Source organism: Sapajus apella, unplaced genomic scaffold, assembly GCF_009761245.1.
Source record: "Sapajus apella isolate SASKATOON/1434 unplaced genomic scaffold, GSC_monkey_1.0 scaffold7, whole genome shotgun sequence".
Taxonomy (NCBI): domain Eukaryota; kingdom Metazoa; phylum Chordata; class Mammalia; order Primates; family Cebidae; genus Sapajus; species Sapajus apella.
Window position 1 is genome coordinate 3479458 of NW_022436947.1, and position 72089 is coordinate 3551546.

Below are 72089 nucleotides of genomic sequence, written 5' to 3' on the forward strand. Positions count from 1 at the left end.
GAAATTTAATTTTTTGGCTGAAAAAAAAATAAATGAAATTTAATTTTTTAAAAAAATTTAAGCTTTGAGAGATTAAGTGCCTTGTTCAAGAATTGTTCATGGCTGGGCATGGTGGCTCACATCTTTAATCCCAGCACTTTGGGAGGCTTAGGCAGGTGGATTGCTTGAGCTCAGGAGTTCAAAACCAGTCTGGGCAACATGGTGAAACCCCATCTCTATAAAAAAAAATAATAATAATAGCCAGGTGTGGTGGTGGGCACCTGTGGTCCCAGCTACTTGAGAGACTGAGGTGGGAGGATTGTTTGAGCCTGGGAAGTCGAGTCGGTGAGCTATGATTACACCACTGCATTCCATTCTGGGCGACAGAGTGAGACCCTGTCTCAAAAAAAAAAGTAGAAAAAGAATTGTTTCTATAGAAATAATATAACTGTGGATAACTTTTATATTTCCATTTTATTTAAAACATTTTTAATTTACATATAATAACTGTACATATCTGTGTAGTACAATGTGATGTTTTGTTTCATATACATATATACATACACACACACACATACATTGTATAATGATCACATCACAGTAATTAAGCATATCTCTCACCTCAGATATTAGCATTTCTTTATAGTGAGAACATTCGAAATTTTTCTCTTCCAGCTATTTGGAAATATGCAATACATTATTGGTAAGTATAGTCACACTACTGTGCAGGACACCGCAACCTTTTCTTCCTAATTACAACTTCCTACTGTTGCCCATCCTCTTTGTGTTACTGAACTGAATTGGGGTCTGCTTGCTGGGTGTGCTAAGACCAAACATCCACACTGAGGTTTTGCAGTGGGAGAAAAGAGGGCGTTTATTTGCAGTGCACCAAACAAAGAGAATCAGGCAGCTCAGATTTAAGGCCTGGCCTCCCCAAAGCCTTACAAATAAGGGCTTTGTTTGAGACAGAGTCTCGCTCTGTCATCCAGGCTGGAGTGCAGTGACACCATCTTGGCTTACTGCAACCTCTGCCTCCCAGGTTCAAGTGATTCTCCTGCCTCAGCCTCCCAAGTAGTTAAGATCACAAGCACGTGGCACCATGCCCAGCTAATTTTTGTATTTTTAGTAGAGATGGGATTTCACCATATTGGTCAGGCTGGTCTGATCTGGAACTCCTGGCCTCAGGTGATCCACCTGCCTCAGCCTACCAAAGGGCTGGGATTACAGGGATGAGCCACCACGCTGGGTGTATACGCAAGGGTTTTTAATGGTGGAGTATAGTTCAGGAAAGCAGAAGTTATAGGCATAATTAGAAATCAATGCATGGGGGCCGGGCGCGGTGGCTCACGCCTGTAATCCCAGCACTTTGGGAGGCCGAGGAGGGTGGATCACGACGTCAAGAGATCGAGACCATCCTGGTCAACATGGTGAAACCCCGTCTCTACTAAAAATACAAAAAATCAGCTGGGCATGGTGGCGCGTGCCTGTAATCCCAGCTACTCAGGAGGCTGAGGCAGGAGAATTGCCTGAACCCAGGAGGCGAAAGTTGCGGTGAGCCGAGATCGTGCCATTGCACTCCAGCCTGGGTAACAAGAGCGAAACTCCGTCTAAAAAAAAAAAAAAAAAGAAAAGAAATCAATGCATGGAGGTTATACTTTGGTTTGGCCTAAAGTGGTGGGATAGCTTAAAGGCGGGCGTATTTGTCTGTTGTTGCTCTCCTGTAAAGAAGTACCTGGGTTAATTTATAAAGAAAAGAGATTTCATTGGCTCACAGTTCTGCAGGCTGCACAGGAAGTATGGCTGGGGAGGCCTCAGGAAACTTAGAATCATGGCAAAGGTAAAGCGGAAGCAGGCAGCATGTCTTCACATGGCCAGAGCTGGAGGAAGCGGGTGGAGGAGGTGCTGCATACTTTTAAACAACCAGATCTCGTGATAACTGAGTCCCTAAAACTAAGTGTTAAGACGCGCGCTTTGAAAAACCCCCCCAAACAGGTTTTGTGTGAGCAACATGGCTGTTTATTCACCTGGGTGCAGGTGGGCTAAGGCCAAAAAGAGTGTCAGTGAAGGGCGGTGGGATAGGAATTGGTTTTATAGATCGGGGCAAATTTTGGGGGAGGGGGCAGGGGTGTTACAGAGTAAGATCACTTACAGTAGTGGCCGTAGGGGCAAGGAATATACATTACTATAAGTTCAGTTACAGTTGCGGGTGGGGTGAGGAGTATTTACATTATCATAATGACAGTTAAGATGTCAGGATGGGGTGAGCCATGGTGATCTGCTGAGGCAGGCAGGACTCTAGACTTTCTGGGTCCAGGCTTGCACGTGGAGGCCTGACAATAAGAACAGCACTAAAGGGGAAATCTGCCCTCATGATCCCATCACCTCCCACCAGGTCCCATCTCCAACACTGGGATTACTTTTTTTTATTTTTTTCCGAAGGAGTCTCTCTGTCACTCAGCCTGGAGTATAATGGCATGGTCTTGGCTCACTGCAACCTCCACCTCTCGGGTTCAATTAATTTTCCTGCCTCAGCCTCCCAAGTAGCTGGGACTACAGGCGTGTGCTACTACACCCGGCTCATTTTTTATTTTTAGTAGAGACTAAATAATAAAATTTAAAAAATGTATTTTTCACTACCTTGGCCAGACTGGTCTCGAGCTCCTGACCTCGTGATCCGCCTGCCTCAGCCTCCCAAACTGCTAGGATTACGGGCGTGAGCCACTGCACCCAGTTTGGGATTACAATTTGACATGAGATTTGGTTGGGGACACAGACCTAAACCATACCGCAGGGGTGGAGGGTGTGTACTTATAGGTCTTCGGTAGATTCAACGATTGTTCAATTTGCAACTGGTTAAGGAAGGAAGGGAAGCTTTGTCTAAAGGCTTGGGGTCCACAGAAAAGAGTCTTAGATGTGGCCTGTGCGTTTGACTTCCTCCAGGTCACTCAGGAAGAAGTTCAAAACAAAGAATGGCTATTAGATTTCAGTCCTCAGTTCCCCCTTCTCTGAGGTCTGTGTGCCACCAGACATCATTTTCTATTTGGTGGGGGTCTGGGTTTCTGAAAAACAACTCACTGACAAATGTTAAGATGTTATCTTTAGATTTTACAGGGAATCAAACATTTTGTGACTTGAACTTCTTTGGCTATTGCTACCTTCTTGCTTGTCCAGTTCATTTACTTCTCAAGGCTGGCTGGGTGTCTGGAGTTTCCCTTGAAGGAACTCAAGATTTTCCTTTATTTTCATGTTTAGGGGTGTCCAACAGGCCTCTAAGAAGAGTCCCTGCTTCATTTCATTCTGCCTCTCCCCAGCGCCTCCCTTCCCTAGTCTTTGGCAAACACTGCTGTATTCTCTACTTCTATGAGAACGACTTTTTAGATTTCACATATGAGTGAGATCATATGGTATGTATCTTTCTGTGCCTGGCTTATTTCACTTAACATAAGCTCTCCAGGTTCATCCATGTCATTTATGATGACAGGATTTCATTCCTTTTTAAAGCTAAATTCTACTCCATCATGTATACATACCACATTTTCTTTATCCATTTGTCTGTTGATGGAAACAGGTTGATTACTTATCTCGGCTATTGTGAATTATGCTGCAACAAACATGAGAGTGCAGGTCTCTCTTCAACATCCTGATTTCATTTCCTTTGGATATATACCCAATAGTGGGATTGCTAGATCATATGGTAGTTTTATTTTTAATTTTTGGAAGAGTTTCCATACCGATTTCCATAATGGCTATACTAATTTACATTCCCACCAACAGTGTGTAAGGGTTCCCTTTTCTCCACATCCTCTTCAACACTTGTTATCTTTTGTCTTGTTTATGGTAGCCATTATTTCCTATCCCCCTCCATTTAAAACAATTGGCAATAATTGTATATATTCATGGAGTACCTAGTGATGTTTTGATATGTATAATGCGTAGTGACCAGCTTGGGGTAATTAGCATATACATCATCTCAAACATATATCATTTCCGTGTTAGGAACATTCAATAGCCTCCTTAGAGCTATTTGAAACTATATTATACGTAGTTAAGATTGTTCGATTTGCAACAATCTTTCTTAAGGAAGGAAGGAAGGGAAACTTTGTCTAAAGGCTTGGGGTCCACAGAAAAGAATCTTAGATGTGGCCTGTGGGTTTGACTTCCTCCAGGTCCCTCAGGATGAAGTTAGAATGAAGAATGACCGTCAGAGTTCAGTCCTCAGTTCCCCCTTATTTGAGGTCTATGTGCCAGCAGACAGCATTTTCTACTTGATGGGGGTCTGGGTTTCTGAAAAATAACTCAATGACAAATGTCAAGATGTTATCTTGGCCTGGTGTGGTGGCTCATGCCTGTAATCCCAGCACTTTGGGAGGCTGAAGTGGGCAGATCACAAGGTCAGGAGTTTGAGACTAGGGTTTCACCATGTGAAACAACTCAGTGACAAATGTTAAGATGTTATCTTTAGATTTCACAGGGAATCAAACATTTGGTGATGTGAACTTCCTTGGCTATTACTTTAAACTGCTATTACCTTCTTGCCTGTCCCGTTCATTTACTGGTAAAACCAACATGGAGAAACCCTGTCTCTACTAAAAATACAAAAATTAGCTGGGCATGGTGGCACATGCCTGTAATCCCAGCTACTCAAGAGGCTGAGGCAGGAGAATCGCTTGAACCCTGGAGGTGGAGGTTGTAGTGAGCTGAGATCACACCACTGCAGTCTAGCCTGGGTGACAGAGCAAGACTCTGTCTGAAAAAAAGAAGAAAAAAAAATTAGCCAGGGATGCTGGCACACTCCTGTAGTCCTATGCAGGGGGCTGAGGTGGGAGGATTGCTTGAGCCCGGGAGGTTGAGGCGACAGTGAGCTATGATTGCACCACTGCACTCCAGCCTGGACAGCAAAGTGAGAACCTGTCTCTAAAAAAACGAAAAAAGTGTAGATCATGTTCTAAATCACTATAGAATGACTGTAATTAACAACAATGTCGGGAGGCTGAGGCAGGGGAATCACTTGAACCTGGAAGGCAGAGGTTGCAGTGAGCTGAGATCGAGCCACTGCACTCCAGCCTGAGTGACAAAGCGAGACCCTGTCTCTAAATAAATAAATAAATAAATAAATAAATAAAAGATGTTATCTTTTTTGGAGGGGGTGGGTCAAGCTCTTCCTTATTTCAGGGGAGGGGGCTCAGTCTTTCTTGGCAGTAGCTTTCCTCATGGCAGCCAGAACATTGCACAGCTCCTCCCCACCCTTGTCTTGATGAACTTGAGAGCCCATTTGTCCTTGGAGACCTTCAGTAACTCCATGGCACGCTGCTCGCACAGGGCGAAGACTCACACTCCCGGGTCATGTCCTGCACGAACTTGCTGTGTTTGGTCAGCTGGGCTTGCTCGCATTCTTGGTTACCTTGTGGCCCTTGTTGAGGCCCACGGCCACAGGGTAGCGAAGAGCCACGGCCACTGCTTTCCAACGGCAACCGTGGTGGAAGGGCTGGCCCGCGGGGATCTCTAAAAGATGTTATCTTTAGATTTTTGAAGCTATTTGAAACTATACTTCGTTTTTGTTGCTACACAGTTAATAATAATGTATCATATAGTTTCAAATAGCTATAAGATGGCTATTGAATGTTCCCAACACAGAAATGATACATAATGTATATGATACATTATTGTTAACTATGTATCATATAGTTTCAAATAGCTCTAAGGTGGCTATTGAATGTTTCCAACACGGAAATCATACATATTGTTAACTATATGAATGTTCCCAACACAGAAATAATACACATGGTTAACATGAGGTCAGGAGTTCAAGACCAGCCTGGCCAACACAGTGAAACCCCGTTTCTACTAAAAATATAAAAATTAGCTAGGTGTAGTGGTGGGTGCCTGTAATCTCAGCTACTTGGGAGGCTGAGTGAGAATTGCTTGAACCTGGGAGGTGGAGGTTGCAGTGAGCAGAGATTGTGCCACTGCACTCCAGCCTGGGCAACAGAGCTAGACTCCATCTCAAAAAAAAAAAAATTCGTAGAAACAGGTTCTCCCTATATTGTCTGGGCTGGTCTTAATCTCAAGCAATCTCCTGCCTTGGCCTCCCAAAGTTCTGGGATTATAGGACTGAGACATAGTGCTCAGCCTGGCTAATTAAAAAAAAATTGGTGGGTAGGAGCTGGGCAGGGTGGCTGTAATCACACCTGTAATTCTACCACTCTGGGAGGCCAAGGCAGGCGGGTCACCTGCGGTCAGGAGTATGAGACCAGCATGGCCAACATGGTGAAATCCCATCTCTATTAAAAATGCAAACATTAGTCAGGCATGGAGTGTGTGCCTATAATCCCAGATGCTCGGGAGTCTGAGGCAGGAGAATCACTGGAACCCAGGCGGTGGAGGTTGTAATCAGCCAAAATCACACCACTGCACTTTAGCCTGGGAAACAGAGAGACTCCGTCTGAAAAAAAATTTTTTTTTGGCCGGGCGCGGTGGCTCACGCCTGTGATCCCAGCACTTTGGGAGGCCGAGGCGGGTGGGTCACGAGGTCAAGAGATCGAGACCATCCTGGTCAACATGGTGAAACCCCGTCTCTACTAAAACTACAAAAAATCAGCTGGGCATGTTGGCGCATGCCTGTAATCCCAGCTACTCAGGAGGCTGAGGCAGGAGAATTGCCTGAACCCAGGAGGCGGAGGTTGCGGTGAGCCGAGATCGTGCCATTGCACTCCAGCCTGGGTAACAAGAGTGAAACTCCGTCTCAAAAAAAAAAAAAAAAAAAAATTTTTTTTTTAGAGACAGGTTCTCACTTTGCTGCCCAGGCTAGAGTACAGTGGTACAATCACAGCTCACTGTTGCCTCAAACTTGTATTCTAACCAGCCCAGTGTGAGTATTAGTTCTATTCCATTCATTGACTCAATTGATTCATTTGTTTTGTTTTGGGAACTTAGTCTTGCTCTCTTGCCCAGGCTGGAGTGCAGTGGCATGATCTCAGCTCAGCAACTTGCAGCTCCTGGGTTCAAGCAATTCTCCTGCCTCAGCCTCTTGAATAGCTGGGACTATAGGCTCGGGCCACCATGCCTGGCTAATTTTTGTATTTTTAGTGGAGACGGGGTTTTACCTTGTTGGTCAGGCTGATCTTGAACTCCTGACCTCAAGTGGTCTACCCACCTTGGCCTCTCAACGTGCTTGGGGTACAGGCAAATGAGCCACTATACCTGGACTGACTTATTGATGTTAAATAACACTTTTCTGTGCCTGATTTGCCTTCCTTGCACTCTTTGTTGAGAAGGAATTCTTGACCAAATAACAGATTGATTCTATTCCCTTGCCAATCACTGCATTAATTGATTCATTTTATAAAATAGTACAAAAAACAATTTAGAATTCATGGAAGTATACATGAGTCATGAGGATTTTTCAATAGTATTTTTAAACTAAATATTAAACCATTATCCAAAGTTGACTGCATTTGTTCCTCAACCCTCTTTGAGATTCAGATTTGTTCTTTTTTTTTTTTTTTTTGAGACGGAGTTTCGCTCTTGTTTCCCAGGCTGGAGTGCAATGGCGCGATCTTGGCTCACCGCAGCCTCTGCCTCCTGGATTCAGGCAATTCTCCTGCCTCAGCCTCCTGAGTAGCTGGGATTACAGGCACGCGCCACCATGCCCAGCTAATTTTTGTATTTTTAGTAGAGACGGGGTTTCACCATGTTGACCAGGGCGGTCTCGATCTCTTGACCTCGTGATCCATCCGCCTCAGCCTCCCAAAGTGCTGGGATTACAGGTGTGAGCCACCGCGCCCGGCCCTCAGATTTGTTCTTTTTATTAAAAAATTCTAATAGCAAAGTCAATCATTACTACATTTCCTCCCTGGACCCCCACCCCCATATAAGGAGAAGCAGATAAATAAAACTATACAGATAAGACACTGAATTCTCTAACTCCCTTTTCTAGCCTAAAGGATTGGCAGTAATGCTGAAACTGCCTTTGCAAGATTATGACAGCAAGACATCTGACCTGGTTGACTCCATTTTGCATCTGACCTCCAAGCTGTCTTTGATCATTTTTGGGTATAGGCCAAGCTAACTTTGGGAGGAATTTAGTTTATAGTTTAACCTTAAAGCAAACATCTTTGCTTTAATGGCTCTTCCCAAAATCAAACTGCCTTTGTAAAACTAATGAAAGGCCAGAAGATTAGGATTATGAGAGGGGCCTGAATTCTGATAAGATAAGCATAGTTTCTATAATCTTTTACTAGCTCAGGAGTCATGGGGCTGGAAGTCACAAGATTTGTGACTTGCCCAATTGCTCCTGTAGATAACATCAGGATTGGAGAACCTAAGACTGGTTTTTTGAAATGTTTCTGAGACTTTTGCATTCTGGCCACTGACTGACCCCACTTAGACCCATGATGGATCAGCTCACAAGGACTTCCTCCACAGCTGCATAATTTCATCCTCAACCTATCAGCAGCACCCATTCCCTAACCCTCTGGCTTCCAAATTATCCATAAAAACCCTAGCCCCTGAGTTCTCCAGGAGGCTGATAAGAGTAATGATAAAACTCTCATCCTACTGTTTGGCTTGCCTTGTGTTAATTACATTTTCTTTACTGCAATACCACAGTGTATCAGTGAATTGCTTTTGTCTGTGCAGCAGGCAGGAAGAACTCATCAGACAATGATAGGTATCCTGTGGTATTTAATATTTAAACTAAATATTAAACCATTATCCAAAGTTGACTGCATTTGTTCCTCAACCCTCTTTGAGATTCAGATTTGTTCTTTTTATTAAAAAATTCTAATAGCAAAGTCAATCATTACTACCTTTCCTCCCTGGGCCCCCATTAAGTACATGCCATTAAGTACATGTTTTGTTAACCCCTCTCAGGCATGAAAAATTGTGCTTGCTGGCCCCTTGTGATTGTGTTTGGTCTAGCTATTAGTTCTGAAAAATGAGTTGTGAGCAGAAGTGATCTGTAATTGCTAATGTGAGAACCTCAAGGACTTTGTCTCATTTTTGCTTGGTGATTGGCATTATTCCAGGTTATGGCTGCCCTATCAGTGTGGGTTCTGAGTGACACAGCAGAGCCCCATAAACTCTTAGTAGAAGTGTAGCACTAGTGGCTGAGTGTGGTGGCTCATGCCTGTAATCCCAGCACTTTGGGAGGCCGAGGCAGGCAGATCCCCTGAGGTTAGGAGTTCAAGACCAGCTTGGCCAAAATGGTGAAACCCTGTCTCTACTGAAAATACAAAAATTAGCTGGGTTTGGTGGTGCACGTCTGTAGTCCCAGCTACTTGGGAGGCTGAGACAGGAGAATATCTTGAACTTGGGAGGTGGAGGTTGCAGTGAACTGAGATCTCAGCACTGCACTCCAGCCTGGATGACAGAGAGAAACCCTGTCTCAAAAAAATAAGTAAAATTGAAAAAAAAAGAAGTGTAGCATTAGTGAGAAATAAATTTTTGGTGCATTATACTCACTACAATTCTATAGTGGGTGGTGAGGTCTTCTTTCTCATTGATTTATAGATTTTATGTCTGCTTGTGCAATAGTTGGGTTGACATTTTTCTGGTGTATGGTAGTGTATTAAAACCGGTTTTGTTACAACCCATTTACATTCTGCTTGTTCAAAGCCTGTGCACTGATGCTTATTAAAATATGTTAAATATTATCCCTCTGGCTGGCCAGAAATACTAGAAAGTATACAGTGCAATATTGTAGTAAATATTTTGAATATGGAGAATGTTGTCTATTCATTTGAAAAAAAATTTAACTCATGGATGACATCATTGGTATGATATCCCAAAAGAAGGTCCATTATCTCACATTAGATAACTAAGTGATTTAGATAAAACCTGGGCTGAGGATATGTAAACTTTATCCTACTCTATAATATGAGGGATATTTAAGGCCATTTTGTTATTTTATTTTTATAATTATTTTTTCTTTTTATTTCTCCATAAAAATAAATTACAAAAACATACTCTTTTTTCAAAAAGAAAGAAGCATTTGAGGCTTTTGATGTGAGAATTGAAATCTGAGTTTTTCCCTCTTTCTTAAACAGTACTGGGAGCAGGCATATTTTCTTTGCCCCAAGTTAAACAATTCTGGTACCAAACATACTTCTTGTCTCAGAACTAAATACAGGTATTGATCGACTTACCACCTATGCAACTTACGACCCTTTGACTTTACGACCACAATCGCTAGCCTCGACTGCTCCGCGTCTGGCAGCGCAAACGTTGCCCAGCTGGGCATACGACAGTGCGGACCAGCTTCCGGCAGCACTACCATCTCCGCGTGCACCATTTCAACTGTACATATAGCCTACTCAACTTACGACCAAATCGTGTTACAACCAGTCCGTGGTCCCGACCGTGGTCGTAAGTCGAGCACTAGCTGTAATTGTAGAGTGAAGCATACACCCTTCTCCCTGCTAAATAATACTGAGAACAGGCTAGGCATGGTGGCTCACTCCTATAATCCCGGCACTTTGGGAGGCTGAGGTGGGTGGGTCACTTGAGGTCAGGAGTTCGAGACCAGCCTGGCCAACATGGTGAAACTGAAAACACAAAATTAGCTGGGTGTGGTAGCAGGTGCCTATAATCCCAGCTACCTGGGAGGCTGAGGCAGGAGAATTGCTTAAACTTGGGAGGTGGAGGTTACAGTGAGCTGAGATCATACCACTGCACTCCAGCCTGGATGACAAAGCAAAAGTCCAACTCAAAAATAAATAAATAAATAAATAAATAATAAATTGAGAACAGTAGGCCAGGTGCTGTGGCTCATACCTGTAATCCCAGGAGGATTGCTTGAGCCCAAGAGTTTGAGACCAGCCTCAGCAACATGACTTTCTCTCTCTCTCTCTCTCTCTCTCTTTGTCTTTCTGTTTTTGGACAGAGCTTTGCTCTTGTTGCCCAGCCTGGAGTGCAGTAGCATGATCTCAGCTCACTGCAATGTTTGCCTCCCAGTTCAAGTGATTCGCCTACCACAGCCTCCTGAGTAGCTGGGATTGCAGGCATGTGCCACCATGCCTGGCTAATTTTGTATTTTTAGTAGAGACAAGTTTTCACCATGTTGGCCAGGCTGGTCTTGAACTCTTGACCTCAGGTGACCTACCCGCCTCAACCTCTGTAAGGACTGGCCTTACTACACATCAACATTTCTTTTAAGGCTCCAGTAGTTTTGTTTTGTTGCCCAGCCTAGAGTACAGTGGCTATTCATAGGTGCATTTATCACACACTACAGCCTTGAACTCTTGGGCTAAGTGATCCTCCTGCCTCAGCCTCCCAAGTAGCTGAGTCTATAGGCCTGTGTCACTGTGCTAGCTTTTGTTTTGTTTTGTTTTGTTTTTGAGACAAGATCTGGCCCTGTCATCCAGGTTGCAAAGCAGTGGTATGATCTTGGCTCACTGCAACCTCTGCCTCCCAGGCTCCACCATCCCCCAGCCTCAGCCTCCCTAGAAGCTGGGACTACAGTCAAGTGCCACCATGCCCGGCTAATTTTTGTATTTTTTTTGTAGAAACAGGGCTTTGGCATGTTGCCCAGGCTCATCTCCAACTCCTGAGATCAAGCAATCCATCCCTATGGCCTTGAAAAGTACTGGGATTATAGGCATGAATCACCATGCCCAGCCACATTTTTTATTTATTTGTTTGTTTGTTTGTTTACTGTGAAAGGGTCTCACTCTGTTGCCCAAGCTGGAGTGCAGTGGTGTGATTACAGCTCACTGTGACATCAGTCTCCTGGGCTCAAATGATCCTCCCATCTTAGCCTCCTGAGTAGCTGAGACTATCAGTGCACACCACCATGTGTAGCTAATTAAAAAAAAAATTGTAGAGATGGGGTCTTTCTATGTTGCCCAGGCTAGTCTTGAACTCACTCTTGGTTTTAAGTGATCCTCCTGTCTTGGCCTCCCAAAGTGTTGGCACGATAGGTGTGAGCCACCGAACCTGGCCTAGGTGTTTTGATTTTATGTTGTCAAATTGATAAATCTTTTCCCTCCTAGTTGTTTTTGTTGCCTTTACTCTTAGAATTCTTCCCCTTTAGAAATTTGGCAAGTATTCATTTATTTTTGTATATAAATTCTGTTTTAGTTGAACAGAAATACATGCACATATATTACATGCATATGAAAAAAAGTCAAATTGCACTTCCCGACCCAGATCTCCAGACATACAAATGAGTCTGTTCTTTCAAAATTTTCAATTCATACCCACACACGTAGCCTTTAAGCAATGATAACCTGTTTCAAACTCGCTTCCCTTCTTTTTCTCTTTTACTTACTGAGGTATCTTTTTAGATTACTGTGTGTATATGTAGCCCATTTTAAAAAAAATAGCTGTATAATTTTCTACTGAATAGCTCAGGATGATAAACAGCGACGCCTCTAGTCTACTATGCTTCATATAATGCTGCAATGAACCGTTTTGTAAATATGTCAGTGTACACAGGCAGAAATATCAATGGTTAAATTTTCAGAATTGGAATTGCTGAGTCAAAGCAAATGTTTATTAAGAATCTCTGTATTTCTTTCTTTTTTTTTTTTTTTTTTGAAGACAGGGTTTCACCATGTTGGCCAGGCTGGTCTTGAACTCTTGACCTCAGGTGATCCGCCTGCCTCGGCCTCCCAAAGTGCTGACATTACAGGCATGAGCCACTACGCCCAGCCAATAATCTCTGTATTTCAAGAAAATTAGTACTCTGCCTATGTGTCTTATTATTATTATTATTATTTTGAGATGGTATCTCTCTCTGTTACCCAGCCTGGAGTATGCAATGGTGTGATCTCTGCTCACTGCAACCTCCGTCTTCTGGGCTCAAGTGATTCTCTTGTCTCAGTCTCCCAAATAGCTGGGATTACAGGTGTCCTCCACCACACCTGGCTAATTTTTGTGTTTTTAGTAGAGATAGGGTTTTGTCATGTTGGCCAGGCTGTTCTCAAACTCCTGACCTCAAGTGATCCACCTGCCTTGGCCTTCCAAAGTGCTGGGATTACAGTTGTGAACCACCATGACTGGCCGAATTTTTTTGTAAAGAAAAAAAGAGTTTCTGGGATGTGTATCTTATTTAGACAAATACCATAATTAATTTATGTTTTTGTCTACTATTTTTACATTTAAAAGTCTGAGTCATGTGATGTTTATTTTGGCAAAAGGAATGAGGAAGGGAGCCAAGCTCATTTCTTTCCAGATGGCTTCCCAGCCTCCCAACACCACTGATCACTAATCAATTTTTCCCTACTGTTTTTATATGTTGCCTTTATCTTTTACTAACTTCCCACATACATTTGGATCTCTTTCTATAATTTTAATTTTGTTCCACTGTTCTGTTTGTTTATTCACACATCAGAACTGAGCCTTTTAAATTACCGTTCTTTTTTTTTCTTTTCTCTTTTTGAGACACAGTCTCACTCTCTCGCCCAGGCTGGAGTGCAGTGGTGCGATCTTGTCTCACTGCAACCTCCACCTCCCAGGCTCAAGCCATCCTCCCATCTCAGCCTCCCAAGTAGCTGGGATTACAGGCACGTGCCACTATGCCCAGCTAATTTTTTGTATTTTTGGTAGAGATGGGGTTTTGCCATGTTGCCCAGGCTGGTCTCAAACTCCTGAGCTCAAGAGATGCCACCACCTCAGCTTCCCAGAATGTTTGTTGGGATTACAGGTGTGAGCCAACACCCCTGGCCTAAATTACTATTCTTTATAATACATTCTATACATTCATTTTTATTCCATCTGGAATTGATTTTGTTATGTGACGTCATGTGAGAATCTAAATGCCAATTACAGTCACGTTGTAGACAAAAACAAGAAAGTTAAATAAAATGGAAGTGGTGGATATTGAACTCTCACAGCTTGTTTGCATAATTAGTTCATGAAAGGTGGGAAGAGAGAAAGAATATCTTACGGTGATGGTATTTTTGTTATTACTAAAACATATTATGGTGTTCATTATTACTAAAAATATGATAAATGAATATTGGTCTCAAATACATGACCACTTTGATCACTGTTTCCCATTTCTGTAGTTTTTTTTTAAAATTATTTATTATTAACAAATTTTACTATCTGAATTAATTATGGGAAGCTGTATCTTGTTATTACACTATCCTAACCTTCTATCTTTATAGAGTAGTCTTTCTTGTTTTTATAAATTTTATTTAAAAAAAGATTAATTACAAAACATATTTGAATTTTGCCACAGTGTTCCAAAGAGGAGCAGTTCTGTGATGTGATAGGAATATGTGGCGCTGAACCCAGAATCTTTGTCCAACAGATTAAACTTGCCCATAATTGTATTAGCTTCCTTCTAGTAAAATCTATTTTAGTATTATTATTTTTTGAGACAGCCTTGCTCTGTCACCCAGGCTGGAGTGTGGTGGCTCAATCTCAGTTCACTGCAAACTTCGCCTCCTGGGTTCAAGCGATTCTCCTGCTTCACCTCCTGAGTAGCTGTGATTACAGGCATGCACCATCACACCTAGCTAATTTTTGTATTTTTAGTAGAGATAGGGTTTCACCCTGTTGGCCAGGCTGGTCTTGAACTCCTGACTTCAAGTGATCCATCTGCCTTGGCCTCCCAAAGTACTGGGATTACAGGCATGAGCCGCTGAGTCTGACCCCCTCATAAAAATGAAAATGAACTACATCTCTAAAGAAATCAGGCCAGGCAAGGTGGCTAGCACCTGTAATCCTAGCAGTTTGGGAGGCCAAGGCAGGAGGATTGCTTGAGGTCAGGAGTTTGAGACCACCCTGGGCAACATAGCGAGACTTCATCTCTCAAAAAAAAAAAAAAAAAAAAAAAATAGGCCGGGTGAAGTGACTCGTAACTGTAATCTTACCACTTTAGGAGGCTGAGGCGGGAATATCAGTAAAACTCAAGAGTTCAAGACCAGCTCCTGGTCAACATACTAAGACCTTGTCTCTACAAAAAAATAAAAATTAGCTGGGTATGGTGGTATATGCCTGCAGTCCTAGATACTTGGGAGGCTTAAGTGAGAGGGTCTCTTGAGCCCAGGAGATCAGGCTGCAATGAACTGAGATTTTGCCACTGTACTCCTGCTTGGATGACAGAATGAGACTTTATCTCAGAAACAAAAACCAAACCAAAACAAAAAGGCAAAAGTATACAAATAAAATAAAAAGTGAACAGATGCTTTAAGTAGAGTTTAAGCATAAGACTACAAAAGAAAATGATGTCAGATTGTTTCCTCCTATATGAGTGTCCCAGAATGAGCTTAATTCTCTAAGGAACACATGGTTTAGGGTTGATTTCACCTGCAATTTTGTGGTAGAGACAGTTCATGGTGGTCTTTACCACAGAGACTGGAACGTCAAAACTACTGACCTTCTTTTTTTTTTTTTTTTTTAAAGACAGGTCTCGCTGTATCTCCTAGGCTAGAGTACAGTGGTACGATCTCAGCTCATTGCAACCTCCACCTCCTGGGTTCCAGAGATTCTTCTGCCTCAGTCTCCAGAGTAGCTGGGATTACAGGCATGTGCCACCAATCCTGGCTAATTTTTGTATCTTTAGTAGTAGAGATGGGGTTTCACCATGTTGGCCAGGCTGGTCTTGAACTACTGACCTCAAGTAATCCACTGCCTCAGCCTCCCAAATACTGACATTCTTTGTTTTATTTATATTTATATATATATATATATATATATTTTTTTTTTTTTTTAAAGATGGGGCTTTACCCTGATGGCCAGGCTGGTCTTGAACTCCTGACCTCAGGTGATCCACCCACCTCGGTCTCCCAATGTGCTAGGATTACAGGCGTGAGCCACTGAGCCTGGCCTTACTGACATTCTTAATCTTATTTGTAGGCAATTCTGGCTGCTGGTACATAAACAGAAGACTGTTGGTGCATAGTGGGAAAGCCTTTCCTTTTCTCATGAAAGAGACAGATATGGCCAATACCACGTCTTCTGGGTTTTGTTTGTTTTTGTTTTTTCCTCTCTTGAAAGCAGACTTAATGTCTGGAGCTCTGGCAGCTAGTTTTAGTCATGAAGTATACGCAAAGAGCATCTCAGAACATTGGCCTGGACCTTGATGCCAGTATTCCCTATCTACAAACTCCTTATATAAAAAAAAAAAAAACACTTCATTTGTCTAAGTCACTGCTAGTTAAGTTTTCTATAATGTGCAGACAAGAGTTGTGGATAGTATAGTGATATATACACACCAATTATAAAAATACAGATCAAGTAATTAATGAGTTTCTTGCCTATATAATTTTTTTTTTTTTTTTGAGACAGAGTCTTGCTCTGACACCCAGGCTGGAGTGCAGTGGGGTGATCTCGATTCACTGCAACCTCCACCTCCCAGGTTCAAGTGATTCTTCTGCCTCAGCCTCCCAAATAACTGGGATTACAGGCATGTGACACCATGCCCAGCTAATTTTGGACTTTTAGTGTAGACAGGGTTTATCCATGTTGGCCAGGCTGGTCTTTCAACAGGTGATCCACTTGCCTCAGCCTCCCTAAATGTTAGCCTTACAGGTGTGAGCCCTTGTGATCCGCCAGAAATGGGGCTTTTAGGAGGTGATTAGGCCTTAAAGCCATTCCTGCCTCATGAATGGAATTAATGCCCTTATAAATGCAGCTTCAGGCAGCTTCTTACTCTTTAGCGCTTCTGCCTTCTGCCTTGTGAGGACACAGCACTTCCCATCTCTGGATGGAACAACACGGCACCATGTTGGAAGCAGACAGCGGCCCTCACCAGACAGTACACTTGCTGGTGCCTTGACCTTGAACTTCCCTGTCTCCAGAACTGTAAGACAATAACTTTCTATTCTTTATTTTTTATTTATTTTTTTAATTTTGAGATGGGAGTCTTGCTCTGTCACCCAGGCTGGAGTGCAGTGGTGCCATCTTGGCTAACTGCAATCTCCGCCTCCCAGCTCCAAGCAATTCTCCTGCCTCAGCCTCCTGAGTAGCTGGGACTACAGGCATGAACCACAACTGGCTAATTTTTGTATTTTCTTTTTCTTTTTTTAGTACAGATGGGGTTTCACCATATTGGCCAGGCTGGTCTCAAACTCCTGACTTCGTGATTCGCCTGCCTCAGCCTTCCAAAGTGTTGGGATTATGGACATGAGCCACTGCGCACGGCTCTATTCTTTATAAATTACCCAGTCTCAGGTATTTTGTTCTAGCAGCACAAAATGAACTAAAATTCGCAGATTAGGATTATAGGTTAGAGGCAGTAACTGGAGCAATTTTCTCTGTTGGCTTGCTCTTTGCAGATGAACCTGTGTGTAAAAGTCAGTGTGAAAAATGGGAAGGAGACCTGCATAGAGAACTTCCTAGTATATTTTCTGAGCCCACTTGAGGTTAGACACCATAAATTCAGAAAGTGAACATTCAGCAGTTTTGGTATTTAGAAGGCAGCTAGTCTGGCTGATCCAGTGGTTGGGGTTTTGCCAGATGGATGGGACAGAAGCACAAAGTTGCTGATGTCCTGCATGAGCAACTGATGCACCAAATATTAAACGTTATCTGGATTGAGAGGAAAGTGACCACAGCTGGGATGTATGAGAAAGTAGTGTTTGAAGAATGGAAGAGATTAGTAAGGTAAAAATATAGTTGGTGTGGGAATGAGTGAGCTGGCATAGTGGACTGATAAAAGATTGGGTCAGAAAATTAGATTTAAAGAGAAAATTCAACTTTACATTTTTTATACAATTTTTTTTTTTTTTTTAATTTATTTGGCGGCTTGGTGGAGGCAGCTGCTGTCGGATGCACCCAGATTTGGGACGACCGAAGAAAGTTGCACCTTGGCCTCCTCTGAGCAAAAAGCCAAAAGCCAAAACTCTACAAATATTTTAATTAAAAAATCAACTGGCAGGCCTGGTGCGGTGGCTCACACCTGTAATCCCAGCACTTTAGGAGGCTGAGGCCAGTTTCGACTCACCTGGGGTCAGGAGCTCAAAACCAGCCTGGCCAACATGGCAAAAACCTCATCCCTACTAAAATTACAAAAATTAGCAGGGCATAGTGGTGCATGCCTGTAATCTCAGCTACTCTGGAGGCTGAGGCAGGAGGATTGCTTGAACCTGGGAGGTGGAGATTGCAGTGAGTCGAGGTTATGCCATTGCATTCCAGCCTGGGCAACAGAGTGAGACTCTATCTCAAAAAAAAAAAAAAAAAAAAAAAAGATCATCTGATTAATTCAGCCACACAAAAAGAAGTAGATCATTCCCAATCTTAGCACATAGACATTACTTGTAAATGTGCTGCTGGATTTTTTCCAATTATTTATATCTTTAATAAAGCTTCTTATTATAGAAATCTTAAGTATATTTTAAAGTGGAGGGAATAACACAGCACACAACTATGTAGCCATCATCTATTTGCAAAAAGTATCAATTTTTAAAAATCTTTTTTTGATGTATAATTCTTTTTTTTTTTTTTTTGAGACGGAGTTTTGCTCTTGTTACCCAGGCTGGAGTGCAATGGCGCGATCTCGGCTCACCACAACCTCCGCCTCCTGGGTTCAGGCAATTCTCCTGCCTCAGCCTCTTGAGTAGCTGGGATTACAGGCACGTGCCACCATGCCCAGCTGATTTTTTGTATTTTTAATAGAGACGGGGTTTCACAATGTTGACCAGGATGGTCTCGATCTCTTGACCTTGTGATCCACCCGCCTCGGCCTCCCAAAGTGCTGGGATTACAGGCTTGAGCCACCGCGCCCGGCCTTGATGTATAATTCTTAATATGGTTTGAGTGTGTCCCCACCCAAATATAAACTTGTATTAATTCCCACAATTCTCATGTGTCATGGGAGGGACCCGGTAGAATGTAATTGAATTTTGGGGGCGGGTCTTTCCCATGCTGTTCTTGTGATAGTAAGTCTCACCAGATTGGATGGTTTTAAAAAACAGGATTTTCCCTGCATAAGCTCTCTTCTCATCTGCTGCTATATGAGATGTGCCTTTTACCTTCTGCCATGAGTGTGAGGCCTCTTCAGCCATGTGGAACTGTAACTCCAATAAGCCTTTCTCATTTGTAAATTACCCAGTCTCAGGTATGTCTTTATCACCAGCATGAAAATGAACCAATACACTCCTCTACTTTCTTTATTTGCTTATTTTATATTAAATTGCAGCATTTCACCTATAAATACTTCTGTATGTACTCCAGTGGATAAGGACATTAAAAAAAATCATCACACCTGACCAAAAAAAAAAGTGTTAATTCCTTAATATCCTCTGATACCCAGCCTGTATTCCAAAGTTTTTGTTTGTTTTTGAGATGAAGTTTCACTCTTCTTGCCTAGGCTGGAGTGCAATAGCATGATCTCAGCTCGCTGCAACCTCTGCCTTCTGGATTCAAACAATTCTTCTGCCTCAGCCTCCCAAGTAGCTGGAACTACAGGCATGCACCACTATACCCAGCTAATTTTGTATTTTTATTAGAGACAGAGTTTCTCTATGTTAATCAGCCGGTTACAAACCCCTGACCTCAGGTGATTCATCCACCCCAGCCTTCCAAAGTATTGGGATTACAGGCACGAGCCACTGCACCCAGCCTGTGTTCCGATGTTTGACTCACAATTCAAGCAGGTTTGTACACTGCATTTGGTTGATTTATCTCACAAATTTCTTTTAATAAAAAAACCCAGATCTTTCATCCCTTTGATAACAATTCCATTTAGTTATTGAATTTTCTACACTCTGAATTTAGATGGTATCATTTGTCATGCTCCTTTTGCCCTGAAATTTCTGGTAAAACTGGAAGTTAGATCTAAAGGTTTGATTGGGTTGAGGTTTAATTTTTTTTTGCTAGAATATTTTATATATTTAATCTTGATTGTCATATCTTTCTAGCTGTAGGACGTATATGTACATATAAAAATGCTTATTTGTATATACTGGAGTGATATATTATATCCTGCATTTTAACCTAACAATACAACATAGAGCTCTGTTCATATCACTAATACAGGTATGTATCCTTGTTTTAAAAATGGCTGGTTGGGCGCAGTGGCTCATGCCTGTAATCCCAGCACTTTGGGAGGCCAAGGTGGGTGGATCACCTGAGGTCAGGAGTTCAAGACCAGCCTGGCCATCATGGTGAAATCCCATCTTAAAAAAAAAAAAAAAAAAAAAATGGCTGGTCAAGTATTTAGTTTTAGAATGAACAATAGTTCTATTGATTTCCTATTGATGGACAATTAGGCTTTAAAAATGATCTAAAATTATAATTAGCACTATGATAAATTTTGCCCAGGCTGAAGCACGGTGGTACAGTCATGGTTTACTGAAGCCTTGACCTCCATGGCTCAAGTGATCCTCCCATCTCAGCCTCCCAATTAGCTGGAACTACAGGTGTGTGCTGCCATGCCCAGCTAGTGTTTTTATTTTTTGTAGAGTCGGGGGCTGGCTATGTTGACCAGGCTGATCTTAAACTTCTGGTTCAAGTGACTTTCATGCCCAAAGAGAGTGGAGAATTTATTAGAATATTTTAATAACAAAAAATCTGTATATACTCATTAACAGGTGAGTGAGGTAGAGACCAAATTTTGCTGTTCCAAGTGGGAAGACATTGTCTCCAAGCCATATGTTGAGTAATTTTTCTTTTCTCTACTTATGTATGCTGTTGACACCTTTTTTTTTTTTGAGATGTAGTCTTGCTCTGTTGCCCAGGCTGGAATGCGGTGGTGCAATCTTGGCTCACTGCAGCCTCTCTGCCTCCTGGGTTCAAGTAATTCTCATGTTTTAGCCTACCGAGTAGCTGGGATTACAGGTGCCTGCCACCACACTGAACTAATTTTTGTATTTTTAGTAGAAAGGGAATTTCACCATGTTGGCCAGGCTGGTCTCAAACCCCTGTCCTCAAGTGATCTGGCCACCTTGGTCTCTTAAAATGCTGGGATTACAGATGTGAGCCACCGCACCCAGCCTTGTGGCTGAACACTTCCCAAATTTAGTAAAAGACATAACCTACAGATTAAAGAAGCTGAGCAAATCCTCAGTAAAAGAAATCCAAACCAAGACATATCATATTAAACCTATGAAAACTAAAGACAAAGGTGCAGTGGCTATTACAGCATCAGAGAGACATGTAAATACGTAACTACATTGTGGCAACACACTGTTTCAGTCCCCCACTCTTTCTCTCCTAGGACTTCAATGATAATAATCTAAGAACTTTTGTTACTGTCCCAAAAGTTCTCTAGGATCTGTTCTTTTTTCTTTACTCCTAGACTTAAAAAAAAAGTCTGTGTTGTTGAGGTCAAATAAATTTTATTGGTCTGGATTCAAGTTTTTGATTCGATTCTCTATCATTTCCACTCAACTATTGAGCCCATTCATTGAGTTTTGATTTTGGTCGTTATATTTTTCAGTTTTATAATGTTAATGATCTAAACTTAGATTTCTTTGCTGCAATTTTCTATTTTTTCATTTCTTCCAAGAAAATCTGTAATTACTTGCAAGAGCATTTTTTTTTTTTTTTTTTTTTTTTTGAGACAGAGTTTCACTCATGTTACCCAGCAGGCTGGAGTGTGCAATGGCGCGATCTCGGCTCACCGCAACCTCTGCCTCCTGGGTTCAGGCAATTCTCCTGCCTCAGCCTCCTGAGTAGCTGGGATTACAGGCACGCGCCACCATGCCCAGCTAATTTTTTGTATTTTTAGTAGAGACGGGGTTTCACCATGTTGACCAGGATGGTCTCGATCTCTTGACCTCGTGATCCACCCGCCTCGGCCTCCCAAAGTGCTGGGATTACAGACTTGAGCCACCGTGCCCGGCCTTTTGCAAGAGCATTTTTTAAATGATGGTTTAAAACCCTTTTCAGATAGTTCCTATGTCTGATTCATCTCATTACTGGTTGTTGATAGTCTTTTCTGATTTCAATTTGTGATGTTCCTGGTTCTTGATAAAATAAATGATTCTCTGTTGTATCCTAGACATTTCTGATTTTATGCTAGGAGACTGAATCCTATTTAAATCCTCTGTTTTAGCAGGTAATTACCTGTATAGGTTTAATGTGTGAGTCTTAGCTTATGTTTTTGGGCTGTGGGCCCCAGAACAATTTAGTTTTCAGAGCTTTCATAGTGCTATTCTGGTCTGCTTCATTCCCCTGGGGCTTCTGGGGCACCTGCTTAGGCAGAATATACTTCTCAGGTCCTGGTGTTGCTAGGTGGGCATGAGAGACGTCAGTACTACAGGGAGGATAGCACAATTATAAGCTTGCCCAGTGCTGCCAGGGCTCTCCTCAATCTTTGCTGGTGCCATCTGTGGTGGTGAAAACACCTGGTGGGGCTACTGGGGCTGCTAGGTGGGAATGGGAGATGCTGGGGACCAAAGGAACAAGAATGTTTCTTAGTTCTTCCAAGTGTCAGTGGGCTTCCCATCTGATCTCTGTTGGGAGCCTCTGTGGTGTGGGAGGAAAGGAGGTTGGGAAATATTAGGCCTGGGCTGGCTTCTGCTGCTGTGTGGAGGGCAATGCCCGTATATTTAGGGGTGACCTGTCATAATGTCTGTAACCAACTTTCGAGCAAACAAACTCCATAGGCCAATATCTTTCATGAATATAAATCTTTAATATATTAGTACATTGGATTCAGCAGGAAGCTAATTAAAAATGTGGAGTTTATATAAGGAATGCAGGATTGATTCAGTATTTGAAAGTCAAACAACATAATCCATGGTATTGACAGACTAAAGAGAAATTACATGAGACTAAGCATAGTAAAGGCATGAGCCTTTAATCCCAGCACTTTGGGAGGCCAAGGTGGGTGGATTGCTTGAGCCCAGGAGTTCGAGACCAGGTTAGGCAACATAGCAAAACCCCATCTGCACAAAAAATACAAAAATCAGCCAAACATGGTGATGAATGCCAGTGGTTCCAGCTATTCAGGAGGATGAAGTGGGAGGATCACCTGAGCTGGGGAGGTCGAGGCTGCAGTGAGCTGTGTTTATGCCATGGCACTCTAGCCTGGGCAACAGAGTGAGTGAGACCCTGTCTCAAAAAAGAAAAAGAAGGTTGGGTGCGGTGGCTCACACCTGTAATCCTAGCACTTTGGGAGGCCAAGGCAGGTGGATCACCTGAGGTCAAGAGTTCAAGACCAGCCTGGTCAACATAGTGAAACCTCATCTCTACAAAAATCCAAAAATCAGCAGGGCATGGTGGTGGGTGCCTGTAATTTCAGCTACTCAGGAGGCTGAAGTGGGAGAATCACTTGAACCTGAGAAGCAGAGGTCGTAGTGAGCTGAGATCACACCATTGACCAAAGCCGTGGTTAAAAAAAAAAGCCTTTAACTAAAAAAAAAAAAAAAAAAAAAAAGAAAAGAAAAACTATATGACCATTACAATAGACACAGAAAGAGCATTTGATAAAATTGAATATCCGTTCCCAGCAAACTAAGAATAGTGGAGAATTTCCCCAACTTTATAAAGGACATCTGTGAAACACCTCAGAAAATATCAGACTTAAAAAATGAAAGAGTAAGTATTTTCCTGTTAAGATCAGGGAAAATGTAGCTGGGCATGGTAGCCTGCACCTGTAATCCCAGATACTTGGGAGGCTGAGGCAGGAGAATTGCTTGAACCCGGGAGGTGGAGGTTGCAGTGAGCTGAGAACACACCATTGCACCCTAGTCTGGGTGACAGAGTGAGATTCTGTCTCAAAAAAAAAAAAAAATCAGGGAAAATGATGTTAGCTCTCATCACTTCTATTCAACATTGTACTGAAGATCTTAGCCAGTGCAATCACCTGATAGAAGCATATATTTGCAAAAGAAAGAAAACTGTCATTATTTGTATGTGACATAATTGTCTATGTAGAAAAACTTAGAGTCTATTAAAAAAGCTATGAGAGGCTTGGCACAGTGGCTCACACCTGTTATCCCAGCACTTTAAGAGGCCAAGGCGGGCAGATTGCTTGAGATCTGGAGTTTGAGAACAGCCTGGCCAACATGGCAAAACTCTGTCTCTGCTAAAAATACAAAAATTAGCCAGGCATCAAGGTACATGCCTGTAATCTCAGCTACTCAGAAGGCCAAGGCATGAGAATTGCTTGAACCCAGGAAGAGGAGGTTGCAGTGAGCCAAGATTGTGCCACTGCACTCTAAGCCTGGATGACAGAGTGAGATTCCATCTCAAAAAAAAAAAAAAAAGATGTCAATTTCTCCCAAATTTATCCATGGAGACAAATCTTTATCGAAATCTCAGCAGACGTTTTTGATAAAACCTCACAAATTGATTCTAAAATGTATATGAAAGCATAACTACCTCATGAGTTCTCCTTTTCTGCTGCCCAGATAAAGCCAATTTATAGAGACAGGGGGATTGCAATAGAGAAAGAGTTTAATACATTCAGAGCTGGTTAAAAGGGAGACCAGAGTTTTATTATTAAAATTAGCCTTTCTGGAAATTTGGAGACTGGGGATTAAAAAAATAATAATTTAGTGGGCAGGTGGCCAGGGAATGGGGAATGCTGATTGGTTGGATTTGAGATGAAATCATACGGGGTGGAAGTGGGTTCTTCTTGTTCTCTTCTGTTCCTGGGTGGGATGGCAGAACTGGTTACACCAGATTACTGGTCTGGATGGCATCAGCTGGTCCATCATAAGACAGGGTCTAAAAATATTTCAGGCCGGGTGTAGTGGCTCATTCCTGTAATCCCAGCTCTTTGGGAGGCTGAGGCAGGAGGATCACTTAAGGTCAGTAGTTCAAGGTTGCAGTGAGCCATGATTGTACCATTGTACTTCAGCCTGGGTGACAATGTAAGACCCTATCTCCAAAAAAAAAAAAAAAAAAAAAAAAAATATCTTGAACACCAATCTGATCTTTTATAATAGTGATGTTATCCATAGGAGCAATTGAAAAGGTTAGGTATCTTGTGACCTCTGCATGCATGACTTGTAAACCATAATTTCTGATCATGTGGCTAATTTGTCGTTCAAAGGTGGTCTGGTCCCCAGGCAAGAAAGGAGTTTGTTTTGTGAAAGAGCTGTTATCATCTACATTGCAAGGTTAAACGCTAAACAAATTTCTCATGTGGTTAGCTTGGCTTATGCCCAGAAATGAACAAGAACAGCTTGGAGGTTAATGGCAAGATGGCAATCAGATCTCTTTCACTGTAATAATTTAGATGATTTCAAAAAAGCAAATGGACTAGAATAGCCAAAAAGATTTTGCAAAGAAAGACAGTTGGTAGACTCATACTACTTGATTTTAAGACTTACTGTAAATGTCCTGTAATCAAGACAATGTGGTATCAGCAAAAGAGATCAATGGAACAGAATGAAGAATCCATTAAGTAAGGCAATTTAATGGAGTCTTTTCAACAAATAATAATAGTCTTTTCAACAAATAGTGTTACAACAATATGCAAAAGCAAGAACTCAACCCATAATTTCTTTCTTTTTTTGTTTTGAGACGAATCTCACTTTGTTGTACAGGTTGGAGTACAGTGGTGCCATCTCAGCTCACTACAACCTCTGTCTTGGGCTTCAAGTGATTCTCCTGCCTCAGCCTCCCACGTAGCTGGGATTACAGGCACATGCCACTACACCTGGCTAATTTTTGTATTTTTAGTAGAGATGGAATTTTACCATGTTGGCCAGGCTGGTCTTGAACTCCTGACCTCAAGTGATCCACCAGCCTCAGCCTCCAAAAGTGCTGCGGTTATAGGTGTGAACCACCATACCCAGCCTCAACCCATAATTTCTAAGAAAAAAACAGGAGAAAAACCTTATGACCTTGGGTTAGGCAAAGATTTCTTAGAACCCAAAAGCACAACCTTAAAAGAAAAAAATAATAAATTGAACTCCTCTAAAAACAAACTCCTTTTAGCTCTTTGAAAGTCGTTGTTAAAAAAGATGAAAAAATAAGTCACTGGCTGGCATAAGCCACATTTCTGATAAAATTTATATGTAGACTGTATAAACAATGCTCAATGTTTATTATTAGTCTTGTCTTGAACTCCTGACCTCAAGTGATCCACCAGCTAATAAACTAATAACAAAACTAATAATAAATGAATAATAAAATAATCCAACTACAAAGTGAGCAGCCTGGAGCTGTGGCTCACACCTATAATGCCAGCACTTTGAGAGGCTGAGGCAGGAGAATGGCTTAAGTCTAGGAGTTCAAGACCAGCCAAAGCAACATAGTGAGACTCCATCTCTACAAAACCAGAAAAATTAGCTGAGCATGGTGGCACATGCCTTAGCCTCAGCTACTTGGGATGCTGAGCCAGGAGAGTTGATTGAGCCTGGGAGGTGGAAGCTGGAGTGAGTTGTGATCATGCCACTGCACTCCAGCTGGGAGACAGAGCGAGACTCTGTCTCAAAAAACAGCAACAAAAAAGTGAGTGAAAGATTTAAATACTTCACCAAAGAAGAAATACAAATGGCAAAAAAGTACATCAAAATACTCAGCATCAGGCTGGGACATTGGCTTATACCTGTAAACCCTTGGCCTCTTTGGGAGGCCAAGGCAGGCAGATCACTTGAGATCAGGAATTTGAGACCAGCTTGGCCAACATGGCAAAACCCAGCCTCTACTAAAAATACAAAAATTAGCTGGGCATGGTGGTATGCACCTCTAATTCCAGCTAGTTGGGAGGCTGAGGCACAAGAATTACTCAAATCCAGGAGGCAGAAGCTACAGTGAGCTGAGATCACACCACTGCACCCCAGCTTGGGTTACAGAACAAGATTCGAATTCTGTCTCAAAAAAATAAAATAAAATAAAACCAAAAAAAACTTGACATTATTAGTCATTAGGGAGATACAAATTAAAACTGCGATGAGATATCCTTATATACCTATTAGAGTGAATAAAAGTCCCAAACTCTGGGCTGGGCGCGGTGGCTCAAGCCTGTAATCCCAGCACTTTGGGAGGCAGAGGCGGGTGGATCACGAGGTCAAGAGATTGAGACCATCCTGGTCAACATGGTGAAACCCCGTCTCTACTAAAACTACAAAAAATTAGCTGGGCATGGTGGCACATGCTTGTAATCCCAGCTACTCAGGAGGCTGAGGCAGGAGAATTGCCTGAACCCAGGAGGCGGAAGTTGCGGTGAGCCGAGATCGCGCCATTGCACTCCAGCCTGGGTAACAAGAGCGAAACTCCGTCTCAAAAAAAAAAAAAAGTCCCAAACTCTGATAATACAAAGTACTGCCAAAGACGGGATGCAACTGTGATTCCTTTACATTGCTACTAATGTCGACTGAAAGATTAAATAGTAGGCCCTATAGCTTCAAGTGTTTATTATTATTATTTTTATTATTTATTTCTTTTCTTTTTTTTTATGAGGAATGTGTCATCGCCAATATTTATTTATTTTGAGAGCATCTTGCTCTGTTGCCCAGGCTGGAGAGCAGTGTCGTGATCTCAGTTCACTTTAGCCTCTGCCTCCAGGGTTCAAGCAATTCTTGTGCCTCAGCCTCCTGAGTAGCTAGGACTACAGGCATATACCAGCACACCTGGCTAATTTTCGTATTTTTAGTAAGGGGTTTAGATGGGGTATTTTAGATGGGGTTTTGCCACGTTGGCCAGGCTGGTTTCAAACTCCTGGGCTTGAATGATCTACCTGCCTCAGCTTCCCAAAGTGCTGAGATTACAGACGTGAGCCACCACGCCTGGCCACTTCAAGAAAATTTAAAGTAATTTTATCCTGAGCCAAATTTGAGGACCAATAGCCCAGGAAACACAGACTCAGCACAAACTGAGAATGTGGCCTAGAGTGAGCTGCACAGGGACAGTCTTTATATGTACATAGAAATGGGAGAAAGGGTCAGTGAAACAAAGATGATATTCTCAAGCTGGACGCAGTGGCTCATGCCTGTAACCCCAACACTCTAGGAGGCTGAGGCGGGTGGATCACGTGAGGTCAGGAGTTCAAGAACAGACTGGCCAACATGATGAAACCCCATCTCTATTAAAAATACAAAAATTAGCTGGCCACATGGTGGTAGGAGCCTGTAATTCCAGCTACTCAGGAGCCTCAGGCAGGAGAATTGCTTGAACCTGGGAGGTGGAGGTTGCCGTGAGCTGAGATTGCACCATTGCACTCCAGCCTGGGCAACATGAGTGAAACTCATCTTAAAAAAAAAAAAAAAAAAAAAGATGACATTCTTACAATCCTGATGAGTGCTCAGAGCTACTTTGTATGCGATAAAGCAAATATGTGGCTAATATATATAGGGTAAAAGGTGAACAGGTATGTATGTGTCCTAGGGTCTGGAGAGGCATGATGGATGTTATCCTGCCTTTGTGCTTCATCTCATAGCCAAGGTTGTAATCAGTACACATCACTGAAATATTTGACAGAATCCAACCTTGTGTGCCACAATTCAGTACTAAGTTCATAGGTCGATCTTTAAAACTTTTCTCTTCGGGTTTTCCTTTTCCTGAAAGTGGGAAAACAAAATGATACAAGCACTTTGCAGAATTTGGCAGTTGCTTATAAAGTTGAACATACTCTTACTAAATGTATCCAGTAACCTCTTTCCTAAGTATTAACCTGAGAAAATTGAAATTATGTCTATATAGAAGGCTTTATGTGAATATATAAACTGCTTTATTCATTTTCACAAAAACTGGAAATAACTCAAATGTCTATCGACTGGCCAAGAGATAAACACATTTTGGTGAACCTTCGCAATGGAAATGACCCAGTGGTGAAAAGAGTGTTCCGCTAATCCTGGCAATGATTTGTATGGATCTCAAAAGGCTAGGTACTGCACGATTCTGTATTAACGTCATTCAGGAAAAGGCAAACCTACCGAGATACGTAACAGCTGCCAAGCGTGGAGGGAGGAAAGTTAATTCCAAACGGGATGAACTAACTTTTTGACGAGAGGGATAATATATCTCTGTTGCAGTGGTGTTTGTGGTTGTGGGGGCCATGGCTTTTGATTCCCTAAAGATTCACTGAAAAATCACTGGCGTGAGGCAGTGATTTCTCCTTCACAGGAGAAAAGGCATATGGATGTATTTAATGTTAAAATTGTTTGTTGTTGTTGTTATTGTTGTTATTTTTGAGATGGAGTCTCGCTCCATCACCCAGACTGGAATTCAGTGGTGTGATCTCGGCTCACTGCAACCTCTGCCTCCCAGGTTCAAGTTAGCCGAGATTACACCACTGCACTCCAGTCTGGGCGACAGAGAGAGGCTCTGTCTCAAAATAATAATAATAAGAAGAATAGAATTGGTACAGGTATTGATCGACTTACGACCTATGCAACTTACGACCATTCGACTTTACGACCACAGTCGCTAGCCACGACTGCTCCGCATCTGGCAGCGCAAACGTTGCCCAGCTGGGCGTACGACAGTGCGGACCAGCTTCCGGCAGCACTACCATCTCTGCGTGCATATAGCCTACTCAACTTACGACCAAATCGTGTTACGACCGGTCTGTCGGAACCAATCGTGGTCGTAAGTCGAGCACTAGCTGTAAACAGAACAGTATCTGTGCAGCTGCTGGCACTTACGGCCTATGAAGAAAACATCGGGTATTAACAGATTCAGCTGTAGGGGATTCATGAAAAGACTGCTAAGGGAGTCAACTCTTCGTCTACCTCATTCTGTGATCTATTTGATTTTAGGTAGTTTGGTTTATGGGAACACTGTAAGGCGTGCATACTCCAAAGTCTTGGTATTATTCTCCTGATAGTCATAATAATAGTTTCCCTGGTGTGCTGTATTCTCTCAAAGGCTTTAAGTGTTTGCATGCAGCCAGCTCTAGAATGTCAAATGGTCTCTCTTCAACTGGAATGACAAGAGCCGAAAGAAATGTGTGACTGTGAGGACACCTTAACCTATGGATGGCATGCTGAGATCAGAAACCCAGAATGGTGGTAACTGAGAGTGGCGCTTAGGCCCTAAGTTTTGGACACATTTTCACCTAAGTGAGAACCTGATCAAAACTTTTAAACAAAATTATGGGAGGACATTGTTTTGGACTGAGCTCACGTACTAGGCCCCAACAGACCAAACCAAACCAAAATGGAGTCGGTTGTGCTAAATGTGACATAGCCAAACTAAGACTTTAAGGAAACGCATAGATCCTATGTGTTAAATGTAATTCAGCTCAAGTTTTTCTGATCCTAGAACACACCAGGTTTTGCTTTCTCCTGTAAACAGGACATTTCGGCAGAAGGAGTTACCTCTATTCTAGTCCTTGTTCTTACCTTTGCAAAACTCATGTTCTACTGTTTCCCAGTGGGTTTCAAGATCAAAGAAGTGCATTTAGGATGGTGACTAAAGTTTTGGTCAATTTCCCAAAACTGAGAAATGCCCAAAAGGGGGGATTTGTTAAAGTGAATTAAACATGGCCTGAGAAGGACTCCATACTTCTATATTTGAGTCCTTGTGGATGAACTGCAACCTAACTTTTTTTTTTTTTTTTTGAGACAGAGTTTCATTCTGTCACCAGGTGCCAGTCTAGAGTACAGTGGCATGATCTCGGCTCACTGCAACCTCTGCCTCCCATGTTCAAGCAATTCTCCTGCCTCAGCCTCCCGAGTAACTGGGACTATAGGCACACACCACCATGCCCAGCTAATTTTTGTATTTTTAGTAGAGACAGGGTTTCACCATGCTGACCAGGATGGTCTCGATCTCTTGACCTCGTGATCCGCCCACCTCGGCCTCCCAAAGCGCTGGGATTACAGGCTTGAGCCACCACGCCCGGCCATTGCAACCTAACTTAATAGGTAGACAGGGCTGAAAACCTCACCTAGGAATATGTGCCTGTAACAATCCCTGAGTCTTGGCTAATCCCAGCAGCCATACTTCAACCACTCATACACTGCTGAGTGTTCAAATTGTGTTCAAATAAGGCAAATGCCAACCTGTATCCAATCTAGCTGTTTCTGTGCCTCACTTACAATTTCTGTCCATCACTTTAGCCTGGATTCTGATAAAAGAGTTTGTAGGAAGGGCGAAAAAAAGGCTTGGCTAGCAAAGGTGGCTTTGTTATATAGATGAAGCCTCCCTCAGAGAGAACGGAAGATAAATGTTTCTTTTCAGACTTTTTAAAGGTGTCAGACTCTCAATCTCTGCTGTATCTGGGAAAGAGATAGAGAGGGAGAGGTCATGGCTTCATTAGCGGAGATGTTTTTATAGATCCAAAATTTCCCCACTTAAGACAATTTAGCAAGGCCACTCTGGTTGCTAGCCAAGCAACAGCCTTTTCAAAATATGTCAGAGAAATATACTTTGGGGTAAAATATTTTAATTTTATTTACCGTCAAATAAAAAACAACTCCTGAATTCAGGTCAGGAAATACAAAAGTTCCCCACCCCCCCACCCTTATCTGCATACATCCCAGGACCCCTAGTGGATGCCTGAAACTGCAGATACACACCGTCCTATGTATAATGTTTCTGTCTGGTAACCCGGACAACTACCAAGTGATTTCTGGGTGGGCAGTGTGTACAACATGGGTCCACTGGATGAACGGCTGATTCACTTCCCAGGTGGAATGGTGCGAGATTTCATCACGCTGCTTAGAACAGTGTACAATTTAAAACTCATGAATTGTTTATTTATGGAATTTTCCATTTATTAAGATACTACTTTCAGATCGAGGTTGACCCCGGGTAACTGGAACCTCAGAAAGCAAAACAGTGTATAAGCCCGGGCGGGGCAACAGTACTTTGAAAGAATAATTGGTAGAGGAGGAAAACAGACTATTTCCAACCGGAAGAATGCTCTTGCCCTGTGATCTCCAGGTGTCCCAAAGGTTGGGCAGAAAGAGCTTTTCTATTAAAGGGAAAAGTACACGAAGCTAGAAAGGTGTGGGGAAATGGGATGAAAGGATGGAGGTGGTCTGATGGAAAGAAAATGTTTTAGACTGAGGTCATCTTATTCTTGGGCGGGTTCTCTAAGGAAGGGTTGTATACCTCAGCTCAGGCTGAGGGTGGATCAAAGTTCAGGAGCCTGGAAAGTAGGAGAGGATCTCGAAGTCTGTTTAAAAGCACTTGCTTTGGCCAGGTGTAATGGTCACACTTTGGGAGGCTGAGGCAGAAGGCTGCTTGAGCCAGGAGTTCAAGACCAGCCTGGGCAAAAAGATGAGAACCTATCTCTACAAACCGAAAAAGAAAAACAAAACAAAAAAATCTACAATTTTTAAAAGTTAGCTAGGTGTGGTGATGCATGCCTATATTCAGCTACTTGAGAAGCTGAGGTGGAATGATGGCCTAAGCCCAGGAGCTCAAGGCTGCAGTGAGCTGTGACGGTGCCACTGCACTCCAGCCTGGGTAGTACTTAGGAACCAGCAAACTTCTTATGCAAAAAGGAAGCTTAAGCAGAGGCTGAGTCCTTGAATACCCTCTTCCAAAGGAATAGCTGTTACTACCATTACCCATCAGCCAGATCCCCAGGGAAAGGTAAATGGATCTTCCAAGGGCTGCCCCCACAGAGCATTCATAAGTAAATTCTTTGCGGACTTCCCATAAACAAGGACATGCCAGTTGTAAATCAGGTCAACAATCTAAGTTTAGCTCCTAAAACTGATTGTGTCTATTAACAAGCAAGAATCATTTCCTCCACCTACACCAGGAACATCTGAATAATTGACTTCTCCTTTATTCCCTCTTCCTGTTGAAAAATTCACCTCATCTTATATAAAATGTAGATTTCCTGGGCACTAACTAACGTCTCACGGGAATGTGGCTGCTTGTCTTACTATCTACCCTATATGACTCTCCACCCCTTAAAGAAATATATAAATACGAAAACTCCTGGAAACCTCTCCAGAAAACAGCCATGAGTGTGTCTGTGGCTTATGTTTTTCCCTGGTCACACCTTAAAACTGGCTTGATAAACCTCCCTGATTGAGACTTACCCCTCAATCTTTAATTTCAGTTGTCCAGCTAATCCTTTAGGAGGCAACACGTGGGAATTTGGAGGGTGTGTGCCTGGCTTTGTTTTATTATGGGAAAGCAAGGGAGATATCTGAGTCTCTTGGGGAAGGGTCCTTCTTTGCAATAAGTTGGTTCCTGAAACACAAAAGGTTGGGAGGTTTCTTCATCATCACTGTTATCTGAGATCACAGGGCTCAGGCAAAACTCAACATTGTTATGACACAACTTTTTTGCTTGTCAAAATTCAGATCTGTACACCTTAAAAGAATGGATTTTACTCTGCTATAATGAGAAAGAAAAGAAACTTTTTATCTGAGAAATGTGAGCCCCATTTAATGATCAGGCCCAGAAAGGCTTTGACATGCAACAGCAGTCTCCTCTCACTCCCCCGTTAGGCTAAGTAATTACCTCTTGAAGCCCCTTGGTATGTGGGTTCCAGACTGACAGATGCCAAGTAGCTGTAAAATGCCACATGCTGGACACCATAACTCATACCCTGTAGCTCAACAATGTATAGCCAATCACAAACCAAAGTTATTTCTGTAAACCAGTAAGAATTCCTGTGAGACAACTTTGAACCAGCCCATTCCTGGTGCCCATTGTCTTTAAAATCCTGCTGTAACAAAGGCTGAACAGTGGACTTTTCAAGGAAACTTGGAAGTGTGTCCTGGGCTGCAGCCCACTGGTCCAAATAAACTTCCTTTATTAATTTTGCCTCAGATTCTTATTGAGGTTAATAATAATTGTACCTCAATAAATCTAATTCCTTAAAAAAAATTTTTTTTTTTTTGGTAGATAGGGTCTTGTTCTGTTGCCCAGGCTGGAGTACAGTGGCCCCATAACAGTGTTACTGGAAAGGGGTCCCGATCCAGAACCCAAGAGACGGTTCTTGGATCACATGCAAGAAAGAATTTGAGGCAAATCCATAGGGCAAAAATTAAAACAGAAACGAAATAAAACAACTCCATAGAGCAAGGTGAGAACAAGTTTATTAAGAAAGTAAAGGAATAAAGAATGTTTACTCCATAGGCAGAGCGGCAGCGTGGGCTGCTGTTTGGCTGTACAGTGGCAGGATCTTGGCTCACTGCAATCTCCTTCTCCTGGGTCCCATTGATTCTCCTGTCTCAGCCTCCTGAGTAGCTGGGATTACAGACCTGAGCCACCATACCTGACCTGGTTGGCTATTTTTATGGTTGTTGTTTGAGCATATGCTAAACAAGGAGTGGATTTTTCATGATTTTTCCAGGAAAGGGGTGGGGATTTCCCAGAACTGAGGGTTCCTCCCCTTTTTAGACTATATAGGGTAACTTCTGGACATTGCCATGGCATTTATAAACTGTCATGGCTCTGATGTGAGTGTCTTTTAGCATACTAATGCATTGTGATTAGCAGATAATGAGCAGTGAGGACTACCAGAGGTCACTTTCATTGCCACCTTGGTTTTGGTGGGTCTTGGCTGGCTTCTTTACCCCATTGTGTTTTATCAGCAGGGTCTTTATGACCTGCATCTCTTCCTGCTGACCTCCTATCTCATCCTGTGACTAAGAATGCCTGACCTCATTTTACCCAGCCACTACTCAAGATGGAGTCATTCTGGTTCGAATGCCTCTAACCGTAGCTCACTGAAGCCTTGAATTTCTAAGCTCAAGTGATCCTCCCACCTCAGCCTCCCAAGTAGTTAGAACTACTAGTGCCTGCCACCATACCAGGTTAATTAAAACTTTTTTTTGTAAAGACAAGTGTCTTGCTATGTTGCCCAGGCTGGTCTTGAACTCCTGGGCTCAAGTGACTCTCCAACCTTGGCTTCTCCAAGTGCTGGGATTACAGGCATAAGCCATCACACCAGGCCTTTTAAAATTAAATTAAATTAAAACATTTTCTTAAGGCAGGTTAGTTTAATTTTATAGAAGAAATACTTTCAAACAATACAAATGACACAATTAGAACAGTTACAAATCAAACAGATGAATACTGATTATAATTTTTTCTCACAATAGAGACTGCTTACTTCTGTGATTATTGACCTAAGCCCAACAATTCAGATATTAAATAAAGTGAAAGCCAAATTCCCTTTTACATGTAGTACTGTCTTAAAAGAACCCTGGTGGCAGAAGTCTGATCATTTGGAGACAGAACTGCACCTAAAACTTAGTAATGTTTTCTTTAACACAAGGCCCAGTAGATGAACAAATTTAAACATCAGATGAAAACACCTGGCCAGGCAGGGTGGCTTATGCCTGTAATCCCAGCACTTTGGGAGGCCAAGATGGGCAGATTCCCTGAGATCAGGTGTTTGAGACCAGCCTGGCCAGCATGGTGAAACCCTGTCTCTACTAAAAATACAAAAATTAGCCAGATGTGGTGGCACGTGCCTGTAATCCCAGCTACTTGGGAAGCTGGGGCAGGAGAATCACTTGAATTCAGGAGGCAGAGTTTGCAGTGAACCGAGATGGTGCCATTGCACTCCAGCCTAAGCAACAAAGCAAGACTCCACCTCAAAAACAAAAACAAAAACACACGAAAAACAAAAATTAGCTAGGCTTGGTGGTGAGCACCTATAGTCTCAGCTCTGAGCAAGGCTGAAGTAGGAGGGTGGCTTGAGCCTCGGAGATCGAGTTTGCAGTGATCCGTGATCGCACCACTGCCCTCACCCTGGGCAAAGGAGTGACACCCTGTCTTAAAAAAAAAAAAAAAAAAAAAAAGCCCACCCAGGACTAGGTACAGTGGCTCACACCTATGATCCCAGCACTTCAGGAGGCTGAGACTGGAGGACTGCTCAAGGCCAAGATTTCCAGACCAGTCTGGGTGACATAGAAAACCCCATCTCTCCAAAAATTAGCTGGGCGTGATGGTATGTGCCTATAGTCCCAGCTACTCAGGAGGCTGAGGTGGGAGGAGTGCTTGAGCCAAGGAGGTCAAGGCTGTAATGAGCTAGGATCCTGCCACTGTACTCCAGCCTGAGTGACAGAACCCTGTCTCTTAAAAAAAAAAAGAAAAGAAAGAAAAGAAAAAAGACAGAAGACAAAACAAAACAAATTCCTTGAGAGTGAGTGTTGGGGTAGGAGTGAAAAGGAAGCACTTCAGATGAAAATCTTTTTGAACTGAGCAGTGAAATTTATTTGAAAACACTTGTCTGGAGGCTTCCTCTACTGACACAGTGGGTTTTCCTCACATTACTGTTGAATACAGTGAGTTCCAAATTTCTCTTCAAAGAATCAGTATACCAGTATGTTCAGTTTCTGTGCTCTTTGTTCTCCATTTTGAAATTAACGTTCTCCTTCTCTTCATCTCTTTGCCCCTAGTTTCAGTAAACAATCTTCTCGCTAGTTTTAATCAATAGCTCACGCCTGTTCCCCTGGCTACATGCACCTATTCCTCTCACCAAAACTGCATGTCCCACTCACACATCACCCTCCTAATCCACAAATTTAGAGTCCTGACTCATCCTGGTTACTTGCTCTGACCTAAGTCACCTTTAGTTACCTGTTCTGGAACCGTCTTTCCCACCAAAACTACTCACCCTGTCACTCTGGCTCATACTCCTGCTCTCTTTAAAAATAGCCAATCGGAGTAGACTGTGTGGCCCAACCCTAGCCAGTAGGGGAAGGACGCAGCAGTAGGGGTGACTGCGTCAGGGATAAGAACACCTTCCCTTGTCTTGTTCAGGTGTGCTCTCGCCATTGCTCCATCCATGAGATGCACCCTTCTATAGAGGTAAAAATTGCCTTGCTGAGAAAATTTATGTTCAAGTGCTATTTCTTTTGTGGCACCAAAAATATGCTTCTAACATTACTGCTTAATAGGGATTGGCAGAAAAGTTGCTTCCACCCCTCAACCCACTTACAGCCTCATGGGACACAGGCTCAGTGTCAGGCTCTCCTGGCACCAAGTGAGCCCCGAGTATCCCAGAGTTGCCCTGTATTGGTGGATGGCTCTGTATTGACCTTGAAAGTTTCAACACCTAAGGCCTAGAGACAGGGCCTGCTCAGAAATGCTGTCTGCAGCCCGCAGCACTGCTAAGGACCCATTGTACTCTTTTAATTAATTATTTATTTATTTTTATTGGTAGACCCGTGTAGTATCCAAATCATGTTGTCTCTACCTCTGTAATGGGCACATGTAAAAAACAACTGGAGGCCAGGCATGGTGGCTCACGCCTGTAATCCCAGCATTTTGGGAGGCTAAGGTGGGCAGACCACCTGAGATCAGGAGTTCAAGACCAGCCTGCCCAATATGGCAAAACCCCATTTCTACTAAAAATACAAAAATAAACTGGGCATGGTGACACATGCCTATAATCCCAGCTACTTGGGAGGCTGAGGCAGCAGAATCACTTGAACCTGGGAGGCAGAAGTTGCAGTGAGCGGATTGCACCACTGCCCTCCAGCCTGGGTGGCAGAGTGAGACTCTGTCTCAAAAGAAAAGAAAATGTTCTAAATATGGATGGTGGATGGTTGTACAACTTTGTAGATGTACTAAAAACTCTCGTGCTCTTTAGACAGGTGAGTTTAATGATATGCATATTATAACTGAAGTTGTTAAAAATATAACAAAACCCTTCAGATTATAAAAGAAAAGAAACATGCACACACAGATGGGTTTACTTTAAACTTTATAGATCTTCGCTTGCATAGGACCTATCCACATTCTTCTGAGGAGTCCTAGTAAGGTCTTGCATTTTTGTAAAAATTGCGAAAGTAGAATTTTACAGCATCATGTTAAGATCATTTTCTCTTTTCACTGCAACTTCTTGTGGTGGTAGCACTGGAGTCGCTATAGGCATTTCTGAGATCAGGCAAGAGGGAAGATAAATTGGGGCTACATTCGGGCCAGTTTTAATGGAATATATTTACATGTTTTGTAGTCAGTTTAATAAATAATAATGATTTGTGACCCTAACGTCTCAGAATGGAGTTACTCAAATTAGGTGGCATTAATACCACAGTAAAATTGCTTTTCTTTCTTTATTTTTTGAGATGGGATCACTCTCTATTGCCATCTAGAGTGCAGTGGTGCAATCACAGCTCAGCTCTGTGTAGCCTCAATCTGATGGGTTCAAGCCATCCTCCTGTCTCAGCCTTCCCAGTAGCTGGGACTAGAGGTGCATGACTCTGCACCTAGCTATTATTTTGATTATTAATTTTTTTTTTTAAGATGGAGTTTCGCTCTTGTTGCCCAGGCTGCAGTGCAATGGTGCAATCTCAGCTCACTGCAACCTCCACTTCCTGAGTTCAAGCGATTTTCCTGTCTCAGCCTCCTGAGTAGCTGGGATTACAGGCACCTGCCACCACGCCCAGCTAATTTTTGTATTTTTAGTAGAGATGGGGTTTCACCATGTTGGCCAGGCTGGTCTCGAACTCCTAACCTCAGGTGATCCACCTGCCTTGGCCTCCCAAAGTGCTGGGATTACAGGCATGAGCCGCTGAGCCTGGCTACTTTGATTTGTTTTGTACAGATGGGGTCTTACTTTGGTGCCTAGGTTGGTCTTAAACTCCTAGTCTCAAGCAATCCTCCTGCCTCAGCCTCCCAAAATGCTGTGAGCCACTGTGTCCTTGTTTCTTTAAGGTGATAAGTATATGTGTGATAGACTATGGTGAGACATTAGCACCTGCTGTGCCCTGGTGGCACTGAGGACCCAGTGGCTGAGATCATGACTGAGCACATCTACGGAGAATCATAAAAGTGTAAGGGACTGATAATATCCAGAAGCTTCTGGAATCTTCTCCCTGGGAATTCTGAAAGCCTCCTCCTGATTTTAGGAGCTGTTATCCAGAATTACTGCTCTGAGAGGAACAGCTTTGCTCTCTATCAGCTCGCACCTGAAATAAACTTCATGTCAGAAGGCTGGTCTCCCAGGCCTCCATTATGATTTGTTATTTTTTAACTACTGCTTTTTATAGAGTATTTCTATTGTGGGCCTGGCATGGTGTCTCATGCCTATAATCCCAGCAGTTAGAGAGGCCGAGGTGGGTGGATTGCCTGAGGTCAGGAGTTCAAGACCAGCCTGGCCAACATGGTGAACCTCCATGTCTACTAAAAATACAAAAATTAGCCGGATCTGGTGGCACATGCTTGTAATCCCAGCTACCTGGGAGGCTGAGGCACAAGAATCCCTTGAACCTGGGAGGCGGAGGTTGCAGTGAGCTGAGATCGCACCATTGCACTTCAGCCTGGGCAACAGAAGTGAAACTCCATCTCAAAACAAAAAACAAAACACAAAACAAAACAAAAAACACACATAATAAGAGTATGGTGAACACGTGCTCGACTGTGTGTATGTGTGTGTGTGAGACTCCCTCAATAAACTGGGAATTTGAGAATTGCTCCTTGCCTAATGGGTCATCATGAAATCTTTCTTAAACCCCAAAGAATCTGGTTAATGTAACAATGAAAATTAACACAACATAGTTCCATAGTTACTGTTCACTACCTTATATGATAGTAGGAATTAATTCCAGTAGTTCTAGCCAGTGCGGTAACTCATGTGGCTTTCTTCCTGCACATACACAAGAGCAGAGCTTGTATCACAACAGGAATGTGTGCTATGGGGTGCAGCACTGGAAGTCAGTGGGGTAGTTGGGACGTGGCATTTGCAATGTGTGGAGCCTGATGCCAGTACTGTATGTAGAAATTGTTCCAAATGGCCGAGCGTGGTGGCTCATGCCTGTAATCCTAGCACTTTGGAAGGCTGAGGTGGGAGAATCACAAGGTCAGGAGATGGAGACCATCCTGGTCAACATGGTGAAACCCTGTCTCTACTAAAAAATAAAAAAAATTGGGCCGGGCGTGGTGGCTCACGCCTGTAATCCCAGCACTTTGGGAGGCTGAGGCAGGCAGATCAGCTGAGGTCAGGAGTTTGAGACCATCCTGGCCAACATGGTGAAACCCCATCTCTAAAAAAAAATAATAATAAAGTAAAAAGAAAAAAAATACAAAAAATTAGCTGGGCGTAGTGGCACACGTCAGTAGTCCCAGCTACTTGGGAGGCTGAGGCAGGAGAATTGCTTGAACCCAGGAGACAGAGATTGTAGTGAGCCAAGATCGTGTCACTGCCCTCCAGCCTGCGCAACAGAGTGAGACTCCATCTCAATCAATCAATCAATCAATCAAATAAAAATAAAATTCTAGCTGAGTGTGGTGGTGCACACCTGTTGTCCCAGCTACCTGGAAGGCTGCGGTGGGAGGACTGCTCAAGCCCAGGAGGTCAAGGCTGCAGTGAGCTGTGATCACACCACTGCACTCCAGTCTCGGCAACAGAGTGAGACCCTGCTTAAAAAAGAAAAGTTACATTACAAAGGTATTATTATATAAAGAAGCAATTGAGCAATGGTATATTTTGAGGATTTGCTGCTGTCTTGAAAATCTGAGAGTAAGACATTATTTTTCTGAAATCAGCGTCTTAGATCCTTTATATTTCCTTTCAGTTTCTTTAAAATCTGACAAGTGCCCTTTAAAGCTCATCTCTTTTTATCTGTATCTTACAGACAGCCAACGGAAGGCATGCAGTGTTTTCAGTATTCTGCCTGGAAATCTCCTAAACTGTATCCCTGAATAGATTAGGTAGGTTTTCTATTTTCCATGTCGTTGTAGGCAAGAGTTTGCTAAACTTGCTTCTACTACTGCATCATAATGGTCTTCTTGCCTTCATCTTTCTTTCTTTCTTTCTTTTTTTTTTTTTGAGATAGTCTTGCTCTGTCTCCAAGGCTAGAGTGCAGTGGCACAATCTCAGCTCACCCCAACCTCCTCTGGCTCCCAGATTCAAGCGATTCTCCCACCTCAGCCCTCCAGGTAGCTAGGACTACAAGTGTGCATCACCACACCCAGCTAATTTTTAAATTTTTAGTAGAGAGCGTTTTCACCATGTTGGCCAGGCTGGTCTCGAACTCCTAACTCCAAGTGGTCCTTCCGCCTCAGCCTCCCAAAGTGCTGGGATTACAGGTGTGAGCCACCGCACTGCCTGGATGCCTTTGTCTTTCAATAACTTTTTTCTCACTTGATGCCATCAATCCTCTCCAACAGGCTCTTCCAGGCTCTTTCCGGGTTCCCTAACCTTCTCCTCAAGGTCCTTCTAGCTTCTTCCTGATGCCTAGTCTTAAGGCTAAGGCTGGCCTGGGCAACATAGAGAGACCCTCATCCTTAAAAAAGTTAGCTGGGTGTGGTGGTGCCTCCCTATAGTCCCAGCTACTTGAGAAGCCAAGGTGGGAGGATCTCTTTAGCCCAGGAGTTTGAGGTTGCAGTGAGTCATGATCACACCACTGTACACCAGCCTGAGTGACAAAGCAAAACTCTGTAAAAGAAAAACGAAAAAGCTGGCTGGGTGTGGTGGCTCAGGCCTGTAATCTCAGCACTTTGGGAGCCTGAGGTGGGTGGATCATTGAGCTCAGGAGTTCAAGATCAGCCTGGGCAACATAATGAGATCCCATCTCTAAAAAAATGCAGGAAATTAGCTGGGCGTAGTGGCGAGTGCCTGTAATCCCAACTACTCGGAAGCTGAGGTGGGAGCACTGTTGGGACTGGGAGGTGGAGGCTACAGTGAGCTATGATCTTGCCACTGTACTCCAGCTAGGTCACCCAGTCTCAAAGGGAAAAAAAAACAAAAAAACGAATGCTACCTGTTTTAGGTTTTGGATACAGGAGCACTTCATTTTTAGGTAACAAAGTTTGTTCTTGGTTATTTTTTGCTGTGTAACAATAGAGAACTGCCAAACTTGGCTCACACCTACAATCTTAGGACTTTGGGAGGCCAAGGTGGGAGGATTGCTTGAGCTCAGGAGTTTCCGAGAAATACAGCAAGACCCCATCTCTACTAAAAATAAAATCAAAAACAAAAATTAGCCAGGCATAGTGGTACATGCCTGTAGTCTAGCTACTTGGGAGGCTGAGATGAGAGGATTGCTTGGGTCTAGATGGAGGCTGCAGGGAGCCATGATTATGTCACTGCAGTCCAGCCTGAGTGACAGGGCAAGATGCTGCCTCATAAACTAAAATAAAACAAAATAGAGCTGTGAAAAAGTCTCCATAAGAGAAGCACTCGATTCAACCTCCATCACTAAGAGACTTAACTAATCTCCAGTAGGCCTTCTAGTACCCAAACACCTTGCTCCTGGGATGACCTAGTCCCCCTTACATTTCTGCCTGTAAAAACCTAAGGTTGCCAAAAGAATTTACTATTTGTTGCAGCTAAAACCTGATGATAGACCCTTGACCTCCTTTGCCTTGGAGCATTTACTTTTGAAATCCTGCAATTGTAAATCCTTTCTCTGTCCTTTTAAGGTGTATATCTTTTTTTTTTTTTTTTTTTGACATAGTCTTGCTCTATTGCCCAGGACAGAGTGCAGTGGTGCGAACTCGGCTCACTGTAACCTCCGCCTCCCAGGTTCAAGTGGTTCTTCTGCCTCAGCCTCCTGAGTAGCTGGGATTATAGGCACCCGCCACCACGCCCAGCTAATTTTTGTATTTTTAGAGAGATGACGTTTCACTATCTTGGCCGGGCTGGTCTCGAACTCCTGACCTCATGATCCACCCGCCTTGGCCTCCCAAAGTTCTGGGATTACAGGCGTGAGCCACCATGCCCAGCGAGGTATATATCTATTTTCTTCAACTGTGTATGTAATGTCTTTCTCAAGGACCTGGGAGCCATTCCTTTGAAATATCATTAAGAAGGATAGGTTGGGCTAGTCTGGGCCTCAGGGTAGTTGCACTGCTCATCTGGCAGTTGTAGATTTCAAGGGCAAGTATTCTAGGGAGCAGGGTGGAAGCTACAATGCCTTGTCTGATCTAGCTTTGAAAGGCAATGAGTCACAAGTCAGCATGGACTAAAGGGGAGGACAGCAGACCCCATTTCATCATAGGAAGAGTGTGAAGGCCACATTGTAGATGAGTACAAAGGATGGGAGATAACGTTGTGACCATCTTTGGGGAATGCAGCTGGCCACAATCATCTACTTTGCCAGCATGCAGATTTAATATGTTATATATAGTCTTTTATAGCCATAAATAGAAATACTTCTTTGCCCTTCCATTTGCTATTGAAATATTAGGCTCTCTCTCTATTTATGGGAGTTTACAAAATTTTAGGCATTTGTCCAGGGCCTATAAAGCTGGGAGAAATAGAGAAATAGGACATCTATAGAGTGATAGAAATCTGTGCCTTCGAGACCATTCTTACTGAATTCATGCTTTGGGCAACTCTGACTGCCAAATTATCTTCATTATTAGATCTAGTGTTTAAGCCCAGGAACTTCATATGACTGTTAGCGGTGAATGACAAAAAAATAAAACACAAACAACAATGACAAAAAAACCCAGGGATACCAGCCACTTGGGAATTGTTTATTTGCCATTTAAATAAAAGCCATTAAAAAATAAATTGTTAATAAAATATGAAAATTAAACATTAATTTTTCTCTCTTTGAAAATAATTATATAGAGATTAAATTAAAAAAGAGAAGATGGCCAGGTGCAGTGGCTCACGCCTATAATCCTAGCGCTTTGGGAAGCTGAAGCAGGTGGATCACTTGAGGCCAGGAGTTCAAGACCAGCCTGACCATCTTGGTGAAACCCCATCTCTACTAAACATACAAAATTTAGTTGGGCGTTGTGGTGCACACCTGTAGTGCCAGCCACTCAGGAGGCTGAGACAGAAGAATCGTTTGAACCCAGGAGGCAGAGGTTGCAGTGAGCCAAGATCAGCCACTGTACTCCAGCCTGGGTGACAGAGTGAGACTGTCTCAAAAAAATAAAAATAAAAATAGTCCAGGCACGGTGGCTCATGCCTGTAATCCCAGCACTTTGGGAGGCCGAGGCAGGTGGATCACGAGGTCAAGAGATTGAGACCAACCTGGCCAACATGGTGAAACCCCGTTCTACTAAAAATACAAAAATTAGCTGGGCGTGGTGGCATGTGCCTGTAGTCCCAGCTACTTGGGAGGCTGAGGCAGGAGAATTGCTTGAACCCAGGAGGTAGAGGTTGCAGTGAGCCAAGATTGTGCCACTGCACTCCAGCCTGGCGCCTGGCGATAGAGCGAGACTCTGTCTCAAAAAAATCCCAGCACTTTGGGAGGCTGAGACGGGCAGATCACCTGAGGTTGGGAGTTCATGACCAGCCTGACCAACATGGAGAAACCCTGTCTCTGCTAAAAATGCAAAAATTAGCCGGACATGTGGTGCATGTCTGTAATCCAGCTACTCAGGGGGCTGAGGCAGGACAATCGCTTGAACCCGGGAGGCAGAGGTTGCGGTAAATTGAGATGGTGCCATTGCACTCTAGCCTGGGGGACAAGAGTGAAACTATGTCTCAAAAAAAAAAAAAAAAAAAAAAAGTTAACAGACAGTATTCATCCCATAAGTCTATTTAGAGAAACACAATCATGCAAAGATAAGGTTGTTTTCAAAAATTTTAAAATTCACACCCTCTCCCACTTTTAATTATTCAAAGAATATCAATGAGGGAGATAAAGAGACCCAACTCCACCCAGGTAAAATCCCAAAGCTGAGTCTAAGATACTTTTGGAGACTCCTAAGTCTTATAGGATTGGCAGATTTGTTTGCTTGTGTGTAGCAATAGACCAATACACTGAGACAGTGGGGTCTGCAGCAGAGAAGGAGTTTAATAATCAAGGCCACTGAATGAGGAGAAAGATGGAATCCTCAAGCCTCAAATCCATCTCTCCAAGGAGTTCTGGGGAAAGGTTTTTAAGGGGATCATGGAAGACGAGGGGCTGGAAAATTGGGGTTGTTGATTGGTCAGGGCAAGAAGGATGAGATTACTAGATAGAAACTGCAATCTTCTGTGAGTCACCTCCTTGCCGGGCCCTGCAGAACAACTGGCATCAGTGGTTTTATCAGTGAGTAGAACCTAAAAGAGAAACTCATATGGAAAGCTTACTTCACAATGTTTTAGATTTTATCTATAGAACAGAAAAGGAACAGAGTCTTGTGACAAGGTCTATATTATCCCAGAGTAGTAAGCAGCAACTAGCTATAAGGAAGTGGGCCAAAGGACAAGCTGGCTGAATGATTACTGCTGATTGTGCTGCAAGCCTAGTTGAATTTTATTTTGTTTCTCAAAATTTCCTTGTGGATGGTTTCATAGCAGATGAGTATAGCTGGAAGAGTCTCGCCTGGCTGGAGTGCAGTGGCACGATCTCAGCTCACTGCAACCTCCACCCCTCAGGTTCAAGCCATTTTCCTGCCTCTGTCTCCTGAGTAATTTGGATTACAGGTGTGAGCCACTGTGCCTAGATAATCTTTTGTATTTATAGTTGAGATGGGTTTTCGTCATGTTGGCCAGGCTGGTCTTGAACTCCTGACTTCAGGTGATCCAACTGCCTCGGCCTCCCTAAGTGCTGGGATTACAGGCCTGAGCTACCACTCCTGGACTTAGAAGAGGATCCCATAAGAATCCCCAGGGAAATCAGTCTGTGAAGCAGTTCCATTTGATCAGAATTAGAAAGTGGGATGCTTTAGGATTTTGTTTTTAATCTCCTTAATGGAGTGTGATTTATGTGTACTGCAATGAATGAAAGCCTAGACTATCCATTGCAGCTGTTGGATGTTCATGTTGATGGAGGTCCGTCCTCTTTCTCTGTCTCCAATCCATCTGAGCAATTCCCTGGACAGGGGGTACACTTGACAGAGAGATTTCACTTGGCACTATACTCATGTTCTCTTTTGGCACATTTTCAGTCCTAGACTCAGGCTTATATTTTTTGGCAAGTGTGTTTTTCTCTAATCATTTTAGTGTTGTCTGTTACAGAGCTGAATTTGTACCATATATAATCTCTGTTTTGACTGACACAGTTTTCTACTCTTTGACACATAACAATCCATATGCATAAACAGTCTCTGCACAGTACTTCTGACTCAAAGATAGAGTCACTGTTGAGTATTGAAGGTAGAAACTTGGCCGGGTGCGGTGGCTCAAGCCTGTAATTCCAGCACTTTGGGAGGCCGAGGCGGGTGGATCACGAGGTCAAGAGTCGAAACCATCCTGGTCAACATGGTGAAACCCCGTCTCTACTAAAAATACAAAACATTAGCTGGGCATGATGGGGCGTGCCTGTAATCCCAGCTACTCAGGAGGCTGAGGCAGGAGAATTGCCTGAACCCAGGAGGCGGAGGTTGTGGTGAGCCGAGATTGTGCCATTGCACTCCAGCCTGGGTAACAAGAGCGAAACTCCGTCTCAAAAAAAAAAAAAGAAACTTTGAGGCCTAAGAGAATGAATACATTTCCTCATTTTCTACTACAATACTCTAAACTCCACCTACACATAAGCTATTGTCAACACTTGGCTCTGTATTTTTCCAGTCAGTTATTTCTCAGGGAATATAGACAATTTTCTTTATAGATAATTGAGGTTATATTGAATATACTGCTTTGTAAGTATCTCTTTCCCATGTTATTATATATGCTTTTGTTTTTATTTTTTTCTCTTAAGACACTCACAGTTAAGGCCTGGCACGGTGGCTAATGCCTATAAGCCCCACACTTTGGGAGGCCAAGGCAGGCGGATCATCTGAGGTCGGGAATTTGAGACGAGCCTAATCAACATGGAAAAACTCTGTCTCTACTAAAAATACAAAATTAGCTGGACATGGTGGTGCATGCCTATAATCCCAGCTAATTGGGAGGCTTAGGCAAGAGAATCACTTGAACCCAGGAGGGGGCGGTTGCAGTGAGCTGAGATTGCACCATTGCATTCCAGCAACAAAAGCGAAATTCTGTCTCAAAACAAGCAAATAACAACAACAATAACAAAAAAAAAAACGAAAGAAACTCACAGTTCTTTTTTTGCCAATAGCTCATTTATGTCATTTGCCTCTGAAAAATTTTTAAAAATGAATTATTGTTGAGTTGCTCTTGCTGTTTTTCATCTGACATGCTGTTTTCCTAATCTTTTTAGATTGTTTGTATCCGTTAGCTTTTGCTGCATAACAAATCATCCAAAAACTTAGTGGCTTTAAATAAGGAATATTTGTTATTTGTCAGGACTCTGTGGGTTTGGCTAGGAGGTTTTCTGGTCTGCACTGGCCTGGCAGCTCTTTAAGCTCAGCTGGCAGCTCAGCTGGGGCCATGGTCTAGTGTTGGCCGCACACAAAAGTGAAGGCAGGGGCCGGGCTCAGTGGCTCACGCCTGTAATCCCAACACTTTGGGAGGCTGAGGAGGGTGGATCACCTGAGGTCAGGAGTTTGAGACCAGCCTGGCCAAAGTGGTGAAATCCTGTCTCTATTAAAATACAAACAACAACAACAACAAAAATCAGCTTCGTGTGGTGGCACGTACCTGTAATCCCAACTACTTGAGAGGCTGAGGCATTTTGCAAACAATCTGACATGCTTTTTTTCTCCCTCTGTCTTCCTTCTCCTTCCTTCCTTCTTCTTGTCTTTTTTTTTTTTTTTTTTTAATGGAGATGGTGTTTCACCATGTTGCCCAGGCTGATCGCAAACTCCTGGGTTCAAACATTCCACCCACCTTGGCTTCCCAAAGTGCTGGGATTACAGGTATGAGCCACCACGCCTGAACTCCTCTCCTTCCTTACCCTGTTCATTCATTGCTTCTGGATATTTCTTAGTAAAACTAAGAGCTGGAAGGTTGACACTGTATTTGCTTAACATAAAATCGTTAGGAGTGGCCTGGCAATACTTTGCTATGCTAGTAGGAAGAATAGGGGAAAATTCTCGTCAGAGTTTGCTGAAACAAAGATCTGAAGTTCTTTAGGGACCAAAAAGTTCTTTATAAATTTAGGGAGCCCCTTTTGCCATCTCAGTCTGTTTTGTGGCTAAAATTAAACTTAGAGTAGGGATGAAGCTTACGTAATCATTTTTTGGTGAAGACCTCAGGTATTCATCTAAATTATGAGAGTAAGAAAAGATTAGCCTTCAGGTAATCTGCACACCAACCTCTACTTAGAAAACATAAAATTTTCTGTACATTTGTTCTAAAGAAATCACTTGATAAAATTAGTAAGTTCTAGTGGGTTATGTTTATGGATAAATGTGGCCAGAGATTTTTTCTTTTTGATGGATTTTTGGAAACGGAGTCTCATTCTGTCGCCTAGGCTGGAGTGCAGTGGTACAATCTTGGCTCCCTGCAACCTCTGCCTCTCAGGTTCAAGCGATTCTCCTGCCCCAGCCTTCTGAGTAGCTGGGACTACAGGAGCGCACCACCATGTCCAACTAATTTTTTTATTTTTAGTAGAGGTGGTGTTTCACCATGTTGGCCTGGCTGGTCTCAGACTATGACCTCAGGTGATCCACCCACCTCTGCCTCCCAAAATACTGGGGTTACAGGCATGAACCACCATAGCAGATGAATTCAGCTATTTCTAACTTAGCATTTCTCAATAGGTACTCAGAACAATATTAAGTATGTAACAATTTATGCTACTTGTAATAAAAGTCCATACATTTTGGAAAAGTTGCATGAAACACTTCTCATTTGAAGATTCATGAATCTTCTTTAATATCCCATATCAAAGCTTTGAGAAGTCTTGAAGTAAATATACCTGCTTAACTCTGCTTTATTTAGTGTTTCACAAACTTGTTTTTCAAGTCACACTTAGCAGTGTTCTTCAGAATACAATTTAGCACATATGTCTCTAGAAGAATGGCGCTTGGATAAGCAGTGTTTCTCCTAAAATTATTAAGAATAGAAATTTAGACTGGGTGCGGTGGCTCTTGCCTGTAATTCCAGCACTTTGGGAGGTTGAGGCAGGTGGATCACGAGGTCAGGAGTTCAAGACCAGCCTGACCAACATGGTGACAACCCATCCCTATTAAAAATACAAAAATTAGCAGGACATGGTGGCACGTGCCTGTAATACCAGCTTCTCAGGAGGCTGAGGCAGGAGAATCACTTGAACCTGGGAGGCGGAGGTTTCAGGAAGCTGAGATTGCGCCGTTGCGCTCCAGCCTGGGACAGCGGGACTCCGTATCAAAAAAAAAAAAAAAAAAAAAAAAAAAAAGAGAAAGAATAGAGACTTGGTAACATTATTGCTCATGTAAGGCTTGAGATCTCCAGAAATATTAGTCATTAGCGTTTAGAACACTTAAAAATGAAGAAAAAATGTTTTAGAAATCAGTGCACAGCTTGACCAGAAATATTTATTTAATAAGACATACCATATCTTTTACAAACAAACCAAATAAGAATGGAGAGAATTAGGTCTTACTGATTAAGCAAGGAAACATTTTTTAACATTTTCCCTGAATTAAGAGAGTTAAACATGTCTGATTCTTGCTTTCTTCTAACATTGTTTTTTCTCCACGCAGTTGGAAAATAAAAGAATAAAGTTTTAGAAATGAGCCAGGCGTGGTGGCTCATGCCTGTAATCCCAGCACTATGGGAGACTGAGATGGTAGGATTGCTTGAGTCCAGAAATTTGAGACCAGCCTGGGCAATATAGAAAGATCCTGTCTCTACAAAAATTAAAAATAATTAGCTGGCCATGGTGGTGTGCACCTCAAGTTCCAACTATTTGGGGGGCTGAGGCTGCTGTGAGCTGTGATCATGCCATTGCACTCCAGCTTGGGTGACAGAACAAGACCCTGTCACATACACACACAAAGAAAGCTTTAGAAGTGAGTAAATTAGCTGGGTGCGGTGGCTCACGCCTGTAATCCCAGGACTTTGGGAGGCCAAGGTGGGTGGATCACAAGCTCAGGAGTTCAAGACCAGCCTGACCAACATGGTGAAACCCCATATCTACTAAAAATACAAAAATTAGCCAGGCATGGTGGCATGTTCCTGTAATCCCAGCTACTTGGGAGGCTGAAGCAGAGAACTGCTTAAACCGGGGAGGTGGAGGTTGCAGTGAGCCGAGATCGCGCCACTACACTCCAGCCTGCGCAACAGAGTCAGACTCCATCTCAAAAAAGAAAAGAAAAGAAGTGAGTAAATTAGTGCTCTAAAAATGTAGCTCCCTTAAGTCAGAATTTTTTATGTCTCGCGACGTTGAGTTCTTTTCACTTAAAAGCGCCCCTCCCCCTGCTATATTTCTGAAAAATACAATCTGGAAAAATTTAATGTCGCATTATGTAGTTCACTGTCATATGCTGCTTGGGGGGTATCAACATGGTTGAACAGGGATCAGAATAGGACAGCCTGTGGGACATCAGTAGCTTCTGAAATGTTCTTTGGGGATGAAATCGAGAGAGGAAGATGAGACAATCATGAAAGAATTTAGTTCATCCAAGGTAGTTTTCTCCGAGGGAGAAGGGGCTGAAGGGACAGGGTAGCAGGCAATAGATAGCTCTCATGGGGTAGGATGTTGATGAAAAAAAAGAACACTTTCCATCCAGTGAGGAAGATGTTTAAAGATTTATTTTGTAGCAGCGGTGGTAATGAATTCTTGCTGGCCTTGTGCACTTGTAGTCTGTGTATATTTATTGTTTTCTGAATTTTTCCTTTGGCTCACTCTATTATGGCATTGAGCTGCATGGCTGCAGTTGCTATATTCTGAGCTATTTATTGCGTTAGCAACAGCTATTGACATATTCCTCCTCCAGCCCATGAATGATGTTAAAATAGACATCAATTTTTTATTTCACTACTCTATTTAGCATCCATTGATTGCAAAGTATGGGACCCATCAATTTTATGTTCCTCATGGAGGGACGAAATGGTTCATGATGGGAACATCATTCTCTGGTAAAGCTACGTAGTCACTGCAGAAGTCTTTAAAATATATACATATATATATATTTATGAGATGCACATACATATACATGTATATTTTTTGAGACACACACACACACACACACACACACACACACACATATATATATATATATATTTTTTTTTTTTTTGAGACACGGTCTCTGTCACCTAAGCTGGAGTTCAGTGGCATAATTTTTTTTATTTTTTTTAAAGATGGGGTTTCACCATGATGGTCAGGTTGGTCTTGAATTCCTGACCTCAGGTGATTCACCCACCTCGGCCTCCCAAAGTGCTAGGAATACAGGTGTGAGCCACCACGCCCGGCCAGTGGCATCATTTTGACTCATTGCAGCCTCAATCTCCTGGGCTTAAGCAATCCTCCCACTTAAGTGTCCCGAGTAGCTGGGATTACAGGCACATGTCATCATGCCTGGCCAAGTTTTGTATTTTTTGTAGAGACAAGGTTTAACCACGTTGCCTGGGCTTAAAAGTCTTATTGTTATAATAGGTGATTCCTTTGGCCATACCTGTGTGTGTGTGTGTGTGTGTGTGTGTGTGTGTGTATGAGTGTGTGAAATGACATCACATTACAATAATAAAAGAGTATTGTTTCTTTGAGCCCCTTCTTATTTGCTGATGATTGAGAACATTTTCCAAATTCTCTCCCACTGTTCAGGAGTGCTCTAGGGCATGCCTAGTATGTATTTGGGAATGCAATCCTCCCAGCTTCTGTTTTCTCCAGCATGTCCTCAGAGGCACATTCTCTCAGTTATAATACGGGGGTCTCCATTTGTTGTCTCGTTGCTCTGGCTGCCGCTGTGACATTCCCTGCTAATGCTTCTCAAGCCAAAACATATACTTTTCTGGCTCATTGTTCAGGTCGAAGTTATGTTCTACATTTCATTATGCTCACAGTGCTGAATGGGAGCATCATCAATTAAAGATGGTCATAAATTATTTGCTTTTCCTCTCATTGAGAGGTAGAGTCTAAGTCCCCCCTTGAATCTGGCTGGCTCTAGTAACTTACTTCATCAATAAAATGTAACAGAAGTGATATTCTAGGACTCATGAGTCTAGGTTATAAGTTTGCACATTTCACTGGGCATTTTGAAATGCTTGCTTTGGGGTAAGCCAGCTACTGCAGAAGTCCATCTTACCTGTAACCACCATGTTGTGAGGAAGCCCAAGCCTGCCATGTGGAGAGGCTGCAAGGAGAGAGAGCTCCTCCTATGCCCTTACTGCTCTGTCCACACCAGCATGTTAACCAAACATAAGAGTGGAGGAGCCACCCTGGTCATTCAGCTTCAGCAGACATTGTGTGGAAAAGAATCGAGAAACCAGTTGATAGTCAAAACTGGAGCCCTTGGCTGGATGTGGTGGCTCATGCCTATAATCCTAGCACTTTGGGTGGCTAAGGCTGGTGGATAACCTGAGGTCAGGAATTCGAGACCAGCCTGGCCAACATGGTGAAACCCAGTCTCTACCAAAAATACAAAAATTAGCTGGGTGTGGTGGTGTGTGCCTGTAGTCCCAGCTACTGAGGAGGCTGAGGCAGGAGAATCACTTGAACTTGGGAGGTGGAGGTTGCAATGAGCCGAGACCATGACATTCCACGCTAGCCTGGGTGACAGAGCAAGACTCTGTCTCAAAACAAAAACAAACAAAAAACTGGAGCCCTAGACATATGACCCCACTTCAGCTCTCCCTGGCCACTTGAGCCACCTGAGGTCCCAGTCATCTGGAACAGAGGTCAGCTATTCTCACTTGATCTGCTTGAATTACTGATCTACAAAGTCATGAACATAATAAAAAGATGTTTCCTTATGCTGCCAGGTTCTGGGTGGTTTGTTACGCAGCAATAGATGACTGGAACAGGGAGAATATTGGCTTGTTTCAACTTATGCCATCCAGAATTGCAGAGGCTGATGAGTGTTCCCTGCACTCTATTGTTGGACAGAGATTTTAGAGTAACAGCTGTCCTCAGACCCCTGGCATGAGTCCCCGGGCTGGAGGCCAAGAGAACCTGGCTAGAGAAGCTAGGAACAGCATACACCCCGCTTTATTCATAATTGTTCATCTAGAGAATTACCCCAAACAATCAGGGGAATAAGAAACAATCTCTGGAGAGAATAAACAAGTCAGCTACAAAGAAATGGGAATTAGAATGTCCTCAGTTTTTTCAACAACGCTAGTGGAAGCTTGAAGATAATAGAATGCTTGCAAAATTTTGAGCGAAAATTATTTTCAACTTAGAATTCTATATTCCCTCCAGACTATGAGTGAAGTGTGAAGACAGAATAAAAATATTTACAAAATAGAAAGATTAGGGAAAAAAGGTATCTCTCATGTAAATGTTTTGAGGAAAATGCTGAAAGATGCTCCAAAAGACAAACAATGAAAAAGATATAGGCTGTAAGAAACAAGAGATTCAGTGCAGAAAAGGCACATAGAAGGTTTTTGTTTTTTTTTTAAGATGGGGTTTTACCATATTGGTCAGGCTGGTCTTGAACTCCCGACCTCAGGTGATCTGCCCGCCTTGGCCTCCAAAGTGCTTGGATTACAGGTGTGAGCCACCATGCCCGGCCAAAGGTTTTTTTTAAAGACAGAGCCTCACTCTGTCGCCCAGGCTGGAGTGCAGTGGTGTGATCTCGGCTCATTGTAACCTCTGCCTCCCAGGAAGTGATTCTCCTGCCTCAACCTCCCGAGTAGCTGGGATTACAGGTACATGCCACTATGCCAGGCTAATTTTTGTATTTTTAGTAGAGATGGGGTTTTGCCATGTTGGCCAGGCTGATCTGAAACTCCTGACCTGGGCATGAGCCACCGCGCCCAGACTTTAAAAAAAAATTTTTTTTTTAAAATATACTTGAGAAAGGGAAATCTTAAGATGGTAGCTATGAAGTGTATCCTTCTAGATTTGAGGTACACTTTTAAAAAAAAGAACTGATAAACTTTCACACCTGTTTAACCATGGGGGGAAATATATTGGAAGTACGTCATGGAACTATTGGAAATTATAGGAAGTCTTAAATATTCAAAAAATTGTAGCAGATTAACTTCAGATAAAATAGTAGATAATACAAAATATAATCTTAATATATCCCTAGCTCACAGGGAACAATATTTACATAGTCACAGTCACAATAAAGAAAAAATGAAATGGGGGTCAAAATTATAAAAAGTTAACTTGGGGGAGGAAAAGAATAATTAGAAGTGAGCAGCATCTTTATTTACCATAATATGAAATTATAGATAGTGTTTAAAATAGATGACTCAAGAAGTTATATGTACTTTATTAAGAAATATAAGTATTTGAAGAAAAATCAGTTGAGCTGAGAATGGCTTGTTCTGGGGAATGGAATGAGAGGAGGAAGGAAGAGTGGGAATGCCTATTTGCGATGGAAGCCTTTTAGTGCTGAATGAATTTTTTAACTACTTACATGTAATACTTTAAAAAAATATAAAAAGTATTTGGAGAACAGGTGCAGTGGCTCATGCCTGTAATCCCAGCACTTTGGGAGGCCGAGGAAGGTGGATCACTTAAGGCCAGGAGTTCAAGACTAGCCTGGCCAACATGGAGAAACCTCATCTCTACAAAATACAAAAATACAAAAACTCCATCTTTACAAAATATAAAAATTAGCCAGGTGTGGTGGTGCACATCTGTAGTCCAGCTACTTGGGAGGCTAAAACATGAGAATTGCTTGAATCCAGGAGGTGGAGGTTGAAGTGAGCCCAGATCATGCCACTGCACTCTAGCCTGGGTAACAGAGTAAGACTCTGTCTATTTAAAAAAAAAAAAATCTGTTCGGGGCTGGGTAGAATGGCTCATGCCTGCAATTCCAGCACTTTGGGAAGCTGAGGAGGAAGGACTGCTTGAGCCAGGAGTTCAAGATCAGCCTGGGCTACAAAGCAAGACCCTGTTGCTACCAAATAATAATAATAATAATAATATTAATGATAAAATTAGTTGGGCATGGTGGTGTGCATGTGTGGTCTTGCTACTCAGGAGGCTGAGGTGGGAGGATTGCTTGAGCCCAGGAATTTGAGGTTGCAGTAAGCTATGATCATACCACTACACTCTAGCCTTGGCAACAGAAAGAGACCTTGTCTCAAGAACAAAAAAAAAAACTGTTCAGGCAGATATCCTTTCTCCTCAATAATTTTCTTAAAGGTAGCTGAGAACTTGTCTGCTGCTGCTTGGTTAGCACAATCTGCTTCACCTGTTATCTTGACATTTTAGAGCCAAACCTCTCTCTAAAATTATCAAACCATCCTTTGCTGGCATTAAATTTTCCAGCATTAGATCCTTTACCTTCCTTTTGCTTTAAGTGGTTTTATAATGACTTTGCTTTTTCTTAAATCATATTAATGTCCATAACTATACCTGCCTTATAGCAATCTTGCACACATATAAAAGCTGCATTTTCAATATGAAACAAAAAGGTATTTCAAAAAGTACAAGGTTTTTTGTACCTGCTGGTACTGCTGCAGCAATGGCTCGATGAATTTCTTTTCCTTTTTTACAATTGTCCTTATGCTGTATTCATTTATCTTGAAATGGTTGCAACCACAGTTGTGGACCTCAACCTATGGTACCTTTCAGGCAATTTAACTTTTTCTTGTAATGTCATGACTCTTTTCTGCTTTTTAGGATCACTTCCAGCATTACAAGTGGCACTTTGTATGGGTCCCATGGTGTTTGTTATTTCAAGGTTTATGGCATTGCACTAAACAAGATGAAAATACACAAGAACTTCAAGAGATCATTTTTTAACTGTGATACACAATTTACTGGAGAGATAAACTGCTCATACAGAGATGATTAGCGTCCTACAGTGTTTTAAGTAGATCATCACAACACATGAACTTACCACAATGGCAACAGGAAGTAGCCATGGAAGTATTCCTGTAGTACAGTCAGTAGGTACTACATACTGTACATCAGGAGTGTACACGAGGCTTGACAGCAGGAATTTGAGACCAATCTGGGCAACATAGACCCTGTCTCTACTACAAACAAAACAAAACAAAAAAAAACTGTGGTCGGGCACGGCTCACACCTGTAATCCTGACACTTTGGGAGGCTGAGGTGGGCAGGTCACCTGAATTTGAGTTCAGGAGTTTGAGACCAGCCTGGCCTACATGGGAAAACCCCGCTTCTACTAAAAATACAAAAATTAGCCAGGCATGGTAGCGCATGCCTGTAATCCCCGCTACTTCAGAGGCTGAGGCAGGAGAATCAGTTGAACCCAGGAGGCAGAGGTTAGAGTGAGCCAAGACTGTAGCACTGCACTCCAGCCTGGGCAACAGAGTGAAATTCCATCTCAAAAAATAAATAAGCAAGTAAGTAAATAAATAAATAAAATTATAAAATAAGGAATGTAACTACATGTGGGAAAACAGGACTTAGGGATGGGGGGATAAGGAAGAGGCAGTGGTCAACAGGCAGCAGGTGTGCCTCATTTTCTGAATGCAGTGATATGGAACGTTTCAGATCCTTGATCCTGTCTGGGAGGGCTGATGGTTGGTTACCTGAGAAATGAACACAAATGAAACAAATGTAAATATCTCAAGCATCAGTTCTATGGGAAAGTTGGGCTGATATCAATGGCCATGAATTATTTGAATGCTTTCTAAGTTACTTTCCAAAAACAACACAGTTATCTTTGTTGAAAATTGCTTATAACGAGTTATCAGCTGGCAATTCATTTAAGTCCTCCAATTTTGTTAAGCAAATCATTGGACATTATCTGACTTGCAAAAAAATCTATCTACTTATTAAAGGGATTCACTTACTCAGTTACTAATAATCACACCTAAAAAGCCTACTAGTTATCAGTGACTATTAACTTACCTGTTAGTAACCTAGAGGCACCTTATTTTGTTAAACTTGAAGGAATGGAAACTAGGCTTAAAATAAGTCTATAATATTGAAAATTGTCCATTTTGAGATTTTTTTTTTGAGACGGAGTTTCGCTCTTGTTACCCAGGCTGGAGTGCAATAGTGTGATCTCGGCTTACTGCAACCTCCTCCTCCTGTATTCAAGCAATTCTCCTACTTCAGCCTTCTGAGTAGCTGGGACTAAAGGCACGCACCACCGTGCTCAGCTAATTTTTTTGTATGTTTAGTAGAGACGGGGTTTCACCATGTTGACCAGAATGGTCTCGATCTCTTGACCTTGTGATCCACCCGCCTCAGCCTCCCAAAGTGCTGGGATTACAGGTGTGAGTCACCTTGCCCAGCCTTTTTTTTTTTTTTTTTTTACCCCATAGGTTGTTAATAAATTTAGGCCAAATTAAAAAAAAAATTAGTAGTCAAAAATGATGGCTGTGCATGGGCATGGTGGCTCACACTTGTAATCCCAGCACTTTGGGAGGCTAAGGTGGGTAGATCACCTGAGGTTCAGGGTTCGAGACCAGCCTGGACAACATGGTGAAACCCTGTCTTTACTAAAATACAAAAATTAGCCAGGCTTGGTGGTGGATGCCAGTAATCCTAGCGACTTAGGAGGCTGAGGCAGGAGAATCACTTCAACCCGTGAGGCGGACGTCACAGTGAGCTGAGGTCATGCCACTGCACTCCAGCCTGGGCAACACAGCAAGACTCCATCTCAAAAAAATAAATAAATAAAAAGCTTTAGTTCTGCCAAATAATATGACATACATATAAAATTAGTTTACCATCTATAATAAACACTCACATGCCCATCACAGATTTAAGAATTGTTAATTTGGCCAGGCGTGGTGGATTATACCTGCAATCCCAATACTTTGGGAGGCTGAGGCAGGAGGGTCATTTGAGCCCAGGAGTCTGAGTAACCAAGCAGGGTAACATAGTAAGACCCCATCTCTACAAAAATAAATAAAAATTAACTGGGCATGGTGGTGTGTGCCTGTGGCCACTGTTCCTTGGGAGGCTGAGGCAGGAGGATCACTTGAGCCTGGGAGGTCCAGGCTGCAGTGAGCCATGACATGATTGTGCCATTGCTCTCCAGCCTTGTGACATATTTGTTTACTTGTTTGAAGAATTTTACAGAAAAATAGAAACATCGTATTATTTCACCCCTACGTTTCACTAGGCATCATTTTAATAAAGAACATTTCCTACTTAACCACAGTAACATTGTTACACTTAAAAATAATAACTTAAAAAATATAATGTAAAAGCTAGTCAATAGTTACATTTTCCCATGTTGGAAATGGCTTTATAACAGGAAAAATCCACACTGAGACAATGGATCACTCAGCAAGGCTAGTTTACTTCCTGCAGAACGGGTGCAACTTGCCGGCAGTCTTCCCACGACAGCACACCTGAGAAAAGGAGACAGGGACATTTATAATTTTCATAAGCTGATGCAATTGCCCTACTGCTGTGTCCAGTTTCCATTGGCCAGAATGGGACCTCACATTCTATGCTTGACCTGATTGGCTAAAAACTTGAAAATTTCCTGAATAGGTAAGGGGGAAAGAAGATGAGGAAGAAGACAAGAAAGAAGAGGAAGCTAGTCAGAAGAAGGTCAGGAGGGTTTCCAAATAAGGAATGGCATGCACCAGGGTTTGGAGCTTGCCCAGTTCTGCTGAGACGCCTCCGGAGGGAGTCAAGGTAGCTGATTTAAGACTTAGCTGATTTAGAGAATATAAACATGGTATATATTTATGCTAGTAGTGGATAATGGCCATAGAACAAAAGATTGTAACTCCTTATAATGTAGTCTAGGATAAACGTTGAAGAACTTTCCCGTTTCTCATATCCCAGTTATCAGAAAGATACCATTTAGTGTTTTGAAAACCAGGACAAATCAGGGATGACGTATTTCATTTGGCTATGTCTCTTAAATTTCCTTTAAAGGAGAACAGTTCTCCTTACTTCTATCCCCGATTTCCCCCACTCTCCTTGATTATAGTCATTTGTTAAATAGACTCGATCAGTTGTCTTGTAGACTATCCCAGTTTCTAGATTTATTCCATTTCTTCCTCATGGTGTCATTTAAATTTTTACTCTGACATCTAGCTAGATCTGAAAGTTGTAGAGATTTGATAGTTTCAGGTGAAATACATTTGGTGAGAATACTTCACATGTACTTCATGCTGTATCGTATTAGGAGGCACCTAATGTCAGGTGGTAGCACTCTCAATGTGCTAAAGTCAATCACTGGATTAAGGTGGAAACAGCTCAATTCCTCCATTTGGGAGTTGTCTTTTCCTTGAAACTGGCAAATAATTATTGGGGCGATATTGTGGATCTATGAAATTATCCTTTCATTAAATTTAACATCATTGATGATCCCTTCTGAGTTACTTTCTTCATTATCTGGGGCTCTTTGGGTATTCTGAAAATCAAATCCTAATAAAAAGGTAAGAAAAGCCTGGGTGTGGTGGCTCACACCTGTAATCCCAGCACTTTGGGAGACCGACGTGGGTGAATCATGAGGTCAAGAGATCAAAACCATCCTGGCCAACATGGTGAAACCCTGTCTCTACTAAAAATACAAAAATTATCTGGGCGTGGTGGCACGTGCCTGTAGTCCCAGCTACTCAGGAGGATCACTTGAACCCGGGAGGTGGAGGTTGCAGTGAACCGAGGTTGCGCCACTGTACTCCAGCCTGGTGACAGAACGTGAGACTCCATCTCAAAAAAAAAGGTAAGAAAAATGCGAAATGCTTACTAAGTTTCCCTTTGTTACTAAGCTTATTTAGTTTTTATAATAAAGAGTTGATGTCATGGCCATCTCCAGTGATGCCAAATAAGGTTTCTATGTGTTTGTTTTGTTTTGATTTGATCTGTTTTGGTTTAATCTGCACTTTGGCTCTGTCTTTTTTGAGTATGTTGATCGACCTACAGATTTTTCACATACTCTATATATTTCCATCAATTAGAGTGAGAAAGCAAAGCAGCTCGGAGCAGTCTGAGGAATGCGAGGTATGCAGAACTTATCAGGCCCAGAGAGACATGAGCATGAGACTGCAGTCACATTACCAGCACCCATGCCCCGGGCAATTGTTTACAGGTATTTTATTTCTTCTTTCTTTCCCTGTAGTTTCTAGATAGCTGATAAACTACCTGAAATGTTATTACAAGTTGCACAACGTGACCTTCACCCATTGTTCTGGAATTTATGACACAAGGAAAATGCACAGCCAGTCAATAGCTTATGTTATTGCAATAAACCAATGAAAATTCTTGGTACACTTAGAAATCTCCTCCTAACTTCTTTGCATTCTTTAAAAGCTCACTTGGAGCCAGCGCGGTGGCTCACGCCTGTAATGTCAACACTTTGGGAGCACAAGGCGGGAGTATTACCTGCGGTCGGGAGTTCGAGACCAACCTGGCTAACATGGAGAAACCCTGTTTCTACAAAAATACATTAGCTGGGTGTGCTGGGGTATGCCTGTGATCCCAGCTACTCGGGAGGCTAAGGCAGGAGAATTGCTGCTTAAACCCAGGAGGTGGAAACCCACTTGGAGCATATATTCAGGGCAACGGTTCTAGGACCCCTGGGCAGTAGCTCTCAATCTTGATCCAAATTAACTCTACTTAATTTTGCCTCAGTTTCTTTCTTTAGGTTAACAAGAGTCATTGAAAAATTCTCAACTTTGACCAGAGACAGCTCTCTTCATTTGTTTTTTTCTGACCTTTTGATATCATCTCATTTGTCTTTGAAGGCTTCCTTGCTTTTTGGATCAACAATATGTCTCTGACATCAGATGGAATCAGTACCAAATCAGGAAATTATTTTTAAAACATAAATTCATAATAGTGATAATTAAAATGTACATTTTAGTACTTTTATTTTTCTTTGGCTTTGACTTATATATATATTTCTTCCCTCTTGCATTAAACATCCTATTATCAAATAAAGTTAACATTTGGCTTATGCTACAATATATGTAAAGTTGTTTCAGATTAACAATACAAATATTGGCAATAAAACTACTGAATAAAGTTTCTTTGCAATTCTTCTTCTTTTTGAGACAGTATCTTGCTTGCTCTGTCACCCAGGTTGGAGTGTAGTAGCATAATAATCATAGCTCTCTGCAGCCTCGACCTCCTGGGCTCAGGTGATCTTCGCTCCACAGCCTCCCAAGTAGCTGGGCCTACAGGTGCATGCCACCATGCTTGGTTAATTTTTAAATTTTTTTGTGGAGACTAAGTCTCACTATGTTGCCCCGGCTGGTCTTTTTTTTTTTTTTTTTTTTTAAAGATGAGGTTTCACCATGATGGCCAGGCTGGTCTTGAACTCCTGACCTCAGGTGATCCACCCACCTCAGCCTCCCAAAGTGCTAGGACTACAGGCGTAAGTCACCGTGCCCGGCCAACCCAGGCTGGTCTTGAACTCCTGGGCTTGAGCAATCCTTCTGCCCTGGCCTCCAAAATTACTGGGATTATAGGCGTGAGCCACCATTCCTGGCTCTGTGCAATTCTTTTGATCTTAAATCCCACTATGGATATGTGGCCTAAGAACCGAGTTTTAAGATTTCTTAAAATTCTTTCTTTCTTTTTATTTATTTTTTATTTTTTAGCAATTTCACTGTCAGGATTATTTACTACAGTTTGTTTTCAGTTTTAGGGACTATTTTTTTTTGGTCTTCTCGGTTTAATTTCATTTGGGATTATTAAAATGTTTAGGCACGGCTGGGCGTGGTGGCTCAGGCCTGTAATCCAAGCACTTTGGAGGCCAAGGTGGGTGGATCACCTGAGGTCAGGAGTTCAAAACCAGCCTGATCAACATGGTGAAACCTCGTCTACAAAAAAAAAAAATGTTGAGGCATTCCAGATGTCAAACCATATTGCTATGGTTTGAATATTTGACACCTCCAAGCCTCGTGTTGAAATTTGATCCCGATGTTGTAGGTGGGGCCTAATGGGAAGTGTCTGGGTCATGAGGGTGGATTCTTCATGAGCAGCTTGGTGCTTTTCTCAAGGTAATGAGTGAGTGCTCCCTCTATTAATTCCCATGAGAGCTGGTTGTTAAAAAAGAGCCTGGTACCTCCCCTCCTTGCTTCCTCTCTCACCAGGTGATCTCTGTTCCCCTTTGCCTTTTGCCATGAGGGGAAGGAGTCGGAGGTCCTTGCCAGATGCGGACATCACTGCCATGCTTCTTCTGTAGCCCGCAGAACCATGAACCCAATAAATCTCTTTTCTTTAGAAATCACCCATCCTCAGGTATTCCTTTATAGTAACACTGAACAACTTAATACATATATAAAAAAGGTTTATTCAAAGAAGTTTTCTTTCCCTCTGGAATAGTTATTTCTTTTTTTATTTTTATTTATTTTTAGTTTTTTAAAGACGGGGTATCACCATGTTGGTCAGGCTGGTCTTGAACTCTCGACCTCAGGTGATCCGCCCGCCTTGGCCTCCAAAGTGCTTGGATTACAGGCGTGAGCCACAATGCCCGGCTGGAATAATTATTTCTATCATTATTATTATTATTTGCTGTGTAACAAATCACCTACAGCGTAAGACAGCAATAATTGATTATGTTTTGCAATTTTTCAAGTTGATTGGGTAGTTCTGGGTCACATGGTTTTGGTTGGAGTTACTCTTATGGCTGTATTCAGCGAGCATCTGGGCTGGGCCAGAACATTCAGGAAGGCCTGTCTTACACGTGTAGGGCCTTGGAAATAAATGTGGGTTTGAGCCCCTCAAATTTTTCTCCAAGTGGCCTCTGACGTGTGATGATTTCTCATCCCGTAAGTCTTTCCAAATGGCTCTTTCTCTTCAGAAACCCAGCCTGGGATTCTTCATAGCACGGCAACTGGATTCCAAAAAAGCAAAATCCGAATCTGCTAGGCCTTGTAAGGGCCAGGCCTGGAACTGGAACAGTGTCACTTCGGTCACATTCTATTAGCCAGAGCAAGCCAATAAGCCAGTCCAGATTTATAGGTAGGGAAATTGACCCCATCTCTTGCTGGGAAGAGCAGCCTATGTGTACAAGGATAACAGTAAGTTTTGGCAACCATCTATTCCACCACTGCTATCATCTCCACCCACTCTCTTCACCGCAGGTATTAATAGCAAAAAGAAGAGAAGATATTGGGCCATTAATAAGTAGTGAATCTTAGAAGGGTTGTTAAATTCATGACTTACAATAAATGAGACAACTTATTGAATCTGCCTCCACATGGTTGACAAGAATTGCATGCTATGTTCTAGACAGAGATAGAGCCATACTCAAGCATTAATCAGGCTGCCTTGTGGCCCACTTCTTTCTTGATAAAAGTCACATAGAATTAGATTCTGACCATCTGCATCTTTACTGTTCCTATAGTGGATTTCGAATATTAGAGCCATAATATTGCACCTCTTACTAAATCTGGAGATGCTTAAATAGTTTTCTTGCAGTTAATCTTTTATTATGTCTCTATCCAATAAGAAAGGAAGTGATGGAAGTGTATGGGGCAGATGAGTGCAGCTTGCAGGTTTGCTGTTGTGAGTAGATCAGAATTTTAAAGTTTACAAATTTGGGGCATACTCTTGAATGTAAGTCTTTGCCTTCTCATGGAGCCTGTGTATTTGCTCATGCAGTATTAAATTCCAGGAAAACTACGTCCCCTACTCTCCTGGGGAAATCCTGACAGCTTTTCAAATCTTATTCAATTATAACCTCTTGCGTAATCATTCCTTCATAATGGTCATCTCCTTCTATCTGTTTGCAATTAGTAGAGCCTCTTCTGTTTTCTCACAGTCCTCTGATTATACCTCCATCATAACATACCACCTCGTATGGGCTGTCCATCTCAGCTTTCACCCATTGCATTAGAACAGGAGCTTCTTGAGGGCAGGAACAATGTCTTCTTGGAAACAATTGTTGTGAAATGTTGACAGTATTTCTAGAGGTCATAGAAGGAAACCGTCCTTGTAGCTCATCTGACACTGCCTGTTACCTATTAAGAATATGTCAGGCCCAGGTGTGGTGGCTCATGCCTATAATCCCAGCACGTTGGGAGGCCAAGGTGGGTGGATCACCTGAGGTCAGGAGTTCGAGATCAGCCTGGCCAGCACGGCGAAACCCCATCTCTGCTAAAAATACAAAAAAGTAGCCAGGCCTGGTGGTGGGTGCCTGTAACCCCAGCTACTTGGGAGGCTGAGGCAGGAGAATCTCTTGAACCCGGGAGACAGAGATTGCAGTGAGCCAAGATCATGCCGTTGTATTCCAGCCTGGGCAACTAGAGCAAAACTTGAAGAATATGTGAGGAAAGTACAGTCAAGGGTGGCCTAACGTCGGGGATACGTGTCCTCAGGTGATTTTGTGGCTGTGGCTGTGTGAACATCATAGAGTTCCCGTACACAAACCTAGATGGTAGCGCCTACTATTCACCTTGGCTGTGTGGTATGGGCTGTTGGTCCTAGGCTACAAACCTGTACAGCAGGTTACTCTACTGAATACTGTGGCAATTATAACACAGTGGTTAAATATTTGTGTATCTAAACGTATCTAAACATAGAGAAGGTAAAACATAGAGAAGTAAATATGTATTACAGAGTTGCCAAATATATATATATATACACACACACTATATATTATACTGTATATATGCACATATAGTATAATCTCATGGAACCACTGTTGTATATGCAGTTGTTACAGTGCATGACTTTATTTACATAGAGCTATACCATGCATGTGCCAAGGCTGTCCATGGCTGCATTGCTGACACATGACTCCCGAGTTTACTCAGACATGAGTTAAAATCTCCACCACAGAATGAGCAATGGAACAAATGACTTCTGGGTTTTCTGCAACAGCTGATGCAGCGTGGCCTACATACACCTCTTGCCAAGAGCTCACTCATGCCTAGGGGAAGAGCTTCGTGTCCGGGCCGATGACTGTGCGGGCCTGAAAGAGGCAGTGAAGAGTTTGCAGCAGGAATGAGCCTCTGCCTTTCTTCTCTCCAACAGTTGCATCTGTAAGGTTGCCTGTGGTCACTCGCTCACTCAGGATCCTGACGGCAGAATTTCTGCAGGGCCTGGCAGAGTAACCATGGCTAATTCTCAGGCATTAGTTAGCACTGAATCCACCTGCTTAATAGTTCTCTGTCACTTATAAGTTCACCTGCTTATAAGTTCTCTCTCTGTCACTCTATTAATCTTTTAAAGTGTGTATCTATAAAACTGGGATTAAATAGAAGTTTCTTTCTTTCTTTTTTTTTTTTAAGATGGGGTTTCACCATGATGGTCAGGCTGGTCTTGAATTCCTGACCTCAGGTGATCCACCCACCTTGGCCTCCTAAAGTGCTAGGATTACAGGTGTGAGCCACTGCATCCGGCCAAATAGAAGTTTCTCGGCATAGAGCTTGGTGTATTTTAAACCGCCATTGCATTTTAGTTCTGGTTTTTACTATTTTTCTAATTGGTAGATGATAATCACTTAAAATATGTTTGTGGATTGAAGAATTAAGTTGTTAATAGATATTATCAAGCAAAGGAGAAACATACATCAATTTAAAAGTGGGAGATCTTTTTTGATATGGAGTCCTGCTCTGTCACCCAGCCTGGAGTATAGTGGCAGCAATCTCGGCTCACTCCAAACTCCACCTCCTGGGTTCAAGTGATTCTTGTGCCCGAGCCTCCTGAGTAGCTGGGATTACAGGCGCGTGCCACGACACCTGGCTAATTTTTGTATTTTCAGTAGAGACGGTGTTTCACTATTTTGGCCAGGCTGGTCTTGAACCCCTGATCTCAAGTGATGTGCCTGCCTCGGCCTCCCAAAGTGCTGGGATTACAGGTGTGAGCCATCACACCCAGCCTGAGCTAGTCTTTAGGTAAGTAGGTGAAACTGGTTCCTGGTGAGACAGCCCGACGGCAAGGGCTCCTTGGCAGAGCCTCCAACTGACCTGCGCACTGGGAGGAGCGTGCACTGAGAGAAATACGCACTGGGGTGGAGCCACGGGGGTTTGCGCCATGTTTGCAGCGAGGAGGAGCCTGGCCCTCCTGGGGGGAAGCTGGAATTCAATCTTTAAGGTGAGAAGCCCACATTAGCAGGAACTCCGGCCTTGCGGAAAGTCCCTGTTCCCCCAGCTCCCCGACTTTTTTTTTTTTTTTTTTAAGTTCTGGGATACAAGTGCAGAACGTGCAGGTTTGTTACATAGGCATACGTCCGCCATGTTGGTTTGCTGCACCTCTCAACCCGTCATCTAGGTTTTAAGCCCTGCATGCATTAGGTATTTGTCCTAAGGCTCTTCCTCCCCTTGCCCTCTACCCCTTGACAGGTACTGGTGTGTGATGTTCCCCTCCCTGCATCCGTATGTTCTCATTGTTCAGCTCCCACTTATGAGTGAGAACAGGCAGTGTTTTGTTTTCTGTTCCTGTGCTAATTTGCTGAGGATGATGGCTTCTAGCTTCATCCGTGTCCCTGCAAAGGACATGATCTCATTCCTTTTCACAGCTGCATAGTATTCCATGGTGTATATGTGCCACATTTTCTTTATCCAGCCTATCATTGATGGGCATGTGGGTTGGTTCCATGTCTTTGCTATTGTAAATAGCGCTGCAATAAACATACGTGTGCATGTGTCTTTATAGTAGAATAATTTATATTCCTTTGGATATATACTCGGTAATGGGATTGGTGGGTCAAACGGTATTTCTGGTTCTAGATCCTTGAGGAATCACCACACTGTTTTTCACAACAGTTGAACTAATTTATATTCCCACCAACAGCATAAAAGTGTTTCTAGGCCGGGCGCGGTGGCTCACGCCTGTAATCCCAGCACTGTGGGAGGCCGAGGCGGGTGGATCACGAGGTCAAGAGATGGAGACCATCCCTGTCAACATGGCGAAACCCCGTCTCTACTAAAAATACAAAAAAAAAATTAGCTGGGCATGGTGGCGCGTGCCTGTAATCCCAGCTACTCAGGAGACTGAGGCAGGAGAATTGCCTGAACCCAGGAGACGGAGGTTGCGGTGAGCAGAGATCGCGCCATTGCACTCCAGCCTAGGTAACAAGAGTGAAACTCCATCTCAAAAAAAAAAAAAAAAAGTGTTTCTATTTCTCCACAGCCTCACCAGCATCTATTGTTTCTTGACTTTTTAATAATTGCCATTCTGACTGGCATGAGATGGTATCTCATTGCAGTTTTGATTTGCATTTCTCTAATGATCAGTGATGCTGAGCTTTTTTTCGTGTTTGTTGGCCGCATAAATGTTTTCTTTTCAGAAATGTCTGTTCATATCCTTTGCCTGCTTTTTGATGGGGTTGTTTGTTTTTTTCTTGTAAATTTGTTTAAGTTCCTTGTAGATTCTGGATATTAGATCTTTGCCAGATGGGTAGATTGCAAAAATTTTCTGCCACTCTGTGGGTTGTCTGTTCACTCTGTTGATAGTTTCTTTTGCTGCACAGAAGCTCTTTAGCTTAATTAGATCCTATTTGTCAATTTTTGGCTTTTGTTACATTTGCTTTTGGCATTTTCAGGAAGGACATAGGCATGAAGTCTTTGTCCATGCCTATGTCCTGAATGGTATTGCCTAGGTTTTCTTTTAGGGTTTTTATGGTATTAGGTTTTAATTTTAAGTTTTAATCCATCTTGAGTTAATCTTCATATAAGGTATAAGGAAGGGGTCCAGTTTCAGTTTTCTGCATATGGCTAGCCAGTTTTCCCAGCACCATTTATTAAATAGGGGATATTTCCCCCACTACTTGTTTTTGTCAGGTGTGTTGAAGATCAGATGTTTGTAGATGTGTGGTCTTATTTCTGAGATCTCTGTTTTGTTCATTGGTCTATATGTCTGTTTTGGTACCTGTACCATGCTGTTTTGGTTACTGTAGATTTGTAGTATAGTTTGAAGTCAGGTCGATGATGTCTCCAGCTTTGTTCTTTTTGCTTAGGATTGTCTTGGCAATATGTGCTCTTTTTCTGGTTTCATATGAAATTTAAAGTAGTTTTTTCTAATTCTGTGAAGCATGTCAATGGTAGTTTAATGAGAATGGCATTGAATCTATAAATTACTTTGGGCAGTATGGCCATTTTCAAGATACTGTTTCTTTCTATCCACGAGGCTGGAAAGTTTTTCCATTTGTTTGTGTCCTCTCTTGTTTCCTTGAGCAGTGACTTGTATTTCTCTTTGGAGAAGTCCTTCACATCCCTTGATATCTGTATTCCTAGGTATTTTATTCTCTTTGTAGCAATTGTGATTGGAAGTTTATTCATGATTTGGCTCTCTGCTTGTCTACCGTTGGTGTATACACATGCTTGTGATTTTTGCACATTGATTTTGTATCCTGAGACTTTGCTGAAGTTGCTTATACAGCTTAAGGAGTTTTGGGGCTGAGACGATGGGGTTTTCTAAATATAGAATGATGTCATCTGCAAACAGGGACAATTCGACTTCTTCTCTTACTATTTGAATGTGCTTTATTTCTTTCTCTTCTCTGATTGCTCTGGCTAGAACTTCCAATACTATGTTGAATAGGAATGGTCAGAGAGGGTTTTTTCCAATAAATCTCATTATTCTCACCCTTAGAATCATCTCAAGCCTAATTTTTCATGGCCGTGTGATAAGGACCTGGCTGTTAGCTGAGCTAAGGAAGAAGTTTCACAACACTGAGCTGTGACACTACCCCATGTAAATGACATGCATTTAAGACTATTGACTCAGAGACCATAGCAAAGGACTCAATACTGCATTCTAGATTGTGCAAAAATTTGCCCTGGTCTTTGCAACTCTGCATCTCATGTTCAATTAAATCTATGATTGATATACATTCTTAGCCAACCAAGAAGATAACACCGAATATGTTTTATTAGTGTGTGCTGACTTAATCCCATGACCACTTAGAATTAAATACAGAGAAGAGCAAGTAAGTCAAACCAATACAATTAATATTTTGGCTTCAAGTTTAGAAATAACCTATGCATGTTTGTTTGGCATTTTAGAAGGTAATTGGTCATATCATCTGTCCACATTAAATAACAACATTCAGAAAATGTGATTAAATGTAGAATTTATTCAAGCAAAAAGCTTGAGGGATAGCCACCCGGAAAGTACAGATTCCAAAGAATGGAAGTATGTGTTTGGAAGCATAGATGTCTGGGGTCGTTTATATAGACAAGGGAAGTTTAACAGAATTTCAACATCTTTCTATATAAGGTTTAATGCATAGTTACAATGATCTCATTGGTTGAGGTGGTATTTTTCTTTCAGGAAAAGTATATTTAACGTTCCACACTGAAGATGTAATAGTCATGGGGTCTTTTGTGCCATCTGGTCTGAGTTAAGAAAACTCAGAACAAAAAAGGAGGAAGTTAATCTATAAAAAAAGGTCAGTGATTAGGAGAATAGGTCTCGTCTCTTGTCTCTCCCGCTTATTTACAGAACAAGAACAATGAGAGAGTTAATATATAATCTGAGAAACAGAAGTTGCAACTACATGCCACTCAGCTCATCACAGTTCCATATCTTTCAAGACTTAAAGCATTTTGAGTTCCAACAATTTTTAAGTTTTATTTATTTCCACACAGCCTTGGAATTATAATTTAAAATGTGTAATTGAGGCCAGGCGCAGTGTCTCATGCCTGTAATCCCAGTACTTTGGGAGGCCGAGGTGGGGGGAATCCTTGACCCAGGAGTTCAAGACCAGCTTGGGAAACATAATAAACCCAGGAGTTTCGAGACCAACCTGTCTCTATTTTTTTTTTTTTTTTTTTAGAATGTAATTGAATAACTTCTGCTTATTATATTTAATGTAATATAAGATTCACATTCCACACATGTAAAAATGTAACACATTAGATTTTTTTTTTTTTTTTTTTTGAGATGGAGTTTTATTCTTGTTGCCCAGGCTAGAGTGCAATGGCACCATCTCAGCTCACTGCAACCTCTATCTCCCAGGTTCAAGTGATTCTCCTACCTCAGTCTCCTGAGTAGTTGGGATTACAGGCTCCCACCACCATGCCTGGCTAATTTTTGTATTTTTAGTAGAGATGGGGTTTCACCGTGTTGGCCAGGCTGGTCTGGAACTCCTGACCTCATGATTCACCCACTTCAGCCTCCCAAAATACTGGGATTTTGGGCATGAGTCACTGGCCTGGCCAATACATTAAATTTATAAATATGGAAGTGCTTGGGAAACCTTGTTTTTATTAGTTAAAAAACTGAAATGCTTAAAAAACAAATTGTAGTGTATTGACTCTATGAAGATAGTTAAGATTATTACAATATTAATTGCATAAAAATCCTTAATTGTTAAATTTTTGAATTTATAAATAGCACAAGATTTACAAATTTAATTTATATCTAAGAAAGAACAAAGTTTTTGAATTTTTAACTTTGTAAAAATTAATACTGAATTGTAAAACAAAAGTGAAAAATTAATACTGAATTGTAAAACAAAAGTGACCCCTGAAATAATCTTTTTTTACATACAAGTTACCTTCAGGGGCACCAAAATCTCTCACTGATTTTTTATTGAAGACATTATCTTACCTTTTTATAGAACTTATTGTCAGTTTTTCTAACATGTAAAAAAGATGAAGATCCTTTTATTTTATTCCTTTATCTTGAAACTTGACCTTTAGTTTCCATCAAAAATCTCAATTTCTGGCTGGGCTCAGTGGTTCACACCTGTAATCGAAGAACTTTAGAAGGCTGTGGTGGGTGGATCACTTGAGATCAGGAGTTTGAGACCAGCCTGGCCAACGTGCTGAAACTCCATTTCTACTAAAAAATACAAACATTAGCTAGGTGTGGTGGAGCAAGCTTGTAGTCCCAGCTACTGGGGAGTCTGAGACTGGAGAATTGTTTGAACCTGGGAAGCAGAGATTGTAGTGAGCGTAGATTGTGCCACTGTACTCCATCCTGGGTTATAGAACGAGACTCTGTCTCAAAGAAAAAAAAAAATCTCAGTTTCTGGGAGCTTCCAGATAGCTGCGTACCCCAGGATGGCATGGAAGCTTGAAGCCTCTTCCCCTGTACTCTGCCCTGTGCACTTCTTCATCTGTATCCTTGTCAGTGTCCTTTATAATAAATTTACAAGTGTAAATAAATATTTCCTTGAGTTCTGTGAGCCACTCTAGAAAATTGATGGAGCCCCAGGAGGGGAGCATGTGAAGCCCCATTTATAGTCAGTGAATGAGAAGCTCAGGTTACTGCTCAGGTGCTTGCAATTGGCATTGAAAGTAGGAGGGTGGTCTTTGGGACTGAGCACTCACTCTATCTCCAGGTAGATAGTGTCATAGTTGAATTGAAGGGAAGGACACCCAACTGGCATCTACTGCAGAACTGATTGCTTGCTAGTGTGGGAAAAAACCCATATATTTGGCTATAGAAGTCTTCTGTGTTGGTTGTTGGGGTTCAAGACTGGCGAAAAAGTTCATAGGGGAGTTGATATATTTGAAAACTTGATGCATCTCTTTTACCTGATTGTATAATTGGGACAGACATTGTATCTAACTAGGAAGTGTTTCTTGTACTTAGTATTGTAAGACAGAAGGCATGTAAATCTGCCCTTCAAGCAATATTAATAGGACATATTAATGAGAGAGGAGAAAGGAAAAAAAACAGGCAGGCAGGCAGGCAGTTAGGGTGGGTCCTGAGTAATAATAAAATGCTGGGATCTCATACAGCCAGTTCTGTGTGAATTACTCTTTCTCTATTGTAATCCCCCTGTCTTGACAAATCAGCTCGGTTTAGGCAGCAGACAAGGTGAACTCCCTGGGTACTTACAAGACTAGGTCGGAACAAAGGTCTTAATACTGTAATAGCCTACCCTGGGCTAGCATCACTGACACCATCTTAGCTGTAAACTCCAACCTGGCTTTCCCTTCCCTACCACAGCCCTTTTGGGTGCATAACTGGGTCATGCTGCACATAGAAGCATTGAAGCCTACTGTTCCTAACACTTGGAACCATTGTAACCACATCCTCCTTGGCATATCCCTCAAACCCCCCACCCCCGGCTATTGTAAGAAAAAGTTTCCCTTTGATCATTGTGTAGACGGAGCCTGATCATCCCCCTTCTTGGTAATTGTATGGAAACCACCTGTGCCCGCAGCCCCTTCCTCTAACCTGCTTTTCTGCTTCTGTAAAATTCAGCTTCAGCTCGGTACCCCCTCCCCTACCTAAATCAAGGTATAAAAGATAAGCCTCTTCCTTGAGGCCGAGATAACTTTGAGCACTAGCTGTTTCTCAGTCACTGGCTAATAAAAGGACCCTTAATTTGGAACTCGGTATGTGGCGCATTCCTTCTAACTCGCTTGGTTATTACATTTGCAGGCCCCAGCAAGATATTTGCCACTGTGCGTGGACCGGACTCAATCTGACCCCCATCAGATTGGGAGGCGGATTATAGGGGAGGTGCCACCTGAGACGTTCCGGGGCCCTGTAGGCCACCCCTTTCCAGAGGAGAGCGGATCAACTCCCGGCACGCTCCACCAAAATTTTTCTTCTGAGTCCTCAGTCCTGCTCTGCGGAGAAGGTAAGTCAGGCCTGACCTGGTTATTTCTGGAAATTACAGGGATCATCCAATTACTGGGATGCCGGAATTGACTAGGGTGATTCCTGTGACCTTGGGCTCTGGGTGCCCCAGAATCCCAGGTCCTGGTTCTGGGTTTTGGACTCTGCAACAGTTCTGGTTCCGGCTTTGGACTCTGGAAGAGTCCCTGGTTCTAGTTTTTGGACTCTGGGTGCCCC

The 72089-nt window shown here is 42.4% G+C and overlaps 1 long non-coding RNA gene across 1 annotated transcript; it reads right to left on the bottom strand.

Moving 5' to 3' along the window:
* Window positions 1-18721: 18721 nt before the first annotated feature.
* Window positions 18722-34940, bottom strand: LOC116550001. Its single transcript, XR_004268195.1, has 4 exons — window positions 34832-34940; window positions 33960-33969; window positions 24748-24753; window positions 18722-18731 (listed from the first exon to the last, which is right to left on the bottom strand). It is a non-coding gene; the product is annotated as an uncharacterized LOC116550001 (long non-coding RNA).
* Window positions 34941-72089: the final 37149 nt, after the last annotated feature.